This window comes from Manacus vitellinus, unplaced genomic scaffold (assembly GCF_001715985.3).
Source record: "Manacus vitellinus isolate BGI_N305 unplaced genomic scaffold, ASM171598v3 scaffold_26_pilon, whole genome shotgun sequence".
NCBI classification, from domain to species: domain Eukaryota; kingdom Metazoa; phylum Chordata; class Aves; order Passeriformes; family Pipridae; genus Manacus; species Manacus vitellinus.
Genome location: NW_021939960.1, coordinates 10667496 through 10737319, shown reverse-complemented (window position 1 = coordinate 10737319; position 69824 = coordinate 10667496). Strand labels below are relative to the sequence as shown.

At 51.9% G+C, this 69824-nt stretch overlaps 2 protein-coding genes across 2 annotated transcripts; one reads left to right on the top strand and one right to left on the bottom strand.

Annotated features, from left to right (window-relative positions):
• Positions 1-11936: 11936 nt before the first annotated feature.
• Positions 11937-36150, top strand: PLCG1 (phospholipase C gamma 1). The gene is made up of 32 exons (XM_029960435.1): positions 11937-12048; positions 12689-12841; positions 13205-13298; positions 13819-13866; positions 18332-18416; positions 19377-19460; positions 19633-19655; positions 20722-20794; positions 21765-21866; positions 22581-22699; positions 23477-23562; positions 23875-23995; positions 24408-24576; positions 24976-25098; positions 26003-26104; positions 26326-26513; positions 26777-26977; positions 27417-27536; positions 27835-28015; positions 28312-28389; positions 28843-28946; positions 29194-29290; positions 29394-29463; positions 29710-29867; positions 30391-30487; positions 30956-31180; positions 32066-32214; positions 33494-33608; positions 33799-33960; positions 34386-34474; positions 35081-35265; positions 35552-36150. Exons 1-32 carry the CDS (start codon positions 11937-11939, stop codon positions 35592-35594), a joined length of 3756 nt encoding a protein of 1251 aa, XP_029816295.1. The 3' UTR covers positions 35595-36150.
• A 4903-nt stretch (positions 36151-41053) lies between these two features.
• On the bottom strand, positions 41054-46700 carry ZHX3 (zinc fingers and homeoboxes 3). The gene is given in 4 exon segments (XM_029960339.1): positions 41054-42106; positions 43692-44594; positions 44597-44732; positions 44734-46700. Coding segments are annotated over 4 exon segments (2631 nt in total). The 5' UTR covers positions 46260-46700; the 3' UTR covers positions 41054-42040.
• Positions 46701-69824: the final 23124 nt, after the last annotated feature.

Genomic DNA, 69824 nt, shown 5'->3' with positions numbered 1-69824 from the left:
TGAGTGTGGGTTTTTTGTGTCGTTACCAGTCCCCTTCCTGCTTACGAGGGTATTTGTGTTACACAGGGGAAATCAAAGTGAGCTCTGCTGTGCCTTCTCCAGACTGAAACAGCCTCTCCCCTCACTTCACAGCCCTCTGTCAGCCCCTTTTTCTTCTTGGTAGCATCTTCCAGGAAGAACAGGTTAGAAGACCCCCTACTCATGCAGTAGTAAGACACATCAAAAATTACCTCCTCCCTTGGCATCTCCAAAGCTTCTCTGCAACAAAGGAAAGCTTCTCTGGAGAGCAGCTGGAGCTTGGCCAGCTAGGAGATGAGTGCTGCCCTGTGGTACCTGCACCCATGTTGTCCATCTCTCTGGTTCCTTCATCTGCCAGTCAGCCACGTGGAAGGAATTGGCTCGTGGGGTTCAAGCCTGCTAATTAAAATGTGCTGGAGAGGTTTTGGGTGTTCTTGGACTGATTACTTCTCACCTACATCAAGGGCCTGAGCACTCCAAGTTTTTCAGGGCTTGGCTTTCTCCCTGCCTGTTGGCTGGACACCATGTGTGGCCAAAGGAGCACCTGAGTAAGCTGGATCTGAACATCTGGCTTTGCAGAGTCCATGCAAAGAGGTGACAGTGCTCGGCTCCATCACCTGCCATCCCCGGGGGCAGTTTTGTGGTGGGATTTCTTACAAGACTTTTAATGTGTCCCATCTCAGTCACAACTGAGCCAGGAGTTGCCCAGACCAATCTGTGATCCCTTTACTGCTCTTTGTTTTAGCTCCCTTGCCTGCACAGCAGGGATGGTCATCCTTATCTCAGAGCCTTTGCTCAGCTCCTTATCTGATCGCAGTGGCTGCACTGCAGATGTCCCCAGGACACCATGACTGTCACCCAGTGGCCTGTGTGAGCAGGCTGTGACCTCCTGCATATCTTACAGCTTGCAGGCACAGGAGGACAGGCCCGTCTGCCACCTTGGTGGGAGTCAGTGCTAAGGTCCCTGTCCCTGAGCAGTGCTCAGGTCTCTGCCCCCAAGCTCTGTGTGTGGCACAGCAGGTTTGACCTCTGAGTTGCCCAGTGGTGCAGCCTTCATGTAATTTTTGTGTTCCTGGGAACTCAAGCACTGTTTTTTGGCTGGGACCTTCCCCTCCAGAGTGCAGTGGGACTGTTGTGACCCGTGGGGACAGACCCAGGTGAAACTACTGCACCATGATGGGCAACCTGTCCACGATGTTGGACTTGCCAGCACTTGGGGTGGAGCAGGAGCTCTCAGAACAAGGGCTCAGTTGTGACTGCCTGACAGTTTTGGCTACATCACACAAACTTCTGCTTGAGTTCTGCCCGTACAAGCTGCAGCAGCTTGACCTGTGGATGGGAGCTTCAGAAGCTGCTGGAAGTGGAGCACACTTGACAGTGTGTCCAACTCCTCTGTCTCTGCCAAAGTGGGATGCTGCTGGGGCTGGTGTGACAGTTTTGTGCTGAGCATTTCATCCAGGCCATGGAACTGGCTGGCAGGAGCTGTGAGACCCCTTCCAGATCAGCCTGTTGTTGGGCACAGTGATTGCTGTCCTGCAGGGCTGTAGGAACACCCAGGACCACACTGTGGGTGGGCTGTGGTTTGTGAGGTGAAGGGGCCAACAGTGGCAGTCTGGGCTTAATGCTGGGTCAGCCAAGAGCTGGGCTGGTGGTTTGGGCTCAGGGGGTGTGGTGGTGCCTCTGGGTGTCCTGGCTGCAGTCAGCCCCTGCTGTGTCCCTGTTCCCGAGCTGTTGCAGGTTTGGTAGGACCTGATGTAGAGCTTGCAGTGAAGGAGGGTGTGGGGAGCCCAGGAAGAGCTCGCAGTGTGTGGTGAGGAGGTGTGGGGCTTTGAGCACAGAAAACCCGAGCAGCTCTGACTTTAAACCATTGGTTGAACTTTATCACGCAGAAAAAGGAAATGTCAGAAGTCACTGGAGAAGACTTTTTACTTTTCTGTTGTGCCCTGAGGTTTAAGGGCAATAGAAATCAGAAGATTTTCAAGTCCTTACAATGTTTTTGAAAAGTTACCCCCCCACACATCCTCCCCTCTTCCCTTGGTCAGAAAGGCTCGGAGAGTGGATGGTGGAAGATGATGCTGAAGTGGAGCAACCAGAGGGATACCTTGTTAGAGAAGGATAAAGGGAGAAAGGTCCGTGTGTTCAGCAGATGCTTGGGGCTGTGTGGAGAAGGTGATGTGGTGTCTGACATGCAGAGATGCCCACAGGAACCTGCAGCTGTCCCAGCAAACCTGGGGCTCGTGAGCTCAGTGGGTTGCAGTGTGTGCTGCTGGTGTCACACATGAGATCAGTTTAACATCCAGCACATCCTCTGCCAGTGGCTGTGTCCTGCCACGCAGGGGGTGGGTGATCTCATGGCTTTTCCTGTGCTCTGCTGTCCCTGCTCATCTGTTCCGAGCGGGTTCTCTGCCGGAGGTGTTACATCAGGAGGGTGTCTCCCAGGCTGGGGAGAGCCCTTAGGAAGGGACACAGTGACAGCAGCCATTCCCAAAGGGACTCTGCAGTGCTGGAGAAGGCTGTCCTTTGAAATAGTTTTAATCTTTAGGTTTTGAGTATTCTTACATTGCACGAAGAGCTGTTTTACATGGAAAAAACTTTTGGACATTGATTCAACTGAGAAATTTCCTAATTTCTGAGAATTTTTGACCTTTCTGAAGATCCCCCAGCAATTGGAACTGCAGGCAGGGCTGTCTGCTTCTGGCTCTGCCAGGCTCATCCTTCCTGTCCCAGGTGCCCTTTGCCTCTTGATACATCCCTGTCACATATCAGACACCTTGATATACTGGACAGTGGGAAGACTTGGGGTTGTGGAGCACCCTGAGCACCCAAAGGGCCACGGGCTGGTGTCTCTAGGAGAAGCTGGCCACTCTAAATCTGTAGAAGTCAGCAGAGCTTTAGGATGCTACCAACCTGAACTCTGAAAGTCTCAGTGATTTTCAAACTGCTTTTCAGCTCCATCTCTGCTGCCCCTGTGCTGCTCTTCAGCCTGATTTGGAACTGGGGGCCCTGACCTGGCCTGTCTGGGGAGCTGTGGAAAGCCTTCCAGAGTCTGGCATGGACTTCTCCTTGTATTCCTCTGCAGCTCCTCCCTTTTGTTTGCAAACATTTGTGGTTCTGTGGTTCTGGTCACTGTTTTCTGGCACTGTCAATAGGGTGCCCCAGAGCACATCTGGCTGCCCCTGGCACTGGTTTGAAATTGTCCCAGGGAAGGTCGTGGTCCAGCACGTGAGCTCCTGTGCTGTGGGATGCTGTCCTGAGCTGACTTAGCCTGCTGGCCTTAAGGATATAATGGCCAACAGCCCTGGCAGAAGGGGCAGGACTGTGCCTTACAGGTCATGTTTGCTCCCCAACCCATTACAAACACATTTATTTGCTTTTTCTTGGAATATGACTTTTTTTTTTTCCCCCCTGCACATGGAATCATCAGGTCTGGGGCTGTGCTGCCTCGTGTTTGTAGTTCAGCCTCTCATCTCACCCTCAGCCTTTATCTATCTGGGGGTGTGTGCAGACTCCTGGGTGGAGTGTGGAGGCTCTCTGTGCTCTGGATAGCACACAGAGGGATGCTGTGCCTGCTCCCTTGCCTCCTGTCACCAGGAGCTGCTCCCCATCTCTGCTGGAGCTCCTCTGATTTGATCTGAAGTGTGCTGTGCTCCTCTTCTGGGACTGCCCCGTGCAGAGCCCCATCCTGCTCCCTTTGAGCATCTCCCCGTGCTGTGGCCAGACCGGCCGGGGTTGGAAATCAGGAGGGGATGTCAGGGAAGGCTGTCACTGCAGGCTGTGCTCCACAGGGACACTGGGTAGAGCAGCTGCTTGAGAGCCTTTTTCCTGTTTACTTGCTCCCAGAAGTGCTGATGGTGTGGTGATTAAAGGACATCCCTCCTGCATGTGCTGGTGTGTCCTTCATCCCTCCTCCTCCTCCTCACCCTCTGAGGGTGCAGACCTCAGCCCAGCTCAGACAATGGGGTGGCTGCAGGTGGGAGCTTGGCCACGTTGGGAGCACAGGATGTCCGAGAGGACTTTCTCCCCCTTGGCTCCCTGCCCTGGAAGCCTGTGCCCCATAAATCTGCTTCCCAGCTGGCAGGGGGTGGGGACTGGCCCCGTTTGTTTGCTGAGCATTTGGGCACTGCCTGTCATGGTCCTTCTCTCGTGAGGCTCTCGTGCTCCTGGGTCCCTCAGACCAGAACACAGAGCCTGCTGCCTCAGAGCTGTGCCAGGCTTACAGGGCAGTGGGGAGTTGGCTCTGTCCCCCAACAAAGCAGCAGAAATTGGGTTTTGTTGTTTTGGGTTTTTTTTTCCTTCTTCTATGTCTCACATGTCCTGTAATGCCTTGTGTCAGCCTGTTCTCAAGGTCTTGGTGCTGGTTGGAGTGTGGTCCCCATAACCCCCCAGCAACTCAGGCTCTGGGACATGTTATGAAGAGATCTAGAGATGAGAGTGTGAAATTTTGGAGCATTGGTACATGAGGTTTGGTATGAACCATGCAGGAGGTTGGTGTGCAAGCAGCAGTAGGTCTCCAGTTCTGGGGACCAAATAAATCCTAAGTGAGGTCATTAAGAAACAATCCCAAGTGGTTTCATTCCATCAACACGTGCTCCTGCTTCTCCCACATAAACTGAAAATGATGCTGCATGGCTTGGGTGGTGTCTGCTCAGTGCCTGGACACTGGCAGTTGGATGGGGCTGTCAGGAGGTGCTGTTGGCTGGTTAGCCCCAAAACCTTGACAGTGGAAGGCGAAGCCTTAGTTAGTGCAGATAGAGCAGATCTGATGGAAAGGGAAGAGCCCCTTTGTGACAAGAGCAGGTTTGATTTCACCAGCAGCCCCTCTGGTAACTCTGGCTCTGGTTCGTGTTGTGGTGGGTGGAAGGAACTCACATGGAGAGCCCGAGGAGGAGGAGGTGACACGAGGAGGTGACATGAGGAGGTGCCTCCCTGTGTTATTGGAGAAGGTCCAGTCCTCAGGACCTCTCCTGCAGACAGTGGCACACAGGCAGATCAGGGGCAGGGCACACATCTGGAAATCACATCTGGCAAGTACTCGGCCCTTGCTGTGTCAGAAGAGTGTTTGAGTGGAGCGTGGGGCAGGAAGAGGTCAGGCTGTTGGGGTGACCTCGGCCGGCTCGGCAGCAAATGGGATCTTTATCCTCTCCTTCTCTTCCCAGCGTTACCCTGACACTGAGGCACTCAAGCCCTGGTAGGATGGGAACAAGCCCTTTCCCTGCTGCCACCGAGTGTCCTGGCCAACAGTCATCTCTGTTGTTAAATTGCTGTCACGGAAACTTGACTGCGTGTCTGGTGGGGTGGGTGAGAACTGAGTCACGGCATCTGAACACCGCTGGCATTTGCTGCCCGTGTGACAAATCTTTTCTGTCCTTCAGTTTTCACTCCTCGCCTCTGTGCCCTGTCCTGGGGACAGTGTGTGGTCACTCTTGTCTCCATGTGTTTTGTGACAGGGCATGACTCCCTGGGCATGAAAGAGTCAAGAAGGCGCCTTTGTTGAGTGCAAAAATCCCCAAAATGCTCCAAGGAGAGCTTGCTGCTCTTGGGCACTCAGGTCCCCAAATCCACATCTGCCAGGGCTTCCTCATTGGCCCTGCCAAGCTCCTGGCTGCCAGGCTGTGAGCTGTGCACTCAGGAACTGCTGGATTCCCTGTCTGCCCTTCTGTCCTGCTTGTTTTTTGCTGGTCTGCTTGATCCAATCCCCTTCCCCTTGCTGGCAGTGGGGAGGAGCACTCCACCTGTCTGACAGCCTGGGATCATCAGTGACCCTCTAAGGTCCAGGAGAGGGATGCAGAGGTGTTTCACAGGAGGGCTCCCTGCTGGGCCCTTCCATGGGGCACAGCTGCCTGGGGAGCAGCTTTCTCGAGCCTCTCACCCTCTCCATAGTGAGACACAGCTCTGTGTCAGTGCCCCATGGATCTGTCACTGCCCACTGCGGTACCTCTGCTCTCCTCACAGCTCTGTGCCCACCCTGGAGGCAGGGAGGTGGCAGAGACAGGATGGAGGAGCTGTGCTGCAGGTCTTCATCCTGTCCTCCTTCCATTTTATTGTGCTGCTCTGTGGTCTTTGCATTCTCACCCAGGCAGGACTGAGGGGGATGGAACCCACGATGCCATGCCAGAAAAAGGTCACCTTGGGGATAGCTTGTGGAGCCTTGCCTAGCCAGACTGTCCAGAGCACCAGTGCCAAGCTTCCTCTTTCCAGTTGAGTCACTGGAAGCTTGTGCCTCTCAAACAGACTGGGCTGATGACTGAAGGGTCGCTCCAGTGCCTGCTGCCAGCCTGTTTTCATCTGGGCCAGGGACACTCACACCTTCAGAGCAGCATCTGTGCAAGCAAAAGCTGGTGTTTTACCTCAGCTGGAGCAACTCTGCTTCTGTTTGGGATGGAAATGTGTTCCCATGCCCTGTGTGATGAAGGTGCAACAAGTCCAGGGCTCTCATGGGTGCAGCCTTGCATGTGGGAGTGGGTACAACCAGCAGCCCTGGATGCCCAGCTTGGGATTTGGTACAAAACCCCACAGCTTGACACAGACAAAATTTCTGTGGAGGACAAGAGGGAGCCTCAAAGCATCCCAGGAGGGGGATTGCTGGGCCCTGGCCTGATGTTTGCCATCTGGCTACCTGTCTCCATGAGCTCTGCACTGGTGCTGTGAGAGCAGTGTCCTGCCTCACTCACCTGGGGGATCAGCCTTGGTTTTCTCACTCGTGTTTTTCTTTCAGCCAGGGAGATGTGCTGATGACACACAGGCAGCTGCCAGCCCACAGCTGCCTTTGCTTCTTGTGCTGGGAGGATGTTTGAGAGCTCTTGAAGGCCACCTGCATGAGGCTGATGCTGGCAAAGCAGCCGGGCCTGGGGCAGCCTGGGGAGAGCTCTGCTGTGCCCTGTAGAAGCTGAGTGATGTGTGGGCAGGACTCTGCCTCCCTGCTCCAGCCCCTGGCATGGATGTGTGTGGGATGGAGGAGGGAAGGGTGGCTCCTCACATCCTCTCCTCTGACCAGCAGTGCAGCAGCATCTCCTAATCTCCCTGCACATCTCCTCTGGCTTCCTCTGCAGTCGATAAGGATTGGAGGGGGGCAACAGGGGAGGGAGGAAGAGGAGCTCAGAAGCCACAGGACATGTGACCCAGGGCACAGGGGAGGCGATGGGCAGGAAGTGCTGGTGCCCGCAGAGCAGCTGGCGGGTCCCTGTGTGCCCTGTGTGGGCTGCCCAGTGCACTCTGCCAGCACATCTGCCCAGGTGCCAGCTCCCAGGGTGGTGTGCCAGCTCTCTGCCAAATCCTCCTGCTCCACTCTGAGTGACAGGGATGTCTGAGAGGTGAGCCAGGACCTGAGTCGGGATCCAGGCTGGTCCCAGTCATGCTGGCTCATCAGGAGCTCCCTGTTGTCCCATCTCCAGCCCATCAAGCTATATTTTTCCCCAGCATCTCCTCTCCCAGGGTGCGCTCTGCATGGATGTTGCTCCTTCTGGGGTAGAACTCTTGCAACAGTTGCTTCATAGCAAAGTCCACTGGCTCAGAGGAAAAACTGCTGTTTGCTGATGCAGGTGAGGTGAAGCACTTTGCTGGAGCAACCTGGGACATTGCTGAGTCTGCAGGGGAAAACATTTTTACCTGCATCTTTTCCCAAGGCAGGAGAAGTTCCTGGGTGTTGCAGCAACAAGAGCAGTGGGACCCAATGGTCCCCTGGACACCAGGGTGGCTGTGTACCTCCCTGGTACAGCAGTGGGAGTGAGCGAGCTCTTTACAGGGGTTTTGGCATCTCACTGAAAGGGCAGCATGGCCTTTTTTAGTTCATAGGGGGTGAGGGATGTGCTGGGGCTCAGGGCACTGCTGGTTTGGTGTTTGGATGCCTCAACCAGGCTTCCTGCCCTCTGAAAAACCAGTTAAGGTCAAATGAGAGGCCTCAGCTGGTTTCTCGTTGTCCTGTCTGGATAAGCCATCTGCTAATGGCATGGGCTTGTCCTCTGGAAACCTGATAGCTGCTGCTGAGCAGCGCTGATGGCAGGCGAGGGGGATGCAGTGACCTCAGTGCTGCATCTCTGAGCAGACGTTCAATTCCTGCTCCTCTGTCTGCTTTAGTCCTGTCGATTAAGGGAAAGCTCGTGGGGTTGAGAGGTTGAGCTGTCGTCACTCTGAGAACCAATGCTAATGTGAGACACACAGCTATTCCCTCTGGAATCTGTTCCTCATCGCTTGGGGTGATCGCTTGGCTTCTCGTGGAGGGGATACAAAGGGCAGGACGCCACGGTTCGTGTCGTTATGGGGGCAGCACACACGTCCTAAGAGCCACCCTGATTTCTACAGTCCAACCAGTCCCAGCTCGGGTGGTACCGTGTGCCCCATTCCTGCCCCAGCCCCCCAGGATGCAGGGATGGTTTGTGCAGGGCTGGTCTGTGCAGGGCTGGTCTGTGCGGGGCTGGTCTGTGCGGGGCTGGGGCTGTGCAGGGCTGGTCTGTGCAGGGCTGGTCTGTGCGGGGTGCTGTGCAGGGCATGGGTGCTGTGCAGGGATGGTCTGTGCAGGGATGGTCTGTGCAGGGATGGTCTGTGCAGGGTGGTCTGTGCGGGGGCTGTGCGGGCTGGTCTGTGCGGGGCTGGGCTGTGCGGGGCTGGGGCTGTGCGGGGCTGGGCTGTTGCGGGGCTGGCTGTGCGGGGCTGGTCTTGTGCGGGGCTGGTCTGTGCGGGGCTGGTCTGTGCGGCGGCTGGGGCTGTGCGGGGCTGGTCTGTTGCGGATGGTCTGTGCGGGATGGTCTGTGCGGGGCTGGTCTGTGCGGGGCTGGGCTGTGCAGGGATGGTCTGTGCGGGATGGTCTGTGCGGGGCTGGTCTGTGCGGGGCTGGGCTGTGCAGGGTGGTCTGTGCGGGGCTGTGCGGGGCTGGGGCTGTGCAGGGACGAACCCGGGGCTCGCTGAGCAGCGTGGGGCAGGCGGAAGGGGCTCGCTGAGCAGCGAAGGGCAGGCGAGGGCTCCAGGCTGGGAGGTGCTGAGGGCTCTGGCCCCCGTCCAGAGAAGCACTTAGTGCTCGCTCCCCCTCACCCGGGAGTTCTGGTCGGGCTGTTCTTGCCGAGCGGTGTTGGGTTGCAGAGCCGGGTGGGAGCCGAGCACAGCGGGCAGGGCTGCCTGGAGAAGGGGACGGGGATCCTGCTCCAGGCTCCCGCAGCTCCTAATACCCACTGCTGCCTGAATGTGCGTTTCGGGGGGACTTCCACTGCAATATTAAGAGGGATAAGGTGCTACTTTATTCTTCATGCTTTTGCATAATAGGTTTTTCTTATTTTTTACTCACATGCACATATGTGTCTTTTTCCTCTTTCTCCCCGGGGGCCTGACCTCCCAGTGCCCCTTCCAGTGATGGGAAGCCCTGGTTGTGCTCAGTGGGATCCACAATGTTAAATAGCAGGAAGACTCTTTTTTTAACCTCTTTTTCTTTGCCAGAATGAGTAGGCTGGAGGCTTTTCCGCTGCCCTGGGGCAGGATCAGACCATGTCAGCCAGCTGAGGTCAGGCTGGGCTGGCAGTGACCATGTGGCTGTCACATACACCCAGCAATACCTGTTGAGGGGATGGGTGTTTGCTTGGAGGCTGTCCCCAGTAAACCCCTCCTGGAAGGTAATCTGGCTAAGTTTCCTTTTTGACAGCTTTTTCTTTAAATGTTTTTATTTAATCAGTTTTACATCTTTCCAAAAATCCTCTGGAGGTGGTGATTTTGCAACCCTCAGAGCCTGTTCCAGGGTGTCCTTATCCTTACATGTTACAACACCCTATCCATCAGCGGGTAAATGAGGCTTGGATGCAGTTTCAGTTTTAAATGACTTAAAGGGTGGATCTGGTTTTCATGTAACCAGAGGGTAATTTGGTGGGGTTTTTTTCTTACATGGCGAGGGAGGTGGATCTGGGGTCAGCTTTTTCTTTCTGATGCAACCCTCTCCCACTAAAAGGAAGGCTCTTTGCCCAGAAATGTGACTGTGTCCCTTTTTTTTTAGTGCTGGAGGCAAGGGGAGGGCCAGGCTGTTTCTGCTGGCAGTGGGCTGGGAGGACGTTTGGGAGGCTGTTGTACAGAGCCTGGTTGTAGAGCCACAGCACAGCTCAGTGTGCAGCGTGGAACCGTGTGAGGAGCTCAGGCCATCTCGTGGGTTCTGCTGCCTCCTTCCTGGAGCTGCTCCTGCCTCCAACCTGGGAGGGCTGGAGGACAGCCAGCTTGCTCCAGCCCTCCCATCTCATCAGCTGCTCCTCTGTCCCTGCTTGCTGCTGGTTCCTACTCTGGGACATCCAGCCCTGCCAGGCTGCAGCAGGTTCATATTCCCTCAGAGCTTCCCTCTGCCACTGCCATTGCTGTGGGACCAGGTTCTTCCTCTCTTGCCATGTCCTGTATGGGATGAAGACATGTTAGTATCTTCTGTCTCCCACAGCATGCTCTGGGAGAGAGCAGCTTGGGGAGGAGGAGATGTTGCTGACCTTGGTGACAAGGGACTTGTCTTCATGTGGATCATCCCGGATTACCTGCCCTTGTTCCCCTTCCCAGGCATTGTGTGGCCTGTGGGGCTGGAACCCCATCTGATGCTCATCCCCATGTCTTTGACTACATCCTTAGTGGGCCTTTCCCAGTAAGGACCCGGGGTGCAGAGCCATGGTGGGACACGTGGGCCGTGTCACGGAACCCACCCACCCCTCACTGGGGAGCTCGTGGTGCTGAGGGTGCACCTCTGAGACCTGGGCTATGGAGAGTGCCTCCAGCCCTCCTTCCCCTCTGCACAGGGGCTCCCGGTCCTGTGCTGGCAGAGGGAGGACCTGCAGCAGGATGGAGGCTGGGACCAGTGCAGGGAAGCATCATTTCAGCACGTGCTTGTTGGGGATGGTGGCGTTTGTGCTTGCTGTGCTTCCTGCTCAGTCACTTCCTTCCACACTGCCAGGGGGCCGGGAAGGTGTTTGAGTCAGTGCTGCTCTGTGGTGAGAAGAGGGCTGCACAAACCAAACCTGAACCACCTTCCCCCAGCACACACAGGCATGTCTGGTAGGACGAGAGAGATGAACAAGCAGCTGCAGGCGTGCGTGGGCTGCAGGTTTCTGCCCCGCTCCCTCCAAGTGCATGATCCCTGCGGAGGCTGCCCTTCGCCCCAGGAATTCCCTGCGTGCTTCTGTCCTTGATAAGCACCTCACTTGCTCCAGGGCTCTCTCCATTGGGTGGATTTTAGGTATGCACTTTGTAATAACAGCTTTGTCTTACTTACTAACCCGCCGGTGCTCCGTGCACTGAGGTGAGCACAGAGCATGGCACCTTCCTCCATTTGAGTTATTCCCTGGTAAACTACCATGAAAACCCATCTGCCAGTTCCTTCCCTGTGCATTGGTCAAGCCCTGTATCCTCTAAAGATAGGATTAGCCTTCAGTCCCACTGTGCATGTCCTGGATACAAAGACCTGGACAGCGATAGGGGTTTTTAAGGGCTGAAATAACCTGCTGGGAGTATAAGGACGTGAACAGAGGCAGGTTATGGCAGGGCATGCTAATGTTTGAGCTTTCAGCCTGCTCCTCTCCAAAGGGTAGGTGATTCCTTAAAAAGTTCCACCCTTGCTTATTTTAGGAAGCTTGTCTGTCCTCCATTTGCAGCCCCAAGGAACTGCTCTTGTCATGAGCTGGCGAGCTTTGGAGGGTTGTTAGATTCATAGAATATCCTGAGTTGGAAGGGACCCACAAGGATCAAGTTCAGCTCCTGGGTCTGCACAGGACACCCCCAAAATCTATCAGTGTTCAGTCTAGATATGTCCTGTGTCAGGCCATGAGCAGGCTGCCATCATCTCCAGATGCACACCCACACTGCTGTGCACTCCTGCCAAGAGAGGATCCCATGTTCCTCGTGCCTTATAAGTCCTCCCAGAGTCAATCCCTGTGTCTGCCTTGCTGTGGGGTTTGGAGAGAGCATCATCTCTCATGATGCAGTTTAGTGCTGTCGTGGCTGCTGCGGGTGATGAGCTGGTCACATTTCTGCCTAGTTTTAAACTGCAGGAAATTGAAATGAAAGGCGAGTCGATCCACAGTGAGTGCAGTAAGTGGAGTTTAATTGGGATGAATTACATGCCAGGTTTGCAGTAATCTCCGTCTCACATTGCTCAGAAGCATCATCTGCTTTGGAAACGTGACTCAGAAATGTTGTTATTTGATTCCCATGAGCATTTAAGAAACTATTTTTCCAGGAAGCAAAGGTTTTTGGGTTTGGATTGGGTTTGGGGTTTTTTTTTTGGTTTTTTTTTGCCTCCTTGCTGCTGTTGTTTTCTCTTTGTTCTCTGGCAATGTGAGTCCTTTCCCAGAATTTCCTCTGGGGAGGGAGGCTGTGAAATGCTCCCTTACCAGTGTCTCTTCAGCTCCTTCTCCTTGCTTGGCTTTAGCGCTCCAGGCATTAACAGCTGCCCCTTGCTGGGGATCCCCGTGAGGGAGATGTGCAGCCATTTTTGGGGAACACAGAGGTAAATAGGGGGGGGGTGGCTGGGGAAACTTCCTTGGGAAGCGGTAGGAAGGGGCTGTGCTTACCCGTGAGCAGCAAGGGAGATGTGCAAGGTGAGTGGGAAGATCTCTGTGCTGCTTTGGAAGGTTGAGGAGCAAGCTGGGGCTCCTGAAGACCACTTTTATCTTTCATGGGAATTTCAAGCTGTTTGCTGAACTTCCCTTTTGTTTTCCCTTTCTCACAGTGGATATTCGTGAAATCAAAGAGATTCGTCCAGGAAAAAACTCGCGTGATTTTGACCGGTACCAGGAGGATCCGTGTTTCCGACCAGACCAGTCTCACTGCTTCGTGGTCCTCTATGGCACAGAATTCCGGCTGAAGACCCTCAGCCTCCAAGGTAAAGCACTTGTGGCCCCAGGGTTGTGCCAGGACAGGGTTGGTCGGGCGCCTCAGCACCACCAGACCCAACAGCTTTAGTGCCTGGGGACAGAGATAACCCATCCTTGGGAACTGAAGGAGGATGGAGCGTGATGTGCAGGGGCAAGAGGTCCAACCAGCCATGTACATCCCATGGGAGGGGAGCAGGAACTTGGCAGGGATTGGAGCTGGCCAGAGCATCTGCATGGCAGGGAAATGTTATCAGAAAGGGGATAAAGGAAGGAATAGGGAATATAAGGTGCTGAGGATATTCCCAAGAGGTTTGTGTTGGTGATCAACCTCTGTGTCCCTTCCTCCCACTTCTCCTTTGCACTTTCTACAGCTACTTCTGAGGATGAGGTCAATATGTGGATCAAGGGGCTGAACTGGCTGGTGGCAGACACTCTGAGGGCACCCACCCCCCTGCAGATTGAAAGGTGAGGAAAGCTTGTCCTTGTCCTGCTCTTGTTTTCTTTTTTCCCTTTTCTGTCTGTTTTGACAGAGAAAGGTGAGCACGGTGACATCTCATTCCCTCTCTGAGCCACGCTGACCTGACGCTTCTGCCTCTGCACTCGAGAGGCTTCATCCTGTTGATCCCAGAGTTTGATCTCACGTTTGTCAGGGAAAAGGAGCTTTACCATGAAACTGATGTTTGGTGTGAGCAGCCTGTATTATCTGTAGCAGTTCAGTGCAGAGGCACGTGGAACAGAACCCCTTTGGTTTTTGTCTTATCTGTGGACTCACTTTCAGGCAGAGACATTTTTAAAGGGGGGCAGGTTGCTCGCACGGAAACAGGGTTGGCTGCCTCTGGAAGGGAGTGGAGCCAGTTTCTCTGGTGGGAAGGAAGGGAATGGATGGTGTGGCATTGAGCACCTTCCAGAGACAGCAGCAAACCACCCAGGCTGGTTGTTGGGGAGCTGTGGCTCAGTGTGTGCCTGTTTGTGCCTTCCTGCTCAGGTGGCTCCGGAAGCAGTTCTACTCGCTGGATCGCAACCGGGAAGACAGGTAAGGAGAGAGGAACTTGTAATCACCTTCGTGGGAGGGTTTAAGCTGGAAGAGTTTGACTTAAAACCCCAGCCTTTGGTTGGATTTTTTGTTGGGTTCTTTAGGCTTTTAATATTCATATCCAAGGAACCTTAATCCAAGTCCCATTACTTCCCCGGCTGACCTTCACTGAATTAAAAAAGCATAAAAGAGCTGTCTTGTTTCCCTGACCTATTTCCCAGCTGTTTAGACTCAGTAACACCTTGAGAGCCCAGAGCTGTGAAATGCCTTCCCCCCAGCTTCCCAAGGAAGCAGACATCAAAGAGCCAAGAGGCAGTTTGGGGCACCCCATGAGGATTGAACTGGGTTGGGCTTATTACCCTACAACCTGTTTGTTTTATTCTCCTTCTCTGAGGTCCATGAGACCACGGATCATCCCACTGCTAGGCTGGTGGGCTGCAGCAGGGCCACTGCTTGGGGGGTTCTTGGGTGAATGCTTAGTGATGTCCTAGCAGGTAAAATGTCATGCTTGAACCTGCCATGAGGAGATAAGGGAGGAGAATTGGGTCATGATTCATCATGAGGAGATAAGGGAAGGGACATTTCCCTGTCAGGGAGGTGAGTTCCATGCCAGTTTTCCTGTCCACATGCTGGCTGCCAGCCTCCTCTTCCCAAGGTGCTGTTATTTGCCTCCTTTCATCCCTGGGACAGGCTTTTCCCCTGTGATGTTTACTGAGCACATTAACCTTTCAGCATTGATTTCCGTGTTAATGTGCTCCCCTGGGGCAGGGAGATTCCTCCAGTCCTGCTCCAGAGAGGGCAGTGCTGGAGACATCACTCACACATAGCTCCTGCCCCGGGCTGTGGAGCACGTGGGTCCCACCTGCCCTCTTTCCATGCCCTGGGCATCGGGCAGATCCCTGGGCTCTGGAGTATCCTCTGCTTTGTCCTTGCTGTGTCCCTTCCAGGACAACCAGATAGCCCTGCTGCCAGGCTACCAGGGGTTAAATCCAGCCTGTCCAGGAGCAGAGCAGGAGTGTGTTGCCTGGGGAAAATCCCACTGCACTGGACATTTTTGCCTTTGCAGTGATTTATCCTGTGGCGTGACGAGAGCACCGCTGGGTGCACAGGGATTTAGTGGAGGAGGGATAAATCCTTGCAGAGGCAGAAAGGGAAGGAGAGGAGCTTTAATCTGTTGCAGCTGCTCTGCATATGCCACACACCTTTCCAGTCCAGGCTGGGGTTGTACACGCAGTGCACTCTATTTCAGTGGTGACAGGGCAGGGTATTTCCTAATCCAGCTATGGAGAGCACTGGGGCAGGTGCAGGGGTGTCTGCATGGGGGGTTTGGAGGATGAGAACAGGAAAAATGGAAGTACTCAGACCTCCTTCTCCTCTGTTTATGCAGTAAAACTGATGAAATGGCATCCCAACAGGACAAACAGAGATTGCGTGTCCAGATCCGTCTGCCCGAGGCAGAGCTGACAGCCAGCCTGTTGAATCTCTCTTGTTTTTCAGAATATCATCTTTCTGTTGGAATTTAGAATTAAGGCAGCAAAATCCAATATATTCCTTACCTGTCAACTATGGGGAGAGCTTTCAGTGCAAAACGGTTAATTAGGAGAGCTGCTGCTCCAGCCCAGGCAGCAAGAGGAGCAAAACAGCAACACAGGGGGAATGCAGAAAGATTTGGGGTCTTCCCATATTACAAACATTCTACAAGCATCCATGTGTTTTCTGCAAGGTAAAGGCAGCAGTTATGGAACGTACATGTCTCTTGGATTAAATCTTTGCCCTTATGAGGCATTTCAGCATTAAATTTAGTGTTGCTGAGCATTTTGCTTTTGCTTCTCAGCCTGGAAATGGGTTTTCAAAGGGAACACTGAGATGTGGGGGGAGGTTTTTTTGTTGGTTTTTTTTGTTTGTTTGTTTGCTCGTTTTTATTTACAAAAAAACACTTCTTTTGCAAACCATCCTTGATCCTTTCTGGAACAGGCAGATTTTTGGCAGCTGAAGAAATCGTTCCCAGCCCTGGTGTGCCCCGTGCCCCAGCCCCCTGTGCCGGAGCCTTTCCCTCTCCTTTCCGCCCTCCCCGGCTGGTGCCGGGACATCCCATCCAGCACGCCGGCAGATGTCGGCTGTTTTCACTGGCTGCTGGGCCTTTGGGTATTTGTTTTTCCAAGGGAGGTTAGGTGGAAAGAGGAGGATAACAGGATGCTGGGGTTTTTTTCCTAACTGCTGCCAAAGAGGCTGTTTCACCTCTGGCCAGGAGAGCTGCCCATGGCTGGGAGCAGTGTTACAGCACTGGGGGCTGGCAGGGGAATGTTTCCATCCCCTGTGAGAGGACTGAATCGGTCCTTTGGCCTGTTTGTCATGAAACCTTAGAAAACTTCCGTAGAAAAAATTAGTTTGTTTATTTGGTTTTTACTTTCTAGTCTGAAAATACTACCGAGCTGTTTATCCAAGGTCTCCAGCACTTTAACATGATTAATAACACACGGTAAATAAAATCCTTCCGTACCCTGTCCTCCTTCCGAAGCTGAGAGGAAAATGTTGGTCACAGCTTTGACAGGGCTTGCTCTTGTCACATCAACGAGCAGTACCTTGGTCCAGCATATGCTGTGAGGCAGCTCAGCATCACCAGAGCCTGAGTGCTGGCTCCAGCGGGTCTCCAGCCCGATTCCTACTGCTGGTCCTGCTGTTCCAGCCCCTCCTGCTCTTTTTCCATGAGCTTTTTTGCGGTGCCAGGCTCTCACTGAGGAGGGATTGCTGTTGGATGGCCGTGGGGACTCTGGGTGTCCTGTCAGGGGTCCCATGGCAGCTGTTACATGCTGTGGTCCTTGACATGAGAGGGCATCTCTCACTGCACTCCTGGCTCAGTTCCCTGTCACCTGGGATCCCCTGCCCTTGGGATCACACAGCACCCTGCACATGGCCATGGATGCTGGGTGTGCTGGAGGGGGCAAGGGCAGACTCCCCTCCCCAGGACACTCCCCCTGAGCCCCCGGGGTAACTTCACCTGCTGGGGCAGGGGGAGGTGCAGGGGAGAGAGCAGAGCTGCTGCCCATGCTGAGTGTGTGTCACTGGCTGTGCAGCTGTACAGCTGGGTCAGAAGGAGAGGCTGGGGCCATGTGTCAGCTTTTTTTTTTTTCCTCTTTCTTTCCCTGTCCTGCCAGTGAGTGGCAGGTCACTGCCCGCTCCTCGCCGGCCGGGTGCGGCCGTGGGCACGCACGGAGCCGGGCCAGGTCCTGCCCTGGCCGTGTGTGTGTCCTGGTCCCCAGCTCAGAGCCCAGGAACAAGGGCTCTCTGTGTCCCGCTGGCTGCCGGGCCCTGGGCTCTGCAGCGCCTGACACCAGCCGGTTTCTCCCTCTCCGTGGGGCTCCCTCCATCCCTCCTCCTTCCTGTGCCGTTGGAGATCACCCCATTTCCTGGGAAGAGTGTGAAAGAGATGTGGTTCACGGGGTGAAGGACATCTCCTCTGGTACAGCCAGGGAAGCCCAAACCATAAGGATTTCCAGGGTCAGACCTGCCGTATGTTTTGCAGGATGGGGGAGCATCCTTTAGAATCCTGGGCTCCCACACACTCTGTGGGGGGCAAAAGCAGCATCTGCAATTGCAGGGGTGGACTCCCAGGACTTACTTTTAAGGCAGAGGTTGCCAGAAAATGATTGCACACAGACCTCTCAACTTCTTAAATCCTGCAGATGGAAGGCATCTGCATTTTTTCTCGCTGCAGGGCCATTGCCCCATCTGGAGAACAGCTCCAGAGCAGGCAGGGGCAGCCTAGGGCTGTTTGCTGCCTGTCTCTGCCCACCTGGGTGCAGGATCCTGCTCAGGGCTGGCACTGGAGCTCTCCCTGGTCCAGGAACTGGCACATTTGGTGTGAAGGGCCTCAGGGGGAGGACAGCCACGCTGGCTGCTCGGTGCCAGCAGCATGTGTGGCTGGGAGAACACAGCTGGGCACGACGTGGCAGTGCTGTGCCTGTGGCTGTGCACTGGAAATGGCTCTTTTCCTCTTAGGATAAAATTAGCTGAATCCAAACCACTTACAGAGCCTGCGCTCCTCCAGCAGGCCAGGGATTGGGTTTTGGAAGGGAATTGGTCACTCAGCATCCACACTGGGGGCAGATACTTGAAAAATGCTTCTTCCTGGTTCTCCTAAAGCAGTGCTGCTGTGTGTCACCGTGGCTCGAGTGGGCTGAGGGCGCTGGGACTCACCCTGCAGGGTCAGGAGCTTGTAGGAGTGGTATTTGCTGTTTCCACTGTCATGCAGACATCTCTCTCTGCTTCCCTGTGTGCTCCCCACTGTTCTGCCTTTGGTCCCAACCTCGGCATCCTTCTGGGGTCACACATCCATTCTTGTGTGTCACAGCCAGTGCCCCTTTGGGCATGGCTGCTCTGTTTGTGTGGTGTCCCAGCTCCAGGATGAGACCCCTCCATCCCAGACCTCCTGAACACGTTTCTCCTCTTTTCCCTGCTGAGCCAGGATCTCTGCCAAGGATCTGAAGAACATGCTGTCTCAGGTCAACTACCGGGTGCCCAACATGAGGTTCCTGCGGGAGAGACTCACGGTGAGTGTGTGACCCCTCAGCTCTGGGGACCCCCAGCAGCCTGTTACCCACCTTTGTGCAAACCCTGGTGGTGGTTAAACTCCCAGGGCATGTTTGCATATTGCAGAGCCTCCCAGCCTTTCCTGGGAGGGCCCCCACCCACGGTGGTGACTGAAGAGGTGCCAGCTCTCACTGGGTGCCGCACCCTGGCCCATTTGTGGCCAGCACCCTCTCCTTACCCCACCCTGCCTCCCACACTCCCCACATTGCTCCTGGCCCTGGTTGTGGGCTTGGTGCTGGTGGGGTAAAGCACAGGAGACCAGCTACTGGGTCCTGCATCCTGGGTCTTGCAACCCACTGCCAGGGAGTGATGCTCTGCCAGCATCACTGCAGGCCCAGGGGTGGAGGGTCATCTCACCATGACCAGCTCTTCCCACCAGCATGGAACTCTGAGGCCAAAGAGTGGTGTATCCAAAGGAGAGCACACGCTCTGGGTCATGCAGTTTTCAGACACTTCAGGTGCTCTTGGCAAACAGAAGGTTAAATTATCCTTTGGAAACCATTCAAGTAAGTGGTGATGCTTTTCTCAGCATGGTGATGCCTTTGTATGGCTGAGCTTGGGGAACTGTGGCACTCGTTTTAGGATGTGCCCGTGTCCTGGGCACTGCAGTGTCCTGCTGGCCCCAGCAGAGGTCATGGAATCAGAATTGTTAAGGTTGGAAAAGACCTCTTATATTGAGTCCAACCATTACCCAGCACTGCCAGGTCCACCACTAAACCATGTCCACAAGTGCTGCATCCACATACTTGTTGAACCCTTCGAGAGATGGTGATTCCACCATTGCCCTGGGCAGCCTGTTCCAATGCCTGACCACCTCCTCCTTTTTTCTGCATGAATCCTGGTGGAATGAGACACTCCTCAGGCCATGCAGAGTTGCCTGTGGCTCTTGTAAAAACTGTTGTGTTTTTTTTTTGCCTCAGGATGTGGAGCAAAGGAATGGGGACATCACATATGGGCAGTTTGCACAGCTCTACCGCAGCCTGATGTTCAGCGCCCAGAAAACGGTGAGAGCTGAATTCCCCAAGGGTGGAAAGGGGAAGGAAAGACTTTATTTGTTACTGGGCATTCCCTCTTAATTGTCTTTTTAACCCTGCTGCTGTTGGGGTGAGCTCTTGTGTCTGGGGAGTAAAGAAGTTACTGAGTGCAAACCTAATGTTTGTGCTCTTTCTTTTGCAGATGGATGTCCCATTCCTGGAAAGGTGGATAATTCTTTGTATTTGCTGGGGAAGGGGCTGGGGTTTTTTCTCCATATCATGCTTTGGTGCCTGCAGCAGCGTGTTGGGATGAGACATGCTGCACTCCTCCTGCCACCACGCTGCCTGTGGGTTTGTGCTCTGAACAAGCATCTTTGCTGTAGACACTTCAGCTCGGGGCAGTGAGGGCTCTTCCTCCCAGACATCCCCCTGAGATGCAGCTCAGGTCAGTTGATTGATGTGATCAGATCTGGAGCCATCTCCCAGGGGTTGCCCTCATGGTGGCTGCAGAGCCCTGGCTCCCCAGGCAGTGCCTCTGGTGCCATCGCCAGCTGTACCCTCTGCACACCTCAGCCGTGATAAAGAGAGTTTGAATTTAGGCCCAGGAGCTAAAGAGTGACAGAGTTATTAACTTGTTCAGGTAATTCTCAATGGTTTCCTTCCTTTTTTTTCCTCTAACCATAGAAAAGAGTTGGCAGGACCCTCAGCAGACCATCTGGCTCACCCCTTTGCCCAGGGCAGCCAGCACTGCCCTGTCCACTTTGGGGTTTTGTGATGTTAGTGCCCAGCATGGCCCTTGGCTGTCCATTGTGGCTTGGTGCAGTCATGGACCAGTCTTTTGAGATAATCAGCTACAAACCATTCCTCCTTAATTCCCTGTGCCTTGCCTCCCTGAGTCCATGCTTCCATGTCTGTCCTGTCTGCAATCACCCCTAGACTGCCCTGCACCTATTCAGTTCTTTTCACTTGTGTACAGACCCTCAATTTTTATTGTTTTTTGTACCTCTGATGATTTTTGCTGCCCTTTGCCAGAGTTTCACATTGTTGTGCCCTTGGCAGTGTGAATCCTGGTCTGTTCCTGGAGCAGTCCCTGGCTCTGAGATATGGATATATGATCTCAGTTGCTCCATGTTTGCTGTCATGGTCTCCTTGACTCTCTGCCCATCCTGCTCTGCTCCTGCAGCCTGCTTGCTCGGGGCACATCTGGCTGCACGTGCCGTGGAGGTGGCAGATGGCATCTCACGTGGTGTGCTGTGTGAGTGACTGAAGCTTCTCTCTCTTTGCTTGTCAGGGGTGGAGAAAGGTCTGAGCACTTCAGGGTGTCACTGCTGGAGCTGCAGAAGTTCTTGCTGGAGTACCAGAGGGTGAGCTCAACAAAGGCTGTGGGGAGGGACTGTGGGGTGGGCACCAGTATCAGTGTGGATCCAGTGTTCCATGGGTAACCTTGCTGTGGAGCTGGGATGATTTGGTGCTGGGGTGCTCTGCCTGGCATGGCCTCAACCTGAGCACGTCCTTCCTGGAGCAGGAGGTGTTGCAGGGGGAGCACTGGGGAGGGCAAACCTGTCCTCAGCCAGGCACCCTGGTCAGAAAAGGAACCAAAAGATCTGGGAGGAGCAGAGGTCCTGGGAGGAAGGAACTGGTCACTGGAGACTTACCAGTCCCTGTGACCTCAGCTGGTTACTGAAGGTTTGGAGCAGCCAAAAAGTCCTGTCCATCCTGGCTGCTCAGAAGTTGTCAGCAGCTCCTGAGGAGCAGCTGATGGATTCAGTCACTGACCTTTCCATTTCAAAGTGACTGTGGGTTGTTCAGCCAGCACAGCATGCACAGACACACAGACAGTGTGTTTGTGGGCTGCACAGACCCCTTGGCTCTTGCTGGGCTCCCACCTCCCTGCTGGTCTCCTCCAGGAGGGCAGGTGGGGGAGTGTGAGGCCTCCTGCTCTGTGCCCCACTGCTGCCTCTCTGCAGCCAGCAGGGAGTTACCCAGGGGGAGATGTGCTGTTTCCATGGCTGATGAAAGAAAGGCAGGGAGGGGGAGCCAAAGGAAGCCGGGTTGGCTTCTGCTGCCGAGGGAGGAGGGAGGGCAGATGTGTGTGAAGGAGCTGTCGGAGAGGAAAATGCACAGCACTGAGAAAATGAATCCCACAGAAGTAGGGCAGATTTGCTCACTCTGTGCTCTCCAGCATTTGTGCTGACAGTTGAGTTCCTGGCAGAGATGGTCTTGCATCAAAAACCGCCTCCTTAATGGTTAAAGCTTCTTGCTGGATGAGCTGCACGTGGTTTTGAATAGTACTTTCTGAAATGGCTTCTTTTATGTCTCTCCCGGGGTTTGCAGGAGCTCTGGGCTGCAGATACCCTTCAGGTACAGGAATTCATGTTCAACTTCTTGAGAGACCCTTTGAGGGAGATTGATGAGCCTTATTTCACCCTGGACGAAGTAAGACACCTTGAACGTGGTGTGTGTGGAGTGGGGTGACACAGGGGGTGGCATCCCTGGTGCAAAGTGTGCTGTGGTGTGACAGCTCTGCTGTCTGTGCTGTGAGTGGTGGTGCTGGAAGGATCACAGCTCCTGTGAGCTGCCTGGCCCTGTGAGATGGACGTGGTGGGTCACTGTGTTACACAAGAGCTGGTTGACAAAGAGAGTGACTTCTGGGCTCTCTTCTTGTGCTAAGTGTGTGCAGCTGGGAGTACTCATCATGCAGTTCATCTGGGGGAGGAGAGGGGCTGCATTTGGCTTAATGCTGCTTTGGGGCATGTCAGGATTTTTTTTAAAGCAAGAAGAGCTGAAAACAAAATAATAAAAACAACTAGAGATGACAATGTCACTGGCACTCTGGACCAAGCCAAGGTCCCTTGACCCACATGGCCTTAGTGAGCTACTGCCAGCCATGTGAGCTGTAAGAAATAAATGCAGAGCAGCTCATTCGTCTGCAGTTGGGTCAAAGGATTTGGCACACAGATGTCTGGCACAGCTCAGAGGGCAGGTGGCCATGCCCAGGCTGTGGTTACTCTGGCTCAGGTAGCCTGGGTGCTGTGTGGGTGGCCCCTGGTCAGTCTGTGCCTCTGGCACAGGGTGGGAGGTGTGTGTGAAGCTGAACCACAGCACCGGCCCCTCCACATCATTAACACCCTTCTGTTTCTTCCTGAGCAGTTTCTCACCTTCCTGTTTTCCAAAGAGAACAGCATCTGGAACTCACAACTGGACATGGTGTGTCTGGAGAACATGAACAACCCCCTCTCCCATTACTGGATCTCCTCCTCACACAATACGTAAGGACTAGGGGAGGGCTCTCTCCACCCAGCTGCTCCCAGCAGCCTTTTCCCGTGCCAGGGGGAGATTCTCCTGATTTTGCCTGATCCCAGCAATGGGTCAAGTAGACTTCCAAACAGTGGTCAGTACATTAGAGACCTTCCTCTTGGTGCCTCAATTTTCCCTGTGTTGTTTAACCATAAATGTTTTGCTCAGACATTGTCCACAGCACACATCTGCACAGACCTTCAGGTGCCTTCACATCCTGAGCTGTCACTCTGGTAGTTCCTCACCATTAGCAATGGCATCTTCCCTAGCCTCTCAGGACAGATGTGGTAAAACCTGTCGGGCTGAATTTGGCCATTTTCCTTCTCTGCTGCTGGAAGAATTTTGCAGGAATTGCTTTCTGTGCAGACAGGCTCTGTGTGTGCTCCCTGTTCATGGGGTGCAGTGGCAGCCCCTTAGCCCACACGTAAAGGACCAAGAGCCTAAGGCAGCTGAGCAGCCCTGAGGGCAGGCAGTGAGCTCCTGTCTGCCTGCAAGAGCTGGTCTAACCCTGCTCTTGGGCTCTTTGTGGCACCAATGCTGATACCTCTCTACAGTGTTTATCTCAGGAGACAGCAGTAGGGCTGGGCTCAGAGCAGTGCTGGCAGCCCTTGCCGGTGGGACAGAGCCGAGCCCCTGCCCTGGGGAGGTGGCAGCTGTGGCAATGCTGCTCTGCCCTTCCTGCAGGGCAGAGGCAGGTCCAGGATGGCCCAGTGGTGTGGCTGTGCTGATGTGTTTGTGTCCCCTGGCAGGTACCTGACGGGGGATCAGTTCTCGAGCGAGTCCTCGCTGGAGGCGTACGCGCGCTGCCTGCGCATGGGCTGCCGCTGCATCGAGCGTGAGTGCTGCCCCTCCTCCTGCCTCCATCCTTGGCACAGCTTGTGGTGGTCGGGAAAGGCTTTGCACGGAAGGCAGAGCTGCTGGCTGACGTGCCACTGGCAACATTATCTCCGTGATGTGCAGAAAGGGCTGAGGTCGTTTGCTTTGCGGGGCGTGCCTGAGCTTTTGGTTCCTGGGGAGGATCTGGCCTTTCACCTCCTCTATTGCCACCTAATGCATTTCCCAGCAGTGCTTAGTTCAGTCCATCTCATGTCCGTGTCCTGCCTGTATTGCAGCCTTTGGGCTGAGTTTCCCCCGTGGTCTCTTTCAGTGGATTGCTGGGACGGTCCCGATGGCATGCCCGTCATCTACCACGGACACACCTTGACCACCAAGATCAAGTTCTCCGACGTCTTGGTCACTATCAAGGAGCATGCCTTTGTCACCTCCGAGTGAGTACAGCAGGACCTCAGCTGGCAGAGCAGAGAGAATGTAGAGCCAGGGTTGTAGTAAAGGGAAGCCCACCTTTATCCAGAGATCCAGCACAAGGTCTGGCATTTGGTGGGAAAAAAATCATCTCGTGTCCCCCAGCCAAAGGGAGATTTCTCCTGGAAGAACTTGTGGGAGGGAGGACTTTGGGTAAACCTGGGTAGTTTGCCAGTCCTTCTCCACCCTGTGCCCTGCCAGCAGTGGTGGGACACATTCCTGAAGGGTGGTTACTCTGGGTACTCAAGACAACAGAGATCGCTGTTGATGAGAGCTGCTCCTGGAGGGCACAGAGACCAGGTTTTGAAACAGAGCTCAGAAGTCCTTGGTTCCATCCAGAGCCCATGGTGGCTCTGATGACTGTTCTCCTTCTCCCAGTTTCCCTGTCATTCTGTCCATCGAGGACCACTGCAGCATTGCTCAGCAGAGGAACATGGCTCAGAATTTCAAGAAAGTCTTTGGGGACATGCTCTTGACCAAACCAGTCGATATTTCTGCTGATGGCCTTCCCTCTCCAAACCAGCTCAAGAGGAAGATTCTCATCAAGGTGAACCCCTGTCCCCAGCAAGGCTCATAAGTGAAAGAATGAGGGCAGAATGGGGGGAGGGTGTGGGACCTGCCTCTGGAAGGGAGTGGTTGTCAGTACAGGGTTGGAAGTGGAGAGCTGATGCTCAAACCAGCTGGAGACAGAGCTCTCTTGCTTCAGAGGAGCAGCTGGGTGCTGCCTTTCTGGAGAGTTTGGGGGATGTTGTTATTTCTGCTGCAGGAGTCATTTCTGGGAAGAAAGGGTAGGACTTTACTGCCATTCAATGGTCTCTGTGGCATAGATCTTGATCCTTTTAGTCTGGAGGAACCCATTGCAGCAGGGCTGTTCACCAGAAAATGCAAGCTGCTTTTTGGATGCTTGTTCCCCTTGGGGTGCCTGACCTGCTCTATTGTCCCACAGCACAAGAAGCTGGCAGAGGGCAGTGCTTATGAGGAGCTGCCCACGTCCGTGATGTATTCAGAGAATGACATCAGCAACTCCATCAAGAACGGGATCCTCTACCTGGAAGACCCCATAAATCACGTATGTCTCTGCTGCTGTCACCGTGTCCCTGCTCTGGGGGCTCCATAAATGGTGTCATGGCTCCATCGTGTGCTGTGTGTGCTGGAAGGAAGGGGTGTGGTGCAAATGACCAAAGAAGCTCTTGGTGTCTCTGGTTTCTCAGGCATCCCTGAAGGCTGGGGGAGTTCTGTGCTGGCTCTCTCCTGTGCTCTTCCCTAGGCATCTCCTGTGGGCCCTTGCTAGAGGCAGAAGGCTGAGCTAGAGGGAGCTCTGGGCCAAGGTACTGCAGCCTGTGATCTGTGCTGCAGGAAGTTCTGGTGATGGCTGTGCTTCCAGCCCTGCCTCCTACCAAGTGCCTGCACTCCTGACACACCTAAACAAGCATTCTGCTTTCTAAAGCACTGATCACTCATTTACTGTGTGCATTTACTTAACACAGCCCACTTCTTCAGCAGCACTGCTTTGCTGAGGGTCTGTCATGCAAAGCCACCTGCTACCAAAACAGATTTTTTGGGAAAAGGGGAAAGTGCAACGGTAAATCCACATAAAATCCCAGCCATCCTCACCTCTGATAGCCGCTGTGCTGAGTCCATGCAGAGGGGGTTTTTTGCACTGATTTGCTTTTGATTTGGTCATCACCTTTTAATACGTGCTGGGGTGTTTGCAGTGTGATCTGCAGTCACTTTGTATGTAAGACCTGTCACGTGCTGGGTTTTTGCTACTGATAAATCTGTGCTTCAGATCTGGGGGATGTCTTGGAAGCTCCTGTGACTCACTGGAATCAGTGTTGCTGGTGACTGTCCTTCACAAACCTGATCACCCCTCCCTGCTTGTGCTGGTCAGGGAGAGACAATCCCATGGATGGGTGGTGGGCCAGCTCAGTGCTTCCTTGGGGGTCTCTTTGCCAAAGTTTGTTTCTTTGCAGGAGTGGAACCCTCATTACTTTGTGCTGACCAGCAGCAAGATCTATTACTCTGGGGAGACAACCAGTGACCAAGGAAACGAGGATGAGGAAGAGCAGAAGGAGGTGAGGGCTCTCCTGTGTGGCAGTGAGTTGTTCCCGTAAGGAAAGGACCTGACTGCCCAAGGGGCTGAGCATTACCACTGCCAGCTGCCTTCAGGGCGAGATCCTGTGCTGGGAACGATGGGAGCTGCTTCAGAAACTCCCTGGTCCTGGTTGGTAGACCCCTGAGCAGACTCCAGCACCACAGCTCAGTAACCCAAGGTGGTGGGTTTTCCCCCTTCCAGGTGAGCAACAGCACCGAGCTTCACTCCACAGAGAAGTGGTTCCACGGGAAGCTGGGAGCGGGCCGTGACGGGCGGCACATCGCGGAGCGGCTGCTCACCGAGTACTGCATCGAGACGGGGGCCCCCGATGGCTCCTTCCTCGTCAGGGAGAGCGAGACCTTTGTTGGGGACTACACCCTCTCCTTCTGGTGAGGCCCTGGCTGCCCCAGAGTGCTGTGTTCAGTGGTGGGGTCCTGTTCCCTGGTGGTCTGTGAGCAGGTTTCTCCCCTTTTTCTGAGCCCCAGCACCACGTCAGCTCCCTGTCCCGGTGCAGAAGGGTCAAGTCCTTTGGGATCCTTAGGCAATCACTCTCCTGTGGGGCAGGAATTCTGTCTCAGGCTGTTGCTGTGCCTCAGGGAGATGCAGAATCTCTCTGTGGACAACCCTGGCTTACCCCCTCCCTCTTGCACAGGCGCAACGGGAAGGTGCAGCACTGCCGGATCCACTCGCGGCAGGATGCCGGCAGCCCCAAGTTCTTCCTGACGGACAACCTGGTGTTCGACAGCCTCTACGACCTCATCACCCACTACCAGGGGGTGCCACTGAGGTGCAACGAGTTTGAGATGAGGCTGACAGAGCCGGTGCCACAGACCAATGCCCACGAGAGCAAAGAGTAAGTGTGTGTTTAGGGAGGGGAGGTTGTGTCCATTGGGTTACTGGGACCCTGGGGGAAACCCTCCCAGGTCTCTCCTCAGCCATTCCCCTCTTGTGGGGACTTTCTGGTCCTGCCTTTCTCCCCGTGGAGCTCTGTCACAGCAGCTGTGCTGGCCAGCTCTGATGTGCATGGAGCTAATTGTTGTGGAGTCTCAGTGCAAAGCAGAGGTACTGGGCTTGGTTGGGATGCCCTCGCCCATGCCACGCATCACCGAAGGGCTCTGCCCCATTCCAGTGTCATGGATAGGATGTTCTCTGCTCCCTGTCCTCCTTCAGGAGGCTCCCTGAGGATTCAGGCAGCCTTTTAGGGGCTGAGGGGAAGGCGTGTTCCATGGCAGAGTTGTGGGATGAGCGGGATGTGTGGAGGCTTGTGCAGAGTGACGTGTCTCTCCTGACAGGTGGTACCACGCCAACCTCACCCGGGCCCAGGCCGAGCACATGCTGATGCGGGTGCCCCGCGACGGAGCCTTCCTGGTGCGCAAGAGGAGCGAGCCCAGCTCCTATGCCATCTCCTTCAGGTGTGTCTCTGGGGAGGGGTGACGGGCACGGGAGGTGTGACCGGGATGCTGTGGTGGGTGGGAGAGCTGGACAGAGGCCATCAGCTGGACATGAGCCCTCCCAGAGCTCCTCTTGTTCCCATGTGGCCATGGATAAGCCCTGTAGCCCCCTTAGGGCCCTGCTCCTCCTCCCATCCTCCGATGGAAGATGACTTTGCTCAGCCATCAGCCCAGGGGCACCTTTTCCTCGGGCGTCTTTATTTTGGCAGAGACTTTCTCGTGCCAGGTGCCAAGTGGCTTCTCTCTTTCCTCCTTCCAGGGCAGAAGGGAAGATCAAGCACTGCCGGGTGCAGCAGGAGGGCCAGACTGTGCTGCTGGGCAACTCTGAGTTCGAGAGCCTGGTGGACTTGATCAGCTACTACGAGAAGCACCCGCTGTACCGCAAGATGAAGCTGCGGTACCCCATCAACGAGGAGACGCTGGAGAAGATCGGCACCGCGGTGAGCGTGGCAGCCACTGGGGGAGCTCAGCCACACAGTGATGGACAGGTCGTTTCTGAGCTGGTGCCTTGGTGTGTGAGCCATCCCTGTGCTCCACAGCCCTCACCTCTTGGGGCTTTGTGCCGCTTACTGGCACTGCCACTCGGAGCCAGGCTGGCAGGGAGTGTGGGCTTGGGCTGCTGTTTGCCATGTGCAGCATCATCTTCAGTCTTGTGGCTTCCCTGGGGTGCTCTCCCTCTCTGCCCCAAGGCAGGGGACCTGTCACTGCTGTAACCACTGTCCCTTTGCTTCCACAGGAGCCAGACTACGGAGCCCTGTATGAGGGACGCCACCCCGGGTTCTATGTGGAAGCCAACCCCATGCCCACCTTCAAGGTATGCTATGACTGCTTGGGATGGGACAACCTGCAAGGCCTGAGGGTTGGCAAGTGTCTCTGTGTTTCATTTTCCAAGAGCTGGGTTATTTTGCACGCTCATTTTTAGACTATGAGGGGAGAAATGCTGGAGGTTGAACCTGCAGGTTCCCAGGCCGGGCTGCCTCTTACTCTGAGCTCTCTGAATTCAATCCATCAGTGGCTGTGGGGTAAAGGAAAGTGCTTGTGTGGGGCCATACCAGATTTGTGAGCTCTACTTTGGTGTAAATGGGGCCTTGATTTGTTCTGCAGGGTGTCAGTAGGGGCTGGCAGCAGGGCTGGATGCTGCCTGCACACGAGGTGCCTCACAGCCCCCCCAACAAACACATCTGTGGTGGGAGGTGATCTCATCCTGTGGGCTTGTTGTCCGTGTGTCCTTCCCCTGCCCAGCCTCATGGGACCCTCCTCCTTGCAGTGTGCAGTCAAAGCCCTGTTCGACTACAAGGCCCAGCGGGAGGACGAGCTCACCTTCACCAAAAATGCCATCATCCAGAATGTGGAGAAACAGGAAGGAGGCTGGTGAGTGGGGGCCGAGCCTCCCTTTTCCCTCAGGGATGTGGTCAAACCTTGCTGTCACCATCTATACAAAGGTGTGTCCTCTCCCAGGAGTGGGTCTGTCTGGGCATTGCCCACAAGCTGCACGGTCCCAAAGTCTCAGGAACCCTAAAAGCAGATAATGGAGGAGCTGTCTGTCCCCCTGACCCCCACTCAGGATGCTCTGGGGTCCCATGGCAGGTGCTGATGCTGCCCCTTCCTTCCCTTCCAGGTGGAGAGGAGATTATGGTGGCAAGAAGCAGCTGTGGTTCCCTTCCAACTATGTGGAGGAAATCACCAGTCCCAGTAGCCTGGAGCCAGAGCGGGAGGTATGCCCATGAGTGGGGCAAGGAGGGCTGGTGCCCCTCGAGCTTGGCTGCTCTGCCCAGCACCATGCCCAGCACCATCCTGCCTGTGCTTCCTTCCCTGCAGCAGCTGGATGAGAACAGCCCCCTGGGAGACCTGCTTGGAGGTGTCCTGGACGTGCCTTCGTGCCAGATTGGTGAGTGCCAGGGAGAGAGCATTACAAAGGCCCCTTGAGGCTTCTCAGCCCCCTGGGGATACACTCTGCATCCTCACCTGTCACCTCCTGGGCTCCAGTGACCAGAAATGGGACCTTCTTGTAGCTGAAGAGTCCTGGGTCAGCCCTGAGCCCCTGCATCTGTCCTCTCCCTTCCTTCCTCTGCTCTGTGAAGGGCTTGGCTCAGCAGCTGCTGTGACCTTGCCCTGTGCCCCTGTCCCCACGCAGCCATCCGCCCCGAGGGGAAGAACAACCGGCTGTTCGTGTTCTCCATCAGCATGTCCTCGGTGTCGCGCCTGTCCCTCGATGTGGCGGCCGACACGCACGAGGACCTGCTGGACTGGGTGAAGAAGATCCGGGAGGCAGCTCAGACAGCTGATGCACGGGTGAGCCTGCAGAGACTTCTCCCTGCCAAGTGCTGGGTTTTCCAGGAGCTGAGGAGTAGGCAGAGGCTGGCGGGGGGGTGGTGAGGTGCAGCGTGTGATGGATGGCAGAGCAGTGACAGAGATGACAAAGGCAGAGCAATCTTTGACAATATGGTGAGGGGTGGTGGCTGTGTGTTACGGCTTGAGAGGTTCAGGCTGGATATCTGGGAAGATCAGACAACTGGGAAGATCAGACAACTGCTGCAGCCTTGGGAGGTGGGGGATCTCCATCCGTGGAGGGTGGCAAGGCCACAGCTGCCCTGCCCTGCCCTGCCCTGCTCCAGGCAGGAGGCAGGACCCACCAAGGGCCCTTCCCATGGGGGTTTTGTGGTGTCCTCCAACGCAGACCTGGCAGACCTGCTAGTGGTTCCCACAGCACGAGCAGGAACAGCCACACCAAGCAGTGTGGGTCAGTTTATGAGCTGGGTTGTCCAACACCACTGCTCCTACCTGGCCTGACACCTCTGTCACCCTCTCTTGGCAGCTCTCTGAAGGGAAGATGATGGAGAGGAGGAAGAAAATTGCCCTGGAGCTTTCAGAGCTGGTGGTCTACTGCCGACCTGTGCCCTTCGATGAAGAGAGTGAGCATCTGCCGGGCTGGGGCCACCACAGGCACTCACCGTGGCATCACCCACCCCGTGGTGTGCCCCGAGGGGCTGCTTTGGCTAGATCTCAGCAGAGGCCAGGTGTCCAAGGTGTCCAAGGTGTCCAAAGCACCAGTTTGCCTTGGAGCTCTGGAAACATCCTTTAGCAGAGGGTGGAAGTTCTGTTCCCCATCCCTCTGTTGCTCATATCTGTCACCATCCAGAGCAGCTGCTGATGGAGTGGGGTTGGGGAGCATTGTGCCTGATCACCAAGAGCTGTGTCAGTGCTTTCAGCCATTGGTGTTAGGCCCCTGGAAAACACTCCCCAGGTCAGAGTAGGGTCTGCACTGCTGTGATGTCTGAGCCAGGGGTGGGAGGATGGTGTCAGGAAGGAGCTAGTCAGGGTGCTTGAAATGTCTGAAAAGGGAATGTTCTTCTGGCTTACACAGTGCTGTCTCCTCCCAGAGATCGGCACAGAGAGGGCCTGTTACCGAGATATGTCCTCCTTCCCCGAGACCAAGGCGGAAAAGTACGTCAACAAGATCAAAGGCAAGAAGTTCCTGCAGTACAACCGCCTGCAGCTCTCCCGCATCTACCCCAAGGGCCAGCGCCTTGACTCCTCCAACTACGACCCCCTGCCCATGTGGATCTGTGGCAGCCAGCTGGTAGCACTCAACTTCCAGACCCCAGGTGAGGGCAGCAGGCAGGGGAGGTGGGTGGGTTCCTGGGGTGCCTGGTGTCTCCTCTGAGCCACCTGCCTGCACCCCTGCTAACCTGCTCCTGGCAAATGGGAGGTCTAGGAGGGGCTCTGGGTCTAGGAGGGGCTCTGCAGGCAGCAAGACCCAGTATTCATGTCCAGGCACGTGGTTGCTGCAGGGGAAATGTGCTCCTGAGGGCTGGATTGACCCAGGGAGCTGGGCTGAGCCTGAGGGTTGTGCCATGAGAGCAAGATGAGATGGAGAGGAGGCAGGGAGTTTTCCCAGGTCCCTGGTGACAAGGAGGGCAGGCAGGGAAGGTGCCAAAGGGGATGGTGCAGCCCCAGCTTTGGGACTCCAGCTGGTTGCAGGGTTAGACACCAGCTGGATGCATGGTCTGGGTCCAGCTGGCTGCTCCTCTTGCCTTTCCCCAGCTTCCATTCCTGCTCCTGCCGTGCAGTCCAACCTTCCTCTTTCCCTGGCCCTTGCCAAGCCCTGCTGTGAGCCTGTTCAGCTCACCCACACACCAGCAAACGACCTGCCTCTTTTTTTCCTGCTGGCTTTTTCATTCCTTTTGTGAATTCAAGCATCTCACAGGGTGGTTTGGCAAACACTAGAGTCAGCACAGGGAAAGCTGAAGGGAGAGGGAGGAAAAGGAGGAGGTGACCCATGGAGCACTGGGTAGTTGGGCAGATCCTGCATAAGAAGATCACCCCATGTCCCCAACACGTGCACAGGGCACTGAGGTCATGGAGCACAGGATGGGCCAGGTCCCCTTGCCAAGGGCTTCCTGTGAGGGACCAATAATCCAAGTGATCCAGCTTGTGAAAAGGGCACAGGGCCTCTTCCATCTCCTCCATCTCCCGCCTGTGCTCTCCAGACAAGCCCATGCAGATGAATCAGGCCTTGTTCATGTCCAGTGGCCAGTGTGGGTACGTCCTGCAGCCAGCCAACATGCGAGATGACATCTTTGACCCCTTCGACAAGGGCACGCTGCGAGGCATCGAGCCGCTCTCCATCTCCATCGAGGTCAGTCCTGCTCCCGCTGTGGGGAGGGATTCCATCCGGGTGCTTATACCAGACTTGGGTTCCTGGCTCTGCCTGCAGCTGCTTGCTCCTCACCAAACCCCTCAGCCCTTCCCTAGAGCTGTCCCACAGCACAGGCTTGGAGAGCCCTCGCTGAAGAGGGAGACCCGCGGGTGTTGCTGAGGGTACCTGGAAAGGACCATCTGGAGCATCCCTGGATGCTCCCCCGGGACCCCTCCGGCGCAGGGCCCAGTGCCAGCAGGTGGCATCCATGAGCTGCTGAGGTGGCATCCCTGTGCCCAGAGCTTGGCCTGCTCCAGCGGGATAACACAGGAGCTGTGCCTGGTCCCCTCCTTGTCACTCAGTCCCTCTGGGCTTGAGGTGTCCATGACCCCTTGGCTTGTGGCCTATGAGGAAACCCCATCATGTCCTATCTGCACCATTGATGCCATATCCACTGTCTCCCTAAAACCCCTGGCACTGTTTCCCTTTACCACCTGTTTTCCCAGCTCTTTCTGCATCTCAGAATGCAGCTGCAATCAGCAGGTGTCAAGAGTCTTGTACCATAGCCAGTCACTGTCACCTTTAAGAGATGGGCTCAGCCTTTTGTCCTCCGGCAAAACTGCCCATGTCCCCACCAAAGCCAGCTTTCACGGATGGAGAAGCCGTCTCAAGCCCAGCATGACTCAAAGCACATGATCCAGCGTTGGCAGCATGTCCTTCCTCTGCAACAACAGCGTGCCGACAGCACGCTGGAGCGACATATGGCCACCGGCAAGAGGGAGCTGCGCTGGCTTTCTCCTGTGAGGAAGCAGGTTGTCATTGGAGTTGGGCACAGACTGTGCTATGATTAGGAGGCAGAGCAGTGATGGAGAGCAGCTCCTTTTCATGCTTACACCGAGGCAGGAGGGCCGAGAAGTTTCAGCAAAGAAGAGGGTGTCCAGCGTAGCACTCCAGGCAGGGAACGGCGCTCGGCTTGGAGCCCAGTTCCAGCTTGGCAGGCTGGGGGAGGGATACTGTGGCCCAGGCCTGGCTGTGCAGGCAGTAGGCAGGAACCTGGGGCAGTTTTTTTTATGGCTTACAGGTCAGACTGGTGATAGCAGCTTCCAGGGGTGGGAGCTGTTTCTCTCCGAGAGGCTGTGCTGGGCTGGCTCTCAGCGTCGCTTCTCTCTCCAATTAGCAGAGCCAGGGTGGCTTATTTGGAAAGGTGTCTTGGTATGCAAAGACATTTTTTTTCCCTTTGGTCCTGTCTCTTACCAAGTGTCTCCTGCTCTCTGCCCAGGTCCTGGGGGCTCGGCACCTTCCCAAAAATGGAAGAGGAATCGTTTGTCCTTTTGTGGAGGTGGAGGTGTCCGGCGCCGAGTATGACAACGCCAAGCAGAAAACCGAGATCGTGGGTGAGTGGATTAGTGAAGGGAAGGGAGAGGGATGCACCAGCACTCCTGATCCTGCTGTGGGCCATGGGTTCTGCAGGAAAGCCTGGCCCTGGGCTGGGAGCTGCCCTTGTGCTGCCCCCAAGCTCAGCATCAGCTGTGGGGGAAGGGGCTCAGCAGGGGCTGCCCACTGACAGCCGTGTCTCGTGAGCAGCGGACAACGGCCTGAACCCCCTCTGGACCCCGAAGCAGTTCCACTTCCAGGTCAGCAACCCTGACTTTGCCTTCCTCCGCTTTGTGGTGTACGAGGAGGACATGTTCAGTGATGAGAACTTCCTGGCTCAGGCCACCTTCCTGGTGAAAGGCTTGAAGACAGGTAAAGCGCTTGGGGAAGTGGGGAGGGTGGTCTTGGTGGTCCTCACCAGTTCACATCATTAGCCAGGAAGATGCTGAGTTCCACGAGAGGATGTTGTCATGCCCCAGGCTGGCTCAGTCCATCCTGTCCCCATGACAGGTCACAGCCCCAGCGAGGTAAAGGAAGGCAGAAGCCATTTGCTAACAGCCCTTGGGGCTGACTGGGATGAGTTGGAGAGTCATGGAATCATAGAATGGTTTGGGTTGGAAGGGACCCTAAAACACCATCTCGTTCCAATCCCCCTGCCATGGGCAGGGACACTTTCCACTGGACCAGGTTGCTCAGAGCCCCATCCAACCTGGTGGAAGCAAAGAAGGGTCTTATGGGAGAAGGACCCCTCTCTGACACATGTGCCACGAGTGACACCAGGGCTGTCTCTGCCATAGGTTTCCGAGCTGTTCCCCTGAAGAACAACTACAGTGAGAATTTGGAGCTGGCTTCCCTGCTGGTCAAGATAGACATTTTCCCTAGCAAGGTGAGGCTGGGGTCGCACACGGGAAGGTGACTGTGCCACAGGGCTGAGGAGCAGAGGCAGTGAGTGAGCCCTGCCTGGCCCTGCCCACGCTCCTGCTTCAGTCAGGACAAGGCTCAGCTGTGCCTGGCCTGAATTCCCAATGCTGCTCCATAGTGATGCATGGTGGAAGGGCAGGTGCTGGGCTTGCCTCCTGCAGCAGTCGGGGTGTTTTAGGCAGGGTCCTGCCTGGACTGCGTTTGACCTGCCTGGAAATCCCTTCAGCAAAAGCTGGAGGAGGCGGATTTGCTCCATCCCAGTGCTTGTCTGCTCTCCAGGGAAGTTACAGCTCCGTATCACGGAGCTGGCTGGCCTGGGGCTGTCTGTGTTGGCATTAGTGGAGGGCAGGGCTGCTTCAGAGACAGATGGTTCTTTTATTTCTTCATTTTAAATGATGCTGGTGGGAGCCAGCAGTGGTTGTTAGAGCAGTTTCATATTGCAAACCCCAAGCCCCCGTGAGCCCTGGACGCGCTGCGTGGCAGCTGCACCAGGACTGCCCTTACTGCAGGATGTATACTTTGAAATCCCAACCCCTTGACTGCTGTGTTTTTTTCTTTCTGATCCAAGCAGGAGAATGGTGAAATAAACCTCTTCAATGCTTCAGCCCTACGGGAACGAGCAGGGGATGCCTCTGGTCAGCTGCTGTCAAGCAGAGGCAGAGAGGGGTCCTTTGAGTCGCGGTACCAGCAGCCTTTTGAGGATTTCCGGGTGTCACAGGAGCAGCTCGCTGACCACTTCGAGAGCCGGGAGCGAAGGTAATGGCAGTGCTCCTTCAGCTCCTCCCAGCAGACTCTGCTGCATAGAAACCCTAAATTTCAGCATGGAAGTTGTGCCAGTGCTTGGGGGAGTCGCTGCTTTGGGGTCTGTGGGAGTAGGGTGGGACAAAGAGCTGCCGCCCTGCAGCTGGTGCCACCTTCCTCAGGCATGGGAGATGGGGCTGAGCCCCCACTTTCCCCCAGTGGGGTGACCTTAGATACCCGAGAATGCCCTTGGTGACCCCTGGGTGAGGCTGAGCTGTCCCCTCTCTGTGCCCCCCTGCAGGGTACTGCGGAGGACCCGGGTCAACGGGGACAACCGGCTGTAGCCCATCCCGGCGGGGAAAGCACCTCCAGTGCTTGTGAATCTCACAGCACGCTGTGAACTGGTTTCTATGGAAACGGCACTGCTATGGCCTACTTTCAGGCAGCTTTTCCAGTTTCTCTGCTGAAGTGTGTTCAAGTGGAGAACTAAAAAAAAAAAAAAATAATATTGGAAAAAAAACCCCACTCCAGCCACCCTCCAACCTTCACCACCAAGCCCTTAATGAAGCGCGTCGGTGCAGACAGGCTGCCAGCCGCTGAGGTGAGAGACCAAACTGCCTATAATCACAAGGGGAGACCCAAAAAACCCCCATCCAGCCCTCTGTGTCGCTGCTCTGCCTGTATTCCAGAGATCCTGTGCAGCTGCCAGAGGCTCTGTGCAGCCATCCTTTGCTGTACTGTTCCCAGCACTCCGGGCCGGGGGGGACTTTGGAGACCAAGGCAGCAATAGCTGTGTCCTGGCATGGGATCTACTACCTGTATAGCCACTGCCTAAGGGTCCAGTAGTGAAACTCTGTGTTTACGGGGCCACTCTAGCTTTAAACGACAATAAAAGTGTCAGTATTATGTGTGTGCTGGCTCAGGTGTCTGGTGGGCTGTGCCCTGCACAGGGCTCCCTGAGGGGAGCTTGCACTGTTCTCTCCTTCCTCCTGGATTTAGGGGGTTTGCAGCTGCTGAGGGGAAAAATAATAAGCAGCAGCATCAGGTTTAATGTTTTCATTCAAAAGGGTAAAACGAGGTCATGTGCTACCACTGGCCATGCAGTTCTGAGCCAGCCTGGGGACAAGAACTCCAGGATGAAGAAGAGCTCCCAGGACAGAGGTGTCTGAGCTCAGCATGTTGCTGGGTCACTCACTCGTGGCCTTGCCCCATTGTACTCTTAAAACAAATGGGAAGGTTGTGATCAAGCATTCCCAGCCCTCTCCACGTGGGGCAGCTCCTGCTGTGATGCCCTGGGCTTAAGGGCATCACCACGGGCCTCCCCAGACCCCAGTGCAAGCACCAGTCAACTCATGCTTGTCTTTTACGCTCTTTATTTAGGAACAACCAAAAATGTCTGGTTTCATTTCAACAAACTGTACAAGCAAGCTCTTCCCCTCGCCCACCCTCACATCCACATATACAAAAGGAAGGGAAACTTGCCATTCACTTCTCAGAAGTGGCATTGTTGCTACAGGGAGTTCTTGCCCTCAGAATAAGAGCAGGTAAAGTCCATAGCAGGTACAAGCTACCCTAGCCCTAATAATAGCTACAGCCCACAATCACAGGCAGCTTCACTTTAAATTTTTCCCTCTTTAAAACCTTTACCAAAAGTAAAAACTATTTCCTGTTTCACACGATTGCCAAAGTGGCCATTTAAAATTGTGGTCTTGAAAAAAAACACAGTAACAACCCCACTGGAACCCCCCACACCTCCCCAGTACAAAGACGGTTTACACAGCAGAGCCCTCGCTCTGCTCCCTCACTGCAAGGACACCCTTATGAAAGGTCCCGTTGCAGCTACAATTACATTTTCCTTTGGATAAATCCAAGCAAAAATTCCAGGTCATTCAGCACCAGCGTGATTTCTAAATAACAATAATTAAAAAAAAAAAAAAAAAAAAAAAAAGAGACCCCATTAGGCTGACTTTGTGGTCTGCTGAGAAACAAAGTGATCAACACGCTGTTCCCAAAGTCTCTCTTTTAGTGCAATGTTAGTATGTGCAAGGGGAATCACAGCCACGTACCCATAACACCACCACGAGCCAGATGGGGCAGAGAGAAAGTGCAATTTTAGCTAGAAGTTTTCTATGCCATGGATTCCTAGCCCAACCCTCACTAGCACCAGTAAGCAAGAGTCCTCCTAACACTGCCCTCCATCAGTGCAGGTAAAAAGGGGCTTTAATTGTGCCATCAAAATATGGCCAATGTCAGCAAACAGAGCACTTGGGCAATAACCAGAAAACCCAAAATTAAAAAAAAAAAAAAATTCACTGCTTAGGTAACAGAGCTCCCTTGGTCTGCCCTAAAGTTTGTGATGCCAATCCAGCACTCCTGGCAGGACCACTGCCAGTAAAACAGAGCAGAAACTAAACCTCCCAATTTAAAAAAAAAAAAAAAAAAAAAGGGAGAGCCTGCAAGTGCCTCATCCCTCTCCCTGTGAAGTGTTGCCTAATCTTCCCTGCTGTTTTGGGGATCAGCTGGGTCTTGACACCAGTGGTTGCAGGTGAGCTGAATCACATCAGGCCCCTGATCAATTTGAAAAGAGCAAAGCCAAAGTTATCAGGGTAACTGGAGACAGAAGTTTACAAATATTTAAAATACTGTCAACACTGTAATTTGTGCCTAAGTGCTGAAAATCATCTCTCTCTTCTGATTCCCAGTGATCCAGCTTCCAGTCTGTCTCTGTTACATCTCTAAGAGAGAGGGGCTGCAGGGAAGACAGAATACAACACTCCTCCATGTGATCAAACTGTTGCTTTTCAATTTAAAAAAAAAACAAACAAAACAACAAAAAACCAAAAAACACAAAACCCTGAATGTAAAACCTGCCTTCTACAGTTTCCTTCTTTTCCTGAACAGTCAAGGGACACTTAGCAAAAATTAACCAAGCAGGTATCTTGCAGCTCCAGCCAGGTAAAGGGTTTCAGCTGTAGCAGCTGCTGCTTTTGCTGGTTGCTTCTCATGGTGACCAACACAAATCCCTGGCAGGGAGGGGACATGAAGCCACACAAAATACCTCCAATCAGCTGTGCCCATCCTCCCACCAGATGCAGGCCTGGTGTCCATCAGCCTCTCAGGCAAGTGGAAATAGGAACCTGTAGATTATGGTTGGTTTAGTGTCCTGCTTTAAAAAAAAAAAAGAAAAAAAAAAAAGAATGATTTCCAGGATGCTAATTAAGGACCTGAAAAATAAGGTACCCAAATGAAACACGGAGCCATGTCTAAGGCTGGCACAAATCAGGGTTTCGGGTTATTAAGCAATTGGATTGTGCCCTTAATCTAAGCAGTCTCAGAGACATAAGTAACAAGATTCACATGGATTAAAAATGATGGTTACTGCTGTGCCTGCCAAGCCCGAGCTCAGACAGAGCCGATGGAGGTGGAGAATATAATTTCCCTTCCTTACTGATGCTGGCTACATCACCTCGGTCTTACACCCCTCCTTTCAAGTCAAGATAGTCATCTTTGATTAGATGATGATAAATATTCACACACTGTGTAGAATTGTGGTGACACTTCCTCTTAACACCACAAGAGCTGCTGCTGGGACTGTCAAGCCACCTCTCAATTTTTCCTTTCAGTTCTGGATGCAAACACATCTCCAATGTCCTGCACCAAAACCCAAGTCTGTCTGGAGATGGCACCTGCTTCTCCTTCTCAACAGAGAAGCGGGACCACAGAGCTAAACCCTCAGAAATCTTCAGCTTATACTTTTATGGAGATTTCAAGTCAACTAAAAAATGCAGATAACAAGGAATGTAGGAGTAGAAAGGGAACTCGATCACTTTTTGACTTTTTTTTGTCTCTAAATCTCACCCTCCCCACGCAGTGGCGTTTGCCAGCCCCGTCGCCACGTCCGAGGGGAGTCTGCATGGAACCACTTTTTAAAATTCCTTTGACCCAAAAGAAAGAAAACTCCTGCTGTGCTTGTATGAATGCATGGAGACAAAGCTCAAAAACCTCAGCAGCTTCCAACCCTCAAGGCTGTTTTTTCTGTGTACACCGGGAAATTCTCCCTCTAGCTCACAAGATTTCTTTTCAATTTTTCTGGAAAACTGGCTGAATATAATCCAAGTGCAAAATATTTCAGCTAGTGCATGGAAACGTGGTTTGAAGGGACCAGTTCATACCACAGTCCTTAAGCATTTCTGTAGATGGAGTGGGGAATCACTCTTCCAATTAGCCATAGGCCTTTAAGTGTACACCAAAAATCCCACAGAAAATCACCTTGAATGGGCAAACTACACTTCCAACATATTTATATAGCAAGTAGTTAGTAAAAGTGTACATTTTTAATGTACATCTTAATGCAATAAAGAATCAATGGCATATCTGAACTGTATATATGTGTACTTAAATAAACCTGCATGTACATAGACACTACAGAGTAAATTGACCTACCTGTATTTGTTCTCTGAAGGTGGCACTGCACATACACCCCCTAAGGCCACACGACTCACAGATCTGCTTTCCACCTCTAGCCCCACCCAGATTCTCCCATCACCTGTGATATTTTAGGGTGTGCAGGATTGCACCCATGAAGGCAAACCCCTGGGGCTCTGGCAGTGCAGCCACCCCCAAGGGGAGCAGTGGGGATGAGCCAACACGAAGCCAAGGTGGGATGGCTGCTGGTCACACCTCCAACCATGCCATGACCATCAGCAATGCTTCTAAAGAGACATTTAGGGAGCCTGGTGCCACAGCAGGGTGCTCTGGGTCAGGGTGCTCTGGTGCCACCCCTGCTCAGAGCATGGTGGGGATGGTCCATCTCACTGCTATGGGATGGGCACAGTGTGAGTGGGTGCATCCAAAACATCACCCCAGCTCTCTGGGGTGCAGGTCACCTCCATCTGAAGCAGATGGTCACACTTGGCCACAGGGATCATCCCTGTGTGCCAGGGAGCCCCACGAACTCAGGCACAGGCACCCAGCATGTCCCGCCGGGCGAGGGGAAGCCCCTCTGCCAAAACACTGAGCAGATACAGCCCCTTCCAGCAGCTGAGCAAGGCAGCCTCAAAGAGGGGACAAAGAAAGAATTGCAAAAGCAAGGGCAATTAAAGGTAGAAATCAGACACCATCTTTGGAAGAGGTTCTGAAAGAGCTTTTTTGTTTTTAAACCAGATTTTTTGTAAATCTCTGGATCCGATCCTTCAGGGTTTGCTACCCACCCTCCTAATAAATATCATTTACCACTAACAATAAAGTCTCCCACATTAAAAAGCTCTCACTAAATAAAAAACTTCTACTGAAAAAGCTTGGTTGAGTTGGCTTGGCAAAAATAAGGAGCTATGACTACTCTCCATAAATACATCAGCGGATAAACACCGAAACTATTTAAGTTAAAGGACAATGTTGGCTCCAAAACAAACCAGCAATGAACCAGCCACGAATTAATTCAAACTAGAAATTTAAATAAAGTTTCTAACCACTCAAAGGCAGTGAAGTTCTGGAAGAGCCTTCCAAGAGCAAAAGTGAAGGCAAGACATGGAACCAATTTGGAGCTGGGATTTGATTAGTTTGTGACAGAATGGTCTGACACAGCATTTGGCTGGACTATCCAGCTCAAGAGTTTCCCTTCTAGGCCTTGTTTTCTATTAGCAAAGGATATTTAAAAAAAAAAACACCTTCAAGCAGTTGCATCACACAGCAACCACCCAGGACAACACACATTAAAAATGTACAGGTACCAGGCAGCAGGCAGGTTAACCCGGAAATTTATTTTGCTATTTTGCCAGAAACATTGCACATGGCCTGGAAAAAGGAAAAAAAAAAAAAAAAGACTGGAACAAACACTTGAAGTCACCAGCAGTGCTCCAGGAGGATCTGCCATGTAGGGCTGCAAGAAGGAAACTTCCTGACTGCAGCAGAGCTGCTGCCTCGCCATCCCTTGGAGACAAAAATGACTTGAACCACTCACAGCCACGCTGCGATTCCCTGTGTTTGTTCTCTGAAGAACAGCCTGTTCTCTCTGAACAATGAAAAGGATTCCAGGTCAGGATGCAAAAATTATTATGTGCTAGTTCTCAGTGATTAAAGAGAGACTTGGAGATTTAATAGCCTGCTACAGTCAGTCTCCAGGAACACAGGGGAAAGTGTTCTAGCCAGCAAGGGACAAAATGACACCAAACTCCTGGGCTGCCTGGGTCTGGGAACCCGCTATTTATCAGAACAAGGCTGACTCTAACCTCATCTGTAGGGATTAAGAATCTTGCTCAACTTAAATTCAAGACTGGCAGTTTTCTTCTCAGATCCCTCTCCTAACACATGCATTTGTTTGCCCACAAAGCCCTTCACTGCCAGGACCAGAAGGGGCAGAGAGGATATATGCAGCCATGCCAACCTTTAGAGAACAAACACCTTAACGGACAGATGAAAAAAAAAAAGAAACAAGAAACAAGTACTATGCCATGATAGTCCATATCTAAGCAACGACCTTGTATACACAATGTCTGAGATTCGTTATGCTTGTATAGGCAGCTGTAGGCATCGGTATATGAATATGAAATCTGAAAGTCTGTCACTGGAAAGCAAACAGGAGCATCCTATTTCCCGGGGGCGAGCCGAGCCCCCGCCTCGGGCAGCCCTTGGCCAAGTCCCCGGCTGGGCCACGAGAGCTCGGCACCGAGGGCCCAGTCTGTGCACGTGCTGTCTCGTGTGCTGTGCCCAAAGGTCTCATTTATGGCAGTGCTTCGTCACCACGTCCTGCTCCCCAGGTTTGGATCAGGCCGGCCCGTGGGTTGCTTAAAGATCACACATTTCTTCTCGAGGGTAAGAGCGGATCCTCCAGGGCTGGTGGTTTCAGTTCACTCTGTTTCTGAAAAAGAACAGAGGTGTCAGATGCTCCAGCCCGCTGTGAGGGCCTGCAACCCAGGTGGGATGCTGGATGGGGAGGAAGGGGGGCAGAAGTGCCTCAGGATGGGCAAAATTGGGAGCCTTGACAGAGTCAGCTGCAGAAAAGGACAGCCCCACTCAGAGGGGCCAGGAAACACAAAATCCTGTGGAAGTGGAGCTGGCAGGGCTAAGGAGGGATGCAGCCTGCAGCAGCCCAAAGCTGTGCACACCCTTGCCGAGCACCTCCTGCCTCTGTGCCATGAGGGATGACGGGACCACCTCACTCTGGGTGGCATAAAGCCATGCCCAGAGGGTGCTTGCAGGGGCACCTCCCTGGCACAGGTACAAAAGCTGGTCCACCACCCGTCCCCAAACCCACAGCTCCCTAGCAAAGCACATGGGGTGGTGATGCACAGCCAGACCCAGCAGCTGCAGGAAGAGCAGGGCCCTCCGAAACCCACGATCCACCTCCTCCAAATTAGATGGAGAAGGGAAGCCATGAATTTTACCTGATTTTTACAAATTTTTTTCTAAGGCCTGCAGCCATGGCAGAGCCTCAAAGCAAGGCAGTGAGGCCAGACAAGATCCCAGCTGACCAGCAAGGGGCTGCATGTGTGGACCATGGTGGGATGGGGCCAGCACTTGGCCATCCCCATCTGGTGAGAACTTTGCCAGGGAGGAAATGGCCCCCAGCTGCACTACGGAAGAGCCCACAGAGGGCTTGGAAAGCACCTCTTCTCCACACACACGCCTTCCAAAAGTGAGTCCTGGAGAAGGGGTATGACCAGCAGCTGGGAGCACCAGCCCTCCATGTCCTCTCCCCTCTTGCACCCTCCACCTTCACTACCCGAGCCTTGCTCCATGCCAACAAGGATGCTCACACCTGAGGAGTTGGCAGCGGGAGAGGGAAGGGTAAGTAGGGGTTCTGTCTACTGCCCAAGCCCAGGGGGGTATAAGGAAGGAGCTAGTGGCATGGGACAAGTAGCCAGGCCCCTTCCTTCCCAAACACCTATCCCCTTCATAAATCCATGGGCAACTTTCCCACAGGGCAGGTAAAAGGACCAGACACTCCTGCTGTTTTACTTAGGCTTGAGATAAAGCCAAGATTTGGTTTCTGAGTGGTGTCAGCACCCAGTGACCGAGGCAGAAAGGGGCAGGCAGGCAGTGGCACTTATGTCACCCCGCCTGACCCTCCTCATCCTCCTTCCTTTCCCCCCTTCTTTCACAGGAGAGTTCCTCACCGCTTCCTCAGTTAAATCTCAAATACTAAACCCTTCCCTGAAGCCTGTTTCCCCAGTGGGAGAGGTCCAGTGCCCCACGGCCACCCCATTCCCCCACGGAGCCAGCCCTGCTGAGGCAGGGGCCTTACCCAGCCGCGTGGCGGGCCGCGGCCGGGGGCGTCGGGGGCCTGCGCTGCCCTCCGGGCCGACCGGCTCCCACGCCTCGCTGCTCTCCGACGCCTCCGCGCCGGCTTCGCTCGGCCCTTTGCGGCTCCCCGCGGCCCTGCCGGCACAGGCCTCCTCCGAGCCAGAGCCCCTGCCTCCTCTCTGCTTCATGGCAAACCACACCTTGAGCTGCTGGGCGCCGAGGCGGGAGCGCTCGCACAGGCCGGGCACGTCCTCCTCCCGCAGCCCCTTGTGCTTCTCGTAGTAGTCCTCCAGCACCTCCCTGCTGGCAGGGCTGACCTCCACCAGCCCCGGGGGGAAGACCCCCCGCCGGTAGTTCTCATACCACTTGAGCTGCCCGTTCTTGTAGCCGTACGCTGTCCCCGACCAGCGAATGACCTCGGCCCGCGGCAGGCCCGTCTGGGACACGATGGCGTCATACTCCTGGTTCGTGGGACGCTGGGTCTGCACGAACATTTGCTTCAGCAGATGCCGCTGCTGGGCCGTTTTTTTGAAGTTCAGTTTGGTTTTGGGAGGGGTGGGCGGCCGGCTGGAGCTGCCTTCCCCCTTCTCGTTTGCGCCGGTCCCCGGTACCTCGTTTTTGCCGTTGGACTCGGTCACTCGCAGGTTCTTCAGGTTGATTTTGATGGGACTCACCTTCCGCTCTGCTGAGTTCATGTTGTTGCCGGAGGCGTCGACTGAGCCGTTTTCACTCGCAGCTCTCTGCTCATCGGAGGAGTCCTCCCCTTCCCCGCCGCCATTCTCCGCCTCCTCCTCTTCCTGCTGAGTCGCCTCTTCCACTTTCTTGTTTTCCTCCGCCACCTTCTTCTTCCTCCTCTCCGAGAACCAGCTGTCGATTTCCCTCCGTGTCATCTTCGTTTCCCCCCTCAGGCGGTTCACCTCTTCCTCTGCAGGAAGAGGATTTTGGGCAAAACTGCTCTCTAGGGCCTTCAGCTGCTCCGGTGCCCGCTCCTTGTATTTGGTTGGGGTGAAGTCGGGCGCCTGGTGCCACGACTGCCGTCGCGGCGGGTGCTGAGGGGCCGGCGTGGCCGCCGCCGCCGCGGGGCTCAGCTCAGCTCCTCTGGCGGGGACACATCGAAGGTGATTTCGGGCAGGGAATCAAGAGCACTGTCTCCAGGGAAGACGGCCCGGCCGCCTCTCACGTTCCTGTAGTGGTACCTCCTATCGCTGAAACCATTTTCGATCTCCTTGGTGGACAAAGCGTATCTTTGTCAGCCGCTCCACTTCAGCCTTGACGGGAAACTGGTTTCTGCAGAAGCTGCCTTTAAGGGCTGAGAGCTGCTCGTGGGACTTCTTGTTTTTGTAGACATTGGGATCCAGGAAGGTCTGCGAGGAGATGGCGGGGCAGGCGGTGAGCAGCGACTGGGCGCTGTTGACCACCTTCACCCCCGAGGCGCTGCTGGAGCTCACGGTGCTGTGCTGCGCCGCCGGCTGCGGCTTGGGGACAGAAGTCACTGCCAAGGTGAAGGAGGAGCTGGTGCCCTTCAACCCATTTGCCATGATGGGCTGCGTGACCAGCAGCCCCCCCGTCCCCTCTGGTTGCCCCACCACGTGGCCTGGTAACGTTGCCTGGATAAGATGGGGGACACTCCCGGGATTTGCAACCAGCGGGGTGTTCAAAACTGTAATGGTGGGTTGTGGCACGGACTGAATAACAGTGTTGAACATCTTCTTCCTGGCATCTTCGATCTCCTCCGGTGACCAGCTGATGCCCTGCTTCAGCCTCTGTGCTGTGAACCAGATCTTCAGCTGCTCTTCTGGGTACTTGGTCACCACAGTCAAGTAGCAGAGCTCAGCTTTGGTGGGATAGGGAAACTTGTGGAAAGAGTTTTTCAGGAAGCTGTTGGAGTCCATGGCGGCATTGTACGTTGGAATGCTGCTCAGGGGAATCATCACCTTGGGAAGGGACTTGGATGTAGGCAGCTGCTGATGTAACGGGGGTTGCTGCTGCAGCGACACAAGTTGTGCAACCCCTGCCTGCAGAACGGGCACGTTTCCTATGATGGAGCCATTGACTATGTGGGATGACTTTGCTGAACTTGCAGTGGGCTGACTGACTGGCACGGACCCGTTTGGGAACGAATGCTCCCCATCCTTCACCTCTGACTCACCGCCCAACTGACTTGACACACTCTCCTTCAGCGTGTGGATTTTTTTGGCCTCGGGTTTACCTTTCATTATCTTCATGATGGGGGTTTTGGTAATGATGATTTCAGACTGGCCGTCTGCCCCTTCTTCAGGAACCTCTCCTGGGAGGTCATGGCTGCTGGTGGCCTCACAGAGACTCTGCTCCACGGTGGTACGGCCGTCCTGCTTAGCCACCCTCCAGACAAAGCCCGTCTCGCCGCCGTGCGACTCCGCGTTGTGGTGCGAGAGCCCCTCGTGGCTGTTGGCCAGGAAGCCGCACGGCACACACGCGAACGCGGGGTCTTTGCCAAAGTCCGAGTGCTCGGAGTCCAAGTGCCCGAAGAACTGATGAACGTCCTGGGATCCAAAGTCGCAAGACTTGCAGATGTAAGTGTCGCTGTCGGCAGCACCGCGGTGCCCGTTGGACAAAGCTCCACTGCTGCTGTTACTGGCACCAGCATCGCTCGCCGCCGGCCCTTCCACGGGAGCCTCTTGCTGTGTTCCTTCATGATCATCTTCCACAGCGTCCTGCTCGGTCTCCTGAAGCACCAGTGTTTTCACTGGTATCATGCAGGGAGTTGTGGATTTCCTTTTGCTAGCCATCACGATGATTGATCCAGATGATTACTTTTTTTTCATTTAAATTAAATTCAAATTTAAAAAGCGCTATTGTAAGTGCTCTGCGGTCCGGATTCCAGTAGATTCATGATGTCAGAAGGAGCTGTTGTCAAATGTTGACAAATGTTCATATTTGCCACCGAACCTGAGGACAAGGAGAAGAAGGGGTTAGTTCCTCTGGCATTTGACAAAGCACAACTGTCCTGGTATTTAACTGTTTCCCTCAATAAATCATTTTTCAGCCACTTTTGCTTGAAAAATTTAACTTGACCTTGGATTTACTGTATTTTCACACCTACAGCCTATGAATTACCTGTTTAAAAATAAACATGCCTCTTTTACAGCCTGCATCAAATTCTCATTTGAGGAGGAAAACCACTGAATTTTCCACTCACCCTGCCCTGCCATGACCCATCTTTGGTGTTTTGGCAGGGAGAGCAGTGCCCGGGCTCCCTGTGTGCCTGGGGTCCCAGCTCAGCCCCACACAGGAGGTGATACCAGGCAAGGGCACCTGGAAAAGCCGCCTGTTTTCCATCAGAAAAACCTAATGAAAAATCCACACATTCCCCACAGAACACTTCAATTTCTTCAAAATCAGCATTTTCCACCCATCCCGTTGGGAAGTTTCTCGCCAGCTCAAAGCACTGTGCCTGTGCCAAGAGCCTCTGCCTGCAGACACCGGAGCTCTGCTGCAGGAGCGAGGGGGCTGCACACCGGAACACATCTTTTAGCTCTCCCTGCTCAGCAAGCCTACAAAGCATTTGGGAGATTCCCTGCCCACCCTGTGCACACTTCATTACTGTTTCAACAGCATCTGTGAGTCTTCATCTGGAGCTGCAAGAGAAGGTAGAGGCTCCAAAACTCAAGGGCAGCATCACAATGTTCCTGGCTCCCAGCCTTCCCCTCCCACCACCTCTGCAGCTTTTGGCACTCACACCACTCAATGCACTGGGGATATTCCCTAAGAAAGTGTAACTCCTTGTTAAGGCAAGCCCATCTTGCTGCGCTTGGGGTGACCAGAGATTTAATACATTTAAAAAACAAACAAAACCCCAAACAAACAAACAAACAAACAGAAAAGGAATAATATTTTCTCTTTTGTTTTTGTTTGGTGTTCTTTTTTCCCTGAAACTAACTAAAGCAGATCCCAAACTGCTCCAGCCTGTGGAAGGCCAGGGCTGGCCGGGGCATTAGCCATGACCTTACTCCTGGCCTGATGTAGCCTCCACGTGTGCACAGTGATTGCTCTGTGCCTGAGATCATGACCCAAGGGCAGCAAAGCTGCTGTAGCTGGCACCAGGAATCACTTGCCTGGTGACACCCCTCTATCAACCTTTTCTACAGCAACTCTGCTTTTTTTTTTTTTTCTCTTAAACAGAGGGATAAAACAGTATTTTTCCAGACTGCAAGGTCACTTGGAAGCACATGGACACACTGATTCATACTACAAAGACTCCGTGCCAGATTTTTCTGGGATTTACAGTAACAGAGCTTTAAAAAAACACTCATAAAAACTTGAACTCAAAAAAAAAAAAATTACTTACCATCCTAGGAGATGACTCACAGAGGTAACTCCTATCAGTTACACCAGTTGTGTACCAGTAGCTTTCTCAGATCAGATATTTGGAGCTGATCTCATGCACTGAGAAATGCAGATCGGGCAAATGACTTGGTGGTGCTTATGCAATACCTCCTGTGCTTAGTTTTGTCAGTAGTTTTTAGAACAGAGGAATGAAAGGTCCTTATGAAAAAAAAAAAAATCAAACGGAGGAAGTACAATTTGACCTCCCCAACTTTACTGGATTTTTTTTTTTTAAATTGTTCTGAAAGCTGGCATCATTTTCTCCAAACGGGAGAGCCTGGATAGCCAGCTCTGGCCTCAGCAACTCTCCAGCACCGTTTGAAAGACTGATGGGAAAACGCAACTTCCCGTCAATGTGGGCTGATCTGAGATTACAAAACAGTCCTGTAAATAGTGTTAGTCATCACTGAACTTGGCATCAGAAAAGACTGCTTGCTATGCTAAAGCTTTGTGAAGGGCTAGAAATTACAACTTTTTAAAAAATATCTATAAATAAAACAGGTATTAAAGCTGTGAGCTGGATTTAGACAGCGAGGACTGCACGTCTCAATACCTGCTTTATGCTGCTCTCATCCCACCTTCCTGTGGTTAGTCCTTCCCTCTGCAGAGGGCCAGAAAGTTATCCATTAGCATTAGCAAGTGGAATACTTGGATGACTATGAATGGACTGTGCTATTCAGAGGGGAACAGCATCCATTTGACACCAATCCTGAGATCCTCATTTTTGATGCTAAGTTAAATATTACACAGTCTAGCAGGGTGCAGTGACCTTTCCAAGCCGAGTCAATTAAGGAAAAAACAATAAGACCAGCCTGAAAGCTACAAAATACAGTTGAGAGAAGTTCCATATCAGGGAAGCCACGGTAAAAGAGAATTCTTATTTCATTTTATCCTGCAGCTTTGACACAGGGAGAGGCTGCTGGGCCCTCTGCAAGCTTTTTCCTTTCAAGCAAACTCCAGATAGAGATCCAGTTCCAGAGTCTCCATTACTGAAACAGCTCAAGTCCCAGACCGATCTTACCCAGTGTTTATGGAGTCACCAGATATCAAAAAAGATGATTTTTATCTGTCAGCAGAGTAAATTTGATACAGGGCACCAGTGATACACAAAGACCCCCATTGTGCCCCGTTAACAAAGTGCCTCTCCCGAGCACTCCACTGCTATTATTTTGAGTAAATGTGAATGGCCTGACCCACCTACAGAGAACCTAAAAGCTCTGCATTTCATTTACCAGCACATTTGCATCAAGCCCTGTGCTCCCTCCAACAACTTTCCTTAAAAATGCAATCAAAGCAGCCCCAGCCGCCGCGGCTCTCCTGCGGGGCTCCAATATTAATGCCACCTGAGAACACAGATTGCAAATTTAGCTGGAAGTGAATCACAGTGGCAATTTACTGGAGAAAAAAAAAAATTAATCAAGTGTACTGTTCGTCCATTTCATTTCCATGGAACAGTTGCATAACCACATGTTGGGAGTGTGTTTTATTCACTGCTCACCTTCTGGAATGCACTTAATACTTTAATACACTGCTAATACGTAACAGAATTGATAATTCACCTATTTCTTCACCATTAAAATAAGTGAGACTGTTTTAATGGATAGGATAAATTAATGGGAGTAAAATTAATCAGTTGAAAAACATCTTTACAACTGATCTCAGTACATAAACCACCACTGCAGATGCCTCAGACCCATCTGCACAGCCATGAGTGAAGAACTCCATTTCCTATGTATTATTTTATGATTAACTGGAGCAATGAGCCATTAGCTACCTGGCAGCCAGGAAGACAGAAAGATTGTACTTAAATTCATGGTTCTTATTTCATTTATACCTGCTAATTTCATGGTGAGGTAGCAGAGTAAGCAGAGCAAATGACCAGCACACCTAAACCTGTCACTGCTGTTGGAAATTTGAGGGAAGGCTGACTTAAAGCAGAGTCAAACCAATTCTCTGTGATGCTCACCGAGAAACTAATGCTGGAAGGAAAGGTGGACCAAAGGCTATTTTGGCCACATGCAATGCAGAAAATCACACCAGAGGAGGAAGATGGAAGCTGTGAAATCCATCATCCCAATCCATGAGAACAACACAGCACTTCTGCCAGAGACAGTCCTAAACCTACAGCACTGGTATGATCAACCCCCTCCTGTAACGCTCCCCAAAAAAACCCTCTTTCCTCCCAACACAGGAGCCCTCCCGTCCTCATGGGCAGCTCCAGGTACACACCACCAACCCTCTGCAGAGCAGCTTTGCCTCCACTGAGGGAAACAATGCCCAGACTGGTCACAGTGAGCTTTGCAATTGCAGAAAATTTACTTCTGCAGAGATTAACAAAGGGAGGTTTCGAAATCTGCACTGCTGAGTATGAACTTTCAGCTTTTTCCAGCTTGGCTGGATATAACTGGTTTGGTTTTAAATGTTTCACTGAATTAACGAGTTAGGTTGTTAATGCAAAACATTCCTTCCTCGCAGTGCCAAGGTCTCCAGTTAGAAGATTAATTTTTGTGACCTTTTGCAAACCTCGCCTAGAAACAACAACCAGAAAACCCACCAGGCAGCATCACCAGCCAGGACACAGCAGATCCAGTCCCACCACCCGGGCACAGGGATGCCAGGACAGCTGCCCTCCTCTGCCCCCAGCCCAGGCAGCTCCTGTGTGCCCAGGCTGACAGCAGGGACAAGGTTCCATGCAGACACAGGAGATGGCTCCGTGCTCTGCAGGCTCTGGTGCTCTGCTGAAGAGTGAATGCTCCATTAAAATAAAATGAAATTAATAAAAAATCATATTTTTAAAAAAATCACCACCAAAATAGAAGTAAAATAACAGTTTTCTCAACACTTTCAGTGCCTGCTAGGCAAGCAGACACGCTCCCCAGGTCAGAGACAAAGTTGATGTTTCTGTCTCATATGGAGCCAAGCACAATATTGGCACTTTAAATAAAAGCGGTTTGTTTTCAAGCTGAAACTCTGCAGGCCCCAGCTGATAGCATCATATGGGGGGGGGAAGATGAAAAAAATCAAAAGAGGAAAAAAAAAGTTGATGTTTCTGAGTTTTTGTCTCTCCCCTTCAGGCTCTACTTCCAGCCAGGCCCAGAAGATGCAGGGCTGTCTTTGGGAATTCCACAGATGACTTCCCAACTCCCACTGTAATTAGCAAGGCCATTAAATAAATTATCCCTGTGGCCAACACCAGCAACTGGATGCTCTCTGCAGCACCCAGACCAGCTGCCTTCCCCTTCCCAGCACCAAGCATCCCACTGTGTGTCACAGCAGGTCCCCAGCCCGGCAGACACCCAGTTTGCCCTGGGCAGCACTGGGTACATTTACCAGGGTGCTGGGGAGGGAAGGAAAAACAGCTCCATGGTTGCCCTATTGCCAGCCATGGCAGGCCTGGGACTCTTCCTCTTTGGCTGGGCATTAATATTCATCCTCCATTTGGAGTCTGCTCATGAGAAGTCATGTAGGAGCTTCACCAGTTTGATTAATTTATTGCCAAAACACGCCCGGTGGGGGCTATTGCCAATCCACTGCAGGGACACACTGTGTGGACAGACATGCTCTGGTAATTCACAGACCTCTCCAGGCCCCATCCCCGTGATTCAGTACAGACAGACACAGAGGGAACAGAGCACCTCTCCACAGAAACTTCCAAGGTGTGGACGGGACCTCTCTTTTAGTTGGGCCAGCACAGCTCTCTGACAGAGAACAAAAGGCAAGATTTGGAAGGGCTGAGCTCCTCTGTTCCCAGTCTGTGGCTGTGCAACCCTGCTAGCTGGAGTCCAGCATCCTCCCTGAATATCTCTGCAAAGCCTGCAGCTGGGAGGAAGTCACAGGATGGGAACATCTCCAGCAGCCTAAAAATGCCAGCAGCAGAGCATCACCCCAGCTCCCAGCACACATCTGCAGCCCTCACCCAGGGCTGGCACCTGGAGGTAGCATCTGTCACCCAGAGCCTGGTTCATAATCCAGACCAAATTCATGACACACTTAATTCTTTTGGGGTTTAACCCCACACAGGACTGAAAGTTCCCATCAATGAGATTTCCCCCTCCAGAACAGACTAGTACCACACCACCCCTGCAGGCACTCAAAGCCCAGGTGATCTCAACACGAACCAGGAGAGCCACCAGCAATATAATAACCACAACCCCGAAGGGGCCACACAGCCAAGAAAAGCCTCGTCACATCTTATTATTTTGCGCTGCACAAATGTACAAACACACGCACAAATTTCAGCAGTTTTGAGCTTCAAGCAGCACCACAGTCAACATTTGTACTAAGGAACAATTTCTCTTTATACCAACTGGTCAGGGTGCTTTGTAGCTTAAGCCTGGCTTCGAAACCGCGGGTACAGTCTAAATGCAGTGGAAGCCGGTTGACCGAACAATCGAATTCATTCTCCATTCCTTGGCAGGCCTAGAGCAGAAAAGCGTCTTTTCCATTTAGGCCAGTTAAACAGAGCTATTCATTAAAATTTCACCCTTCTCCAAACTGCTGGACTTCTCCATTTAAAATCTGCCTTCAAGAGAAGCCCTCTCTCCCCTGCCCCACAATGCTCCTCAGCTCCCGTCTCAGGTTGTCACCCATTTTCAAGTTCCCATTTTGGATTGCTCTCATGCTCCTCTAACAGCAGCACCTCACCTGTGTATTGGTACCTGGGCAGAGGCTGCCTCAGCACTCAGGGACTAATGGCAGTTATCTCTGCCTTTTTTTTTTTCCCAGACAAGCACAAAACTGAGCAAGATGGAAGGTTAGAAAGGGCTGGCTGAAACAGAACGCGATTACAGTATAAAAATAGGTCACTGGGATAATATAACCTTTAGACTATTGGCAATGTGCCCCCCTTAGAGACAAGCCTGTGTGCTGTATTTCAGGAGAATGTGAGGAATAAAAAACAACCACCACGACACACATCCAAACAAAACCACTGATCAGCCCTTGGAGCTTTGCGTGCTTCTGTTTGAACATCACTAACACTAATTCACTCCTTTTCCTCTGCCCTCATCCATTTGATTGAGCACAAAATAAACGTTATGCAATCACACCATTAACATCTTCCAAAAAAGTAATAATCTCTTTTGGCATAGAGGCTTCATTACAGATTTACTCTGTGTTACACTACCTTAGCAGAGTTCACAGTCCCAGCATCCCAGGGACCCACCTCCATAGCTTCAATCCTCACATTTTATCCATGTTGCAAAACATTCCTGGCATTCCCCCAAAGGAAAAGGTCCAGCAGACAGATAATCATGTCTCGACAGAACCAGCTCCAAGGTTAGCACTACCAGCAGCTCACCACAAAGCATTAATGGAGCTCAAGAACTCCCTCAGCTCATCCATATCCGGGTCTCCCATAACCTCACACTCAGCTAGGGAATGCCAGCGGGTCAGTTTGTGCCTGAACAGAACAGCATGGTCATGCTTAAAACACACAGGAGGTCCCATTTCAGTCCCTTGTGCTTTCTCTAGGAGGGTTCTCTCTTTGCTTGTATTGCTAGGGCTCTGTTTGCCACTTCAGCTTGATCACAGGCCTCTCAAACAGCCCCTCACAGGTCACCAATATCCTGCCACACCACCTTTGGACATGCCACACGCTCTGCAATCCCCCCTTAGAGCTTATTACCAAGCATCACCACTTCAGTAGGGCAAGACCAGCTTTGGCAGAAGCAGCCTCAGGAATGCGAGCGCAAAGGGGAATGTTACACCTAAAATCTACTTCTTCGGGGTTTTATTACCTGAAATTGCTGAACTGGCTCCAAGTCAAAAATCTATTGGGGAGCTCAGAGTAATGAATAAGAACCAGAGGTAGCTCTTAGTCCATGTCAAATTTCTGACAAGGATACTCCAGGCTTTTAAATCAGCAGGGAACGCTTGGCTGAGCTGGTGAGGAGCTCGTGGGTGTGAGCACCCGATGGCACCAGAGCACCCACCGTGCTCCCAGTGCTGCTGCAGCCTGTCCCGTCCCGAGGAGGCATTCTGGGGGAAGCCTCAGAGCCCACCCTTCTGCTCACAACCCCACCTCCAGGCTTGCACATCCAGCTCCCTACTTGGGAGCCATCACCCTAAATTCAGGAACTATAGCTCTGAATGCCAGCACAACATTTACTGTTAAAAGAAAACCAGTGTCAGCTTTTAGACCAGCACCAAAACAATCCCGCTGCAGAGCCACTAACCCAAAAGCCTGTCACACAGGTTTCTCACCGAGCATCCAAGTCCCTTGTGGAACGAAGAAACGCTTGCTGAAGCCAGGCTGGTCACCAGCTACCCGAGCGGCCACGTAAGGGACAGACCCGCAGCGATTCCAGGGAAATAAAGAGTGTCCAGAGCTTTAAAACAAGATGTGGGTGGGAAGGACTAAACCAAGCTACTAAACAGTACCAGAGGCGCTTGGAACTGATCATCTGCAGCACAGTCTGACGACTAGGAGTGTTGCAGCCCCTTCCCAGCTGAGCATTTTTGGATTACTTCATCCCCCGTGCCCTTTTGCAATATGCAGCTTCGAGAGCTGCGTTACGTTCTGGCTCGGCATCAGCTCCCATTCCCCCACGTACAGTTGCTATAACCAAAAAGACAACTGCAAAATACTTGGTCTGAACGCAAAGAAACGGGGTTTGGCAGGTTGGGATGGTGGATTATTTTTTTCCATCCCCACGGATCCTGCTTCAGAGTCATCCTTTCAGACCTTGCGCGCAGCCGATGGCTTTTGCAGCTTATTGAGCCCGCTGGTTTATGGCAATGTTTTTCTGCTCACTGAACTGGCTCATTCTTTCAGCAGAACAAACTGTTCCACGTTGAGGCAGGAGTTGGCTGTGTTTTAACAAAGGATTTTTCCCTTCTGACAGTGTTTTGCAAAAGACCCAAAAAAAGGAGTTTGGAGCCAAGTTACAAAAGGTCAGGAGAGGCGAGTCAAGCACTGGGTGTAGTTCCTGTATGTCACAGCCAGACAAGGAAATGGGTGGGGAGAAGAGAAATGGCATTTTGAGCTGCAATAATATGTATAAAGTGATATTAATGAGGAATGGGCTTTTGAATGAGGATGGCAAGTATGCAGGCACTATAATTTTTGCTTTACAAGAGCAGGCTTGTTAGGTAGGCTGAGGCCTCTGCAATCATTTATCCCTGTGAAGCAGGCATTTGAGAGAGTTCAAGTAGCACTAGTAGCGAGAAAAAGGCAGTCTTATTTGCTTCCCCCTCCCCAAGCTGATTTCAAGGAGCAACAGTACTCTCCTCTCCCGTCAGCCAAATGAATATTCAAAAGGCTTTTGCCAAGCCAACTCCAGTCAATCACTGGAACAATGCTGCAGGAAAGAAACACTGGGCTGAGAGACCTGTGTGAGACAGGCACCTTGTGTCCCCTCTCTGGCTCTGCTCTAGCATCTCAACCATCTTTAATGTTTTAAGGTGCTCCTGCCGAGGTCTGCTGGTGCCACAGCCTGCTCCATCCCCTGCCACGCTGCAGGACAGCACAGCTAGAGAGGAGCTGCTGGATGGAGCATGAGCATCCCAAGCCAGGGTGCTGAGAGGGGAAGGACCCCGGCACAGTGGTCCCAGCAACACAGCCCTCCTGAGGGAGCTGATGATAGCTCTTCCCTCTCCTCTGCTACAGGCTGAGACCACAAATGTTTTTGGCATGGGATGGACAGGTTCTTGGTGAGGCCCCACTCCCTGGTCAGCAGCAGCAGCTGGTAAGGTCTGGGCTTTTCTGCTCTGTGTACATGGACAAACCAAGATGGCCAACTCTGGCCTTGCAGATGTTGGAAGGAGGGAGCTAAGGGGATCTCTAACAGTTATCACCATGTCATGCCTAATACTCAAGCTTTTCCAGGCCTCAGAGGATCCCTGAATAGAAAGAAACCACCCACCACTGGAACACAGCCACGTTTGTGGCTGGAAGGGGCAGATGCTCAACCCCATACAACAATGCAACCAACAGTTGAGGCTGTAAGTGAAGAATGCTGCATCCACTTAAAACTGAAAAGGGAAATTAGGGACACCATCTAATTCTAGAACTACCATTTGGTCCTGATGCTTACAGTCCACATACCTACTCTTCAAGAGTGGTACATGGTTTTCTTCCATTGCCTTAAATAGACAATACCCTGAACTAAAGCGTTGAACCACAGGGACTTCAGAGGCATATGGTCAGACTGGCAAGTGTTCAGCTCCTTCAGCCAGAACACCAGTTTTCAAGAGCTCAGTTCCTTTTTAGTACCTACATAAGTGACAGACTTCTAGAAGTCCCAGCTAGACAGGACTGGACAGGACAGGTCCTGCTGGCATAGAGAAGGGCAGACCATTAACAGAGCTCAACATCCTACCGGTCAAACCCTTTGCTGAGATGTGCCTGAGGAGAGGCTGAGTTTGAGAAGTCCTCCTCACCACAGCCAGCATGAGATCCCCCAGCAGTGAGCTGCCAAGAAGAGCATCATCCCCACCACCAAATCCTCCTCCACTGAACCCCAAGAGCTCCCACAGGACAACCTTCTCCCTTTTCTCTGAAATGCTCATCATGTCTTTTAGAACTGCTAGTAAGACACAAATGGATCTGGGACTTGATTTGAGATCTCTGTGGGCAAGATCTGGGCATCTGGCTCACGCACCTGCCAGCAGACACAATCCTGGTCATTTGCTCTCTGGTTTGGAACTGTACGTGTTCAAAACCATTTGACAAGACACTCTGGACAGCAAGCAGAGACACAGAACAAAGTTCAAGGGTTATTTGTGATATGAACCGTGTTAGTCAGGACTCCTCTCTTCCTCCAGCTGTTTAGTGACACTTGGTATGGATTTGTCCTTACTGGAGAGTCAATTATTTTTTAGTTGAAAACTCACCATCCTCTGTAGGTCAGCTGTGAGCTGAAAGCATCCCAGTTATTTACTGTTGGAAGCTAAAGGAATTTCCTTACTCTCGGAAGACAGACATTTAAAATTAGTTTCAAGTTCAGTTGTGATAAACAAATCACATTCTCCTCCTTTCCCTCTCTTTTTTTTTTTTTTTTTTTGTGGGTTTGTTGTTTGGTTGTTTTTTTTTAAATCATGCCTGCTGGTCCACCCAGCTTTTTCCTTAGCTGCCCTCTGCAACTCCTCATTTAAAAATTCATTCACAAGGATGCAGGGGAACATAGACATCTGAGAAAAATCAGCAAAGCCACATCCCTGCTTTCAGAGCTTTCCCTTTGACACTCGATTCCCCAGGAATGCATTAAAAAAATTAACAAACCACCACATATTTGGGGTTTCCCCCCCTTCCTATAAGAAGCAGGAGATTGGGAGTTGGGCTGTCACCTTCCTATTGCGGATGAGGGCTCAGGACCTCAGCTCTCTGCTGACAACCAGCCAGCAGAGCCTCTTGCTAGCTGGAAGATGAGCCCAATCCACTCACCCTGCCCAGCAGCTGGGGATGGAAACAGTTCCCAGCAGACAGAGGAGGAAGACAGAAGGTGTTTTAAAGTGATATGACAGCCCAATTAAAGGGTTTGGGGTTTTGGACTGAGGTCTCCCGCAAGCCTTAATTCCAAATATTGATGTCCTCATCAATTTGTGGATCACGAGGCCTCGATACAAGGAGATCCTTTCAAAAAATTCAGGCGTGCTGGGAGAATTGCCCCCTTGCCATGTTTCAGCAAGTCTACCCATGAACTGCCAGCAATTACTAAGCCTCCACTCTGTATTCAAAGCTCTGCACAATGGAGTTTATTATTTTTAAGCCTTTCAGACATCAATGTAGCAAACTTAAAAAGAGCTATTTGGAAGATTAAGACACAACCACCACCATATTATTCAATTTAGCTCCAACACTGAACACTTATTTCTGTAAAGAGTCACAGCTAATACATTGCCAACTGCCAACAGAGACAAACACTTAAAACTGTAAGTCACATTGCAGCATGGTCTTATAAACCAAATCTAAGATATAAGAAGGAAATTACTATCATTATGCAAATTGCTGTCATTATGCCTGTTACTGCCAAGCCATATCAAACCTATCTTCAGGTCTTGCCCACAGGCTTCAAAAATACACCCGCAGAAATGACAACCCGAGGCAATCGTGCAGCCAGGTGTGAAGCTACTAGTACATCTTCAATAACCATATTAGATGAGTTTTCTAAATATTTTCTACGTTCATACAAGAGCAAAGAGACTTGTTACCACCTCACCACTCACTGCCTGCTCAGGGCAGTCCTGCAGCAGAGTTTACGAATAGCTGCTTTATTTGTTCAAATCCAGACCTGCAGACAGGTGACAAAGGGGAGTGATGGGAGAAAACAGAGAAAGGATTTGTGCCTGTTTTCTATCATTACATTGCTTACAGGAGAGTTGCCTGCTGCATTTTGCCCTCTTGAAACCATCCCACCCCTCACAAAAAATTGCGTGACTTACATGGGACGGGGTGCGGGATGGGAACAACATCCTTCCATGGAAACAAGGGAATGAGTCAATTAAAAAAAATAAATCAGTTTGCCACATGAAGACTGTCATTTCATTAGAGCTGATTTAACCTGAAGCCTTCGGAGAAAATCTGTCAGGAATTTAAAATTTCCCAGCCCTTCAACTGAACATGGAAAAGTTCTCATTGCAAAGTATGCCATGAACAACAGAAATATATTCCTGGTTTACACCACTAAAGGCATCACAGCCTATGTTATAACCTCAGAGAGACAGAAATCAAGACTTCCTCCTCCTTTTTCAGAAAGAAATGAAGGGTGGTCTCATTACACCAGTCTAAAACATTCATCATCATCATTAGGGTGAAGGGCACAGCAACATTATTAACTCTGTTTCGTAGAACTAAGAAAACAGCAGGACAAACTAAACTGCAGGAGTCAGCACAGGGGACTGTAAGGTAAAAATGACATCTATGCTGTGTCAGCAGGAGCCTGCAAACACAGGAATGGGGATGACAGACTGGTAATGGCACGATGGAGCCTTTCATTTCTAGGCCAGCAGTTCATTTCTTGCAGTCATGTTAAGAGAACATGGTCCTCCAGGCACCTGCTTTCTTCCTTGGGCTGGGAGTGAGCAGACTTGGAAGCATCTTAATGATACTGCACCAAGATGACAGCATGTCATGCTGGATAAAGCTCAGGACAGAGGGAACTCCCTCCATACACGAGCCCGTGATCACCCACCGGCAAAGGCTGCAGGGAATGGATGCCTCCAGTGTCAGGAGCGGGGGGCACAGCACTCACAGCCTGCAGGATTCATCCCTCATCATGTCAGGAGCAGACAGGGCAGCTCTGCAGAGAAACACCTCAAGGGCAACACTCTTCAGATCAGTCACACAAGTCCCTGTGTGGAGCTGCTTCCAGAGTGACCGGGATCAGGCAGAGCAGCGAGCAGGAGGGTCTGCTAAGGGAACTCTCCATGGATTCCTGCTGTAACACTGCACATACCTCCCAGAGACAGCTGGGAAAGTGGTTTGCAGCACTGTTCAAAGCACTGGGGAGCTACACTGCCACTGGGTTTGGGGTTCTTCTACACCATACCCTTTCACATCAAAAGCAAGCAGCAATGGCAGGGGCAGCACCCAAAATTCAGGGCCAGCTGCTCCCATCCGTACCCTTCATCCTCTCCCCACTTCTAAAATCGGGCATGAGGCTCATCACCACGTGGCAGGTGCTGGTGAAGGAGATACCCTCACCTTCTAAATGACTCAAGCTGACATCCTAGGCAAGATCCCACGGGACAGCAGCTCCTTGTTTGTGGGATATTCAGGTTACACTGAGCAAGGCACCACTTGCCGTCCCCCCGAGCACATCAGTGTTCTGAAATCATTCACCAGGGTTCAGCTACATTAGGAAATTGCTGCCAGCCTCTTTCTCATTGGAATCTTCTCCTCATCCCAACTTGGGGGAAAATGCACAACCTTAAATGTGTGTTGTCCCAGCGTGAGAATTGCACGAACCATGAAAGGGGAAAAGAAGGTGGTTAACAGCTTGAAGATACCACATCCTTTACATTGAGAATTCAATTTCTTCCCTTTTACCAATGTCAGGCCTGCTGTTCAAGAAAGTTTTACTCCAGGAGGGTTCCCAGATAGAGGCAGAGTCTGAGGGAACAGCCAACAAACCCACCTGCAGTCTGAGATTTACAATCCCTGATCCAGAAGCAGCCCCAGCCTGTCACCCTACCCTGGAGAGCACACGCTGCCAAGCTGTCAAGGCTCACAGCATCCCACCCAGCAGATCAGTCAATAACTCAGGATACCTTGAAGAAAAAAGGGGTTTGGGCTTTGGTTTTTGAGAGGAGCAGAACAGAGGTGAAAGCAAAGCTTCTGTCCAAAAGGGATGGATTTTTCCCACTGCTGGGCCATGCCTCTTGCACAGGTGATAAAAAATTCATACAAAATATTAACACCAATGATGAAAGAGCTGGCTCCAATTTACACTCTGCTGCTTCTCAACAGCCTGCACAAGACAGTTAACCCAGCTATGAGATCAGAGGGAAAGACAGAGAAATCCTAAGGAAAACTGCTCAGCACAAGGAGCAACCACCTTGCTAGTGCAGTTATGCTGGGAGCCCCGGGATCTCATGGCACATATCTTCTGGGCACCTGTAAAACCATTTAAATGGATCATCCTGTTCTGTTTTTCCCAGGAGAACAGAAAAAAGGCCCAGGAGATGGTCATGCTTTCTACTCCATCCATGTTCTTCACACACCAGCTATGGAAAAGGGTAGGGAGCACCTTCCCACTGACACAGCTCCTGGCTGGAAGGGAAATGCTGTCACCAGTGTGTCACAGAAAGGGAAATGAGGCACAGAGCAATTTTAAATAACTCGCCCAAGGTCACAGGAAGCTTAGAGCAAAGCAAGTAATTGAACTCAGCACTTGTGCGTCCCCAGTCTAGTTCGTTATCAGAAATCACCCCTTAATGGGTCACCTTTAATCAGAAACCCTCCCATTTTGCACTGCCAAGAGATTACACTGAATTATACTGGCACAGGGAATCATTATGAGTTTCCCTTCCAGCCCAACATGTTCAAAGGGCTGTTTTGGAAATAAAATAAAACCTGTAGCATGCTCGGTGTGCTGGAACAGACAACCCCCCAGTGCTGCAGACAGCTGAACCACCAAAGTGCTCACAAGGCTCCAGATCAAGCTGGCAGATAAGAAGGTGTTTTTTCTCTGCAGTGAATCACTTTGTTTTGAAGGGTGGCCTCCAGTGAGTGAGGACTCACCATTTCACCTTGCATTTGTATCCTCATTCATAAATACCTCTGATGAAACAGAATATTGCAGCCTGAGCACGGAGCCAGACATTCAAAAGCCTCTCCTTGAACCTGATGGGGCCATCAGTGTGTGTTGCTACAAAACAACCGAAAGGACTTTACCCAGGCTTTCACAGGCTACGGGCACAGTTGTTTTCCCTTCCTAAAGAAAACCTGTCTAAGCATCTCTCAGCATTCCCCAGTCCATTCAGAGGCCAGACACAGCCTTTGCTGGAGCCTTCCACGCCCCAGGGCACCTTTGCCAGGCAGGGATGGTTGGAGGCATCTTGGCAGCATCCAGCCTGGCTGCTCCTGGGAGCCTCCCTCCCCACATAGCCCGATGCCTTCCAGGAGGACAGCTCACCTTGCCCAGAGGACCAGCAGAGCCCAGGCTGCAGAACCACCGCACATCCCAAACCCCGCCGACCTCCGGCACGGGGAGAAGAGGAACAGCAAACCCAAACCTCCTGACACAGGATGACCACACAACAGACAATCAAACCACATCTGTGGCTATCTGCAGCACTCAGATCATTTTCAGCTGATGACAAATAGTGAAAGTGTTGGGCAATAGGTTTGGAAAGGGCCACACAGAATGGAATTTGCCTTTCATGAAATACAATGCAGGGGGAGTCAAAACTGCTAGTGTGGGTCCAGCCAAGAAGTTCATACAGCATTTAGGCATCCAGTGGCCTCATCTTTCTGAGTACAAGCAATTTAATTTGTCATACTGATAGTGTATACATGTCCTGAGCAAACAGGTCAGTAAGGAAGAGGAGTAGCAAGGGAGGGATGAGGGAAAGGGATGCAAAGGCAATCAGAAAACTGCACCTGAGCAGCAAGTTGGGAACCTTTAGTTACACATACGGACCAGGGAGACAGGAAAATGAGAGGTAAGAGAGGCTTCACAGTTCTGTGCTCAGGGCTATGGTCACCTGCCTGGGCAATGAGGAGCACTATTCAGTGCTAACCCCCAACCATCACCTTCCTAAGGAGCACCAACACCACAGACTTAACAGGAAGAGAGAAGAAAAGAAAACAGAGAGAACCTCACCTCCACAAAGACTGTTACAGAAGAAAGACACCAAGCACTACATGGCTCAAGGACAACTCTGCTTTGCAAACCCTTTGAGTGGGGAATTCTTTACTTTGTGCTCTGCTGCAGATTTGCTCCTCAGAAAAATTTCTCTCTGGGTCTGGAAATTAAATCTATCTTTCCCCCATCTGCTCTTCACTGGCAGAGCAGAGGCTGTGGGTGGAATGGTGATGGCAGCTGAATGAGTGGGATAGCCCTGTCCCAGCCCAGTCTGCTTTAAGACTACTCACCAGAAGACCTTCCTGCCACTCCACACCACCAGACCACAAACCCCAGCGAGGAGCACGTCCGATGCTGCAGCTGGGACCAGAGGCTTCATGCCGAGCACCCAGTCTTGTGAAAGCACTATGTTTCTCTCACCATGGGTCCTGTCTTTCCTGTCACCACCAGATCAGGATGAACCCCTCAGTCCTCTGCAAGAACCAGCTCAGCAGAAGCACCTCCAGAGGGTTATTAGCAACAAGACCAAACTAGCAGCTGTGGGCCTCCAGATCCTTGGGCCCTAAACACAAGGCTGAAGAGGCATGACATCAACTATGTCAAAAATTTGCTTGCTTTGAAATCCTACTCCTGCTTATTTATGTTACAGGAGTACCCAGAGGCCTCAGCCAAGCCCTGCAGAGCCGGGGCTGGAGAAGTGCATTTGCACATGGAATGGCTGTAGAATCACAGAATGGTTTTGGGTTGGAATGGGCCTTAAAGATCATCTAGTCCAACCCCCCTGCTGTGGGCAGGGACATGTTCCACTAGCCCAGGTTGCACAAAGCCCTGTATCTCCCCGTGGAGCTCCTGCCCCGTGACCAGCCACAAGCAGCTCACAGTTTTCAACAGAAATAACTCAGAGCCAGGTTTGGAGGTGAGGAGGGGCAGGAGTGAGGTGGGCAGGTTACAGCAGAGATCCAGCACAAGGAACCAAGCCAGCAGTCAGGCATTTTGGACACCATCTGGACATCCTGGGGCTTCTCTAGTGCTCCCACGGCAGAGTTAAAATCTGCCTCCAGCAGCCAAAACACCCTGAGGAAAATGCTGCACACTGAGCTGTGCAAACCCCCACAAGGATGTAGAAAAGGTTGTTAACCTATTCAGACAGGTCTGAGATTGATTCGTAGGAAGGATGAAATCAAGAGGTAAAAATAACATTTCCAACACACCACTGACATACCGAGCCCTTAATCCAAGGGACTATTTCCAGGCCAAGAGCATTCCTCACTGCTCTTACCTTCAGCTGCAAGGTCTGGGCCAGCAGCTGCTTTGGAGGAGCCTGTCTGAAGGTAACAGGCAGCCCAGGGAACAGCCAAGCCTGAGAACTGGGATTTGCAGGAAGAAAAGATAAATAATTGAAGGGACAACTGAGCAGAGCTTGCTACACCTCGCTCCACATCCAAGAGCTGAAAGTGGAAAAAGCAAAACATTTTCTCCCCGAATTCATTCAACACCAATTTTGCTAATTCAGAGTCTTCTACTTGCTTTACCATGCACATATTCACTTCCCAGATACACTGCTAGGAATAGGGTCTTGTAAATAAAGTTTACAAAATAGGAAGGTTAACACACAACATATTTTTCCCATTACTTCAATACATCCTGCGAGCTCTGCAAGCTTGGTAAAGAAAGAGTCTATTTAAAAATCCAGGGTGGGGAAGAATTAGCTCACCAAAACCATAAACAGATTTGCTTTGCACTTTCAGTCCAAGGGAAAAACAAGACAGGCCATGCGTGTATTGATGCACACAATAGCACAATCGTTTTAAAAACAAATGAATTGGGAGGGAGAGGACACCAGAGGAGGGGGGGGGGAGAGGAGTGGAGAGAAAAAGGCCAAATCCTAAAGCAAAGATCCTCAGTTTGGTTCTCAAAGCTCCCTCAGAAGGTTTTGGAAAGCCACGTGGGCCAGCACAGGACCGTGAGGGGTAGCAAGGGGGGCCTTGCTACAAGGCCACGATCCATACCTAGTGCCAGCCCTCCAGCAACCAACAACGTGATTTTCTGCAGATGGAATACAAAGGAATCCTTCCCACTTACCAGGGACCTTCCACATGCATTATTACTGTCTTTCAGTGGCAGATACCAAGGGATATAAAATTTAATTCCCTCCTCTCTACTCTCCCTCCCAAGACACCCTGATTCTGTTTATGAAGGCAGAGTGAAGCTACAAAAGCTTCACCCTCTTCCTCATGCTGAATTCTCCATCTCTAAGAGTCAGACAACCCAGAGAGCCACAGTGTTCACTGCATTTGCACAGTCACTGACACCAGGACCCACCCAGATGCAATTAACTGAGGGAACTTCAAGGAGGACACCCCTCGGGGGGCTGAGGGTGCACGTGGATCCCACCGTACCACGTGCTGCAGCAGGGTCCCTCAGTTTATTCCTACCAGTTGAACAGGCTGCATTTAGGCTGCAGAACTGGAAGTATGTCAGGAAAGCTGCAGCAAACAGCATCAGTCCAGTCACCGTATTCCCAACGCTGATTATTTAATAAAGTCTAGAAACAAGCAGTCTCCAGATGTGGCACATCAGAAGCTGGGTAGAAATCACTCCAGGGTTTGAAAACCCCCATTTCCACAGGGACACTGTCGTTTATCACAGCCATGAATTGGGTGAACAAAGTCCCCGCCAGCCCGCTCACTAAAGCTCAGCTTTAGAGCTTCGTTTCGTACAAATAAAATGGTTTGGCTCTGCTGTGAGACCCAATTTCTTCTTCAAAAGTCTGGAACAGCATAATGGAAAACTGGAGTGTTATTTCCAAGCACACTTCTTCCATCCACAGAAGCCAAGGGGAAAAAGCATCGCTCTCCTGACCCCTCGTCCACACCATGGGACAGGTGGACATTCTGTAAGTTATTCTTAGGGCTTCTGAGGGGTGGGGAAATAAAATAAATCAGTGACTAGCACACAGATAGAGGAGCCCCAGCCAGGAGAAGAGTACAAACACAAAGGACATCTGAACCCTGTTCTGTCTAAGGAGCGATGTTCAGAAGCAAAAATAAAAATTGCCCCCTTCTCAGGGACACCTGGAAGCACAACCCAAGACCTGCTCCAGCATCAGAGCAGTGCCAGGCTCAAGGTATCAGGGCCAACCACTGCATGATCACTTCCTTCAGCCATCAGGTCCCGACAGCCCACACAGGAGAGCCCTGGGATACACTGGAATAACCACATTTCTCTGTCCATGCTGCACAGGACAGAAAGGTGCACAGTCCCCACGACACACGGAGCCCGCGGTGACCCACCTGCAGGAGGGGCCCCGACCTCAGCCCGTCCTTCTCCAGCTCCTCCTCTGCGCTCACCCGCATCTTTAAAGTGCCTGCAGTCGCCTCAGCTGTGCTGGGATTCAGGGCTGGAAGAGAAGACATTAAACTAAGAATTACTGCTGCACCTCCACAGGAGAAGCTTAGCAAAGGCTAAAAGTAAAAATAAGACACTGATCATTTCAAGGTGTCTCCCAGCCCATGCCATCCACCCCGCTGTGCTCCCACGGTACATCCTCACTGCAGCACCCCAAACACCCACCTTTGGTTATTTTTCCTCACTCCATTAGCAAAGACATTATTTATCAGAAGTTAACCCTGTCTGCTGAATTAATCACCAGGCACTCAAGCATGCTACTCTCAACCCAGTAAAAGTAACCCCCTCCCAGCTGTGGTGTGCTGGAAACCAGTGACCACCACTGTCCGTCTGTCACTGCTCATGGCTTTGGTCCTCTACAGGGCTGGAAACCTCAACTGGCCAGAACATATTTAGAGCAGCATTCACAACACCCTGACTGTCACTGCCACATCCAGCAGCTATATATAACCTGCAGCTCTGCTCACAGCTGTGGCCTTCCTTTCTCCCCTTCATTTTCCCCCACTGCCATCCAGTCCCTGTTCCCTCACTCCTGGAGAAGCAGCAGAGCCAGCCCCATGTATTTCATAATTTCTAAACTTTACTGTCTAAAGAGATAACCAGCCAAGTGGATTTCTGGGATTAAGTTCAGACCAGGGAAGAAAACAGCATACTGAAAAACAGTCACCCTGGAAAAAGGTAAGCCAGTGCTTGTAATAAGGATGAAAAATAGGAAAATTATGTTGTGATTGCCCAAGTAAGGGAAAATTTATGCCTGTTTGCTGTTCCTGCCTGAGCATGGGCAGTGACAGGTTCTCCTCTCCCAGTAGAATGTCCCAAACATCCCTGCCCACAGCCGAGGGACTGGGACTAGATGATCTTTAAGGTCTCTTCCAACACAAACCATTCTGTGATTCTATGAAATGTCCCTGTGCTTCAGCCAGCGTGTGCTCCAGTCCCTGAAGTTCTCTGCCAGAGCCCAGTGATCCTCTTCTCAGGTTAGATCCTGCTGACCAGGCACTTTGCACACAACTGCTGAACTTCTTGGACTAAAATAAATAAGTGGCATGGAGAGATTTCACCAAATTACCAGCACAGATGCATCACAACTCAGGGAGGTGCTCCCCAAACCCATCCAAAATCCTGCAGACAAGAAGTTTCCACTCTGGCTGTAATCACACAGACCAAACCCAGCAGGACTTGTAAAGAAAAGAGAATAATAAAAAAAAAAGGCAAAGGAATTGGATGGGGTAGAAGTACACAAAAGTTTTCCCTTGCTGAGCACTCAGGTGTCCCAATGCTCCCTGCTGCAGAGCCACACTTGGACAAAGCTTCCCCCAGACCTGCAGTGCTGGCTGCTCTATGTTATTTTCTATAAATTATTTGCTGTATATTATTTTCCTAAATTAATTCACGGCAAAAGCAAAGCGAGCCCAGAACTGGGGAAAAAAATGAGCTCCAAGTCTGGCAAAGCACAAGAGTTGAGAGAACAAGAAAAAATGCTTCAAATGCCTGCTAGATGCCACAGCTTTTTCTTTTTTCCTCGCTTTTCTTTTTTTCCTCCCCTAAAATGAAGGGAAGGCTTATCCCTCACCAATTAGGCTTCAGCACACTTGGAAAGATCCCAGCATTGAACGCCGAGACCTTGACACAACAGGTGACAACCTTTGCTATGCCAGAAAAAGTTTAACATATAATAAGAAACAAATACTAGACTGCTGATGGAGTGGGTTTTTATTCCAGCAATTGGTGTAAATGTCCTGTATCAACTTGCACAATGCAATGACCTCCTAAACAGAGCGATAACAGCATGGCCCCGCTGCTTATCTGCCGTTCCTCCTTCTCTAACACTGCTGCTCCTCTCCCTCTGCTATGGTGGATTTAATATCCTTCACATGTTCCTTTAGGGATTCAACATATGCCTAAGACTTTAACAAACAAGATTTTGTGTTCCTTGGAATACCTAAATTAAAGAGTGACCTCGATCACAACAGTCTGAGCAGCTTCGCGCTTCTAGAAATTAAAGGTGGCTTAAATAGAAACTTAAGCTGGAGGCAGAGAAAAATCTGAGTCTCCCAAAACCTTGTTCTGAAATATGGAGTAAAGCCCCTGCAAATTTGGCACCATGAGCCATGATTACCCTGGCAGCTCCTCCTTGAATTCCCTGGAACTGCTGCTTCAAGTAGAATAACACAGAGCTGGGGCGAGGGAGCAGGGATTGGGGTTTCCTCAGAGCAGCACATGCAGACAGCTCAGCTGCTTATCACTGAAACTGGAGCAGCAGCAAGGACAACCAAGGCATGCTTTTTTTCCCTGACTTCTTTCCGATATTAAAATCCCAGCATCTGCCAGCCAAGATTCACTCAGGTCCTCGTGTCTCAGTTATTTCCACTGTCTGCCGGAGCCAGCGACCATCACTACCATCCCACTGCTGCCCTCACGGCTTCCTCAGGCTTACTGAGCAGCTCAAAACCTGCAGACAGCCCCAGAATGGAGAATATCTTCCCCAAATACCAGACTCTACACAGAATAAGTCATCTTGCTGTATCTGGGGGTTTAACCCCGTAACAACCAAACCAGCCAGGCCAGTGGGCTCGTGGAAAGGGAAGAACACCAGCCTCGGGCAGCACTCCTGTGCAGGATCCACTGAGGAGCTGAACATTTCAGAGTCAAATCCACTGCAAAGGCTCAAAAATACAGATTATTCTATTTTCCTTTCACCTGGTAACCCCACCTCAGATTTTTTTTTTTTTAAATGGATGTTAGCTCTCTTTTGGGATTTATTATTTTTTTATGTCACTGAAAAGAGAACTAGGTTGTCCCAGAACAAAGCCTCCTTGCTGAGCAAAGCCTGGTTCAACCTGAGACCTGCACAAGCAGACATGGCAGCCTCTGAAACATAGCCTGAGATTTCACACCCTCTTTGGGAATCAATAGCACAGATCCACTCCCTGCTCTTGACTATAAAATGATTGTTCCCTACAGAGAAAAAAAAAAAGGAAGTTGGCATTAAACTGGCATCTTTAATGAGTCTTGGGAAGAAAACATGTGCAGAGGATGCTGCAGAACATGGTTCTGACCTGCAAAAATGCACATGGAAGAAACTTCTCAGACATGTTGAGACCTTCTGACACTGCCCAGCAAAGACTCTCCAGGCCTGCAGCCTCCACTGCCTGTGGGACACTGATTTTAAAAGGTTCCCATTACCAAAGTACAATTAAAGGACTATTAAGGGACATCCCCCTCTCTGTCTCTTCCAGCTCAAGTGAACCAGTGCCCAGGAAAAGCTGTGCCATCCAGACAGGCAAGTCATACAATTTAACATCCATAACATTCAATTTCAGAAGCAAAGAGCATAAAATATTTCTAGACAACATCTGCTTTCGTAGACAGGCATGCAAACTTACAGTATGTTTAGTCACTTCAGTCTTTTCAAGTGCTTGAAAATTTAAGCCCCAGAACATAATTTCTCATCTCTTGCTTATTTTAGACTGAAAACAACCCTCTCATCACTCCAGGGCAGCACTGTAGGGAGGAAGAACAGGACAGCAGTGAGACAACTCCCACTGCGGGAGAATAAACTGCACCTTCCCTGTGCAAGAATGACCAACAAGAAATATTAAAAAGATATTTCCAAGCCATTTTAACTTCCAAGAACTGATGCTCAACAAGCTTTTCAGACTATCAAACTCTGCTGTTACTTTTAGGGAAAGTATTGCCCCCATTTTGCCCAATATTTAATCTGAGCTTTTTTCCCTACAATTTTAGGACGATGACCTCTTGCTCTACCTACTGTGAATGCAGAAAGCAACCACCACCACCTTCCCTTTTAGGCACCTGAAGATGTATTTCCTGCCTCCCTCTTCTCCTATCTAGAGCCAAACAGCTCAGGTTTGTTCTGACCAGGGCTTTCTAGCCCTCCAGTCAATCTCCTTACAACTCTCTGGGTCTCCTCCAGCCAAACTCTTCTCCTCTCTCCTGCCAGATCCAGAAGAGTACACCTTCCCCCATCCTTCTGCATTATGCTGCTCCTGATGCTGATGTTTATTTTCAGCTGAGTTTTATGTCCAGTCTCCAAGAATTTACAAGCAGATAGAGATGCTGTCCAATCCACATCTACACTAATCATTTTTTCCATTGGAAAGAGAAGGAGTTATGGAATATTCTCGTTAAGCTAAAAATTCCTATTGCAGAGTTTTAAAAATTTCAAATCCTGTTCAGGTTGGACTTTAAAAAAACCATGTATATATGGCATGGAGCATTAAAGCTCAGCAAAGGACAGTCAGCTTCTCATCCAGGAAAAGGAAACAACAGATTCCCACTCCTCTCGTT

Excerpts from the sequence above, each read along its gene's own strand:
- PLCG1 (XM_029960435.1), top strand. The coding sequence starts at position 11,937 with ATGCAGTTTAGTGCTGTCGTGGCTGCTGCGGGTGATGAGCTGGTCACA. Across the intron at positions 29,291-29,393 it reads GCCTGGAGCCAGAGCGGGAG|CAGCTGGATGAGAACAGCCC; the intron begins GTATGCCCATGA and ends CCTTCCCTGCAG. Across the intron at positions 33,609-33,798 it reads GCAGAAAACCGAGATCGTGG|CGGACAACGGCCTGAACCCC; the intron begins GTGAGTGGATTA and ends TCTCGTGAGCAG.